Source organism: Hesperophylax consimilis, chromosome 17, assembly GCF_061612785.1.
Source record: "Hesperophylax consimilis isolate HC1 chromosome 17, BYU_Hcon_1.0, whole genome shotgun sequence".
Taxonomy (NCBI): domain Eukaryota; kingdom Metazoa; phylum Arthropoda; class Insecta; order Trichoptera; family Limnephilidae; genus Hesperophylax; species Hesperophylax consimilis.
The window spans coordinates 8,428,967-8,501,055 of record NC_142852.1 but is presented as its reverse complement, the minus strand read 5'-3'; the positions used below and the strand labels follow the sequence as shown (position 1 = coordinate 8,501,055).

Below are 72,089 nucleotides of genomic sequence, written 5' to 3'. Positions count from 1 at the left end.
AATTTATATTGGTTTATCGATTTGTTAAACTCACAATTAATACTGGGTTTAAACACACCCACTTACTTACTTTTTATGTTGAACTTTCTTTTACTTACTATTTCATGCTTGGGTATATTTTATATTGAATCCATCTTATTAGTGTTTTGCTAATTTGCACAAAATTTTATTATATGTGTTGCTTTCTTACAATTAACTCCATTTATCTTCTTATGTTCAATTATTGTAATCAATGTAAATGTATATTTTCATGTAAAAGCCCATTAGGGCGTAAATAAAATAATAAATAAATAAATAAATAAATAAATTCACAACTTGTTATGAACAAATTTCGTTTCTGCAATCCCGAACCAATGTAGCATCATTGTCCCGAATGGATTCAGCTCACCGCTAAACACCTGTTTCAATTCTAAGAGCTTCGTTAGTTCAACCCCGTTCGTTAATAAACCAGTAATTTTGCATAACGAACGATATTGTTTAAAATATGTGTATATTGACAGTTAACCGAAGCCTATCTAAAACTATGAACGCTAAAATTTGCCTATCGGGCGTCGGAACATTTTTCAATTGTTGACCGTGTTCGCAAATATTTCTAGCTGACCATAAATGACGAATTTAGTCAATGAAATATTGACATAGGGCTTTTTCGATCGACCGTGACAGACTTTCCAGTCGTTTTGAATGCTGTACATTCTGTACCCTCTTTGTGAATAAGTTTATAAAAACGTGTTAAGGGGGTTACAAAACAGCAACATTATTAATTTAGTGAATTCACTGAGAAATGCGTAACAGCATTTATTGCGTTTTTACATCGATTGACTCAGGAATTTATCAAGCGTTGGATATAGGGTGAATTCAAGAATAGGATTGTTCCATTTAGAGCTATAATGCATGTGATATATAATAATTAATTCTAAATTGTATTTTTGTTTGCCCGGCTAAAAAATTTGTGAAAGATTGAAATTTTAGCTTGGATCAGTTCTGAACGCGTTCGTTGTCTGCGAAATTCTGTTGGGAACATTTTAACCTCAAAATGACAATCTAAGTTATTCGATGAATCTTTATTAATAACACGAAAAGCACGCATTACGCCATTTGACGGCCTCCGTGTTCGAGGGGTAAGGCTCTCGACTAGCAAGCTGAAGTCGTGGGTTCCAATCCCGGCGTGCGCAAGTAAATTTTATTAGAATTATTTTTGTTATTTCACAATTTATTCATTTAAATAATATATATACTTGCAGCACGTTCCAGAGTGTAAAATACTCTAACCACCATTCAGAATTGAAACGTTGCCTGAAATGGCTTTAGTCGTATTTGGTGACCAGATCTGAATAGCCAGTTATACCTGACCCACTTCCTCTTACCCATCTCCTTCCCCTCCTCACTATATTCAACCTAACAACATTGCTATATGCCATAGTCTCACTAGTTCTAAGTTCCGGTTCCGGCTCCGGTTGGGAGCAGTTGGGACTCTTATTCACGATATTCACATAAAAAATTCATTGTAAAAATAATCGTGAAAAGTCAAATAGTTATTAAATTAAATAGTTTCAGATGGCAATTCGTTTCATAGGCGTGATTAACTTTAAAATATCGATCGGTAAACAAGTTTCTATGCTGGCCAAGTAGAAGAACATTAACGAATTATTCATTATGTTGTTGAGTAAGTGAGAAAAAAAAGAAGTAGACGTAAGGACGGTCCTGTGCGGGCGCAATTAGAGCATTCCGCTCCGGGCGCCGAATTGCCAAGGCTGATAATACCTAAACTAACACACCACCCTTTAGATTTTCTTTCATTAAAACCGCGCTAGGCAAACATAAAAATATAATTTTTGGCCGCTTACATTGCGAACGCTGGCGAAACCTCAAAAAGAAACATGAAAATAATGTACCACGGAATTGTATAGCTTAAAGCAGTCATACTCAACCTGCGGCCCGCCAAGCTATTTTGTGCGGCCCTCAATAGATTTAATATCAGGAACATGATTTACAAAATCTGGCATTCTATATCACGTTAATTTCTACTGCACACGCTATATCTATCTCCAAAACAAAGATTTGACAGACAAATATGCGCGCAAATAATTTTGCTAGTGGAAAGACATAAATTTTTGACAGCTCCAAAGTTAAATGGTTACCAGTGTTGCCAACGAAGGCGATTTATCGCCATTTAGGCTACTAAACATAACAAAAACCTCTTAAACGTACCTTTTAAACAAAAATACACCGGAAATTTTAGAAATGGAATTCCGTAGCTACCCCCCCCCCCCCATGGATTTCGATAAATTGTTGTGGGGAATTACATATCATGTTTTTGGCTGTAAGAAGTTGCTGCTGAAGTTCTGTAACAATGGGGAATTATGTTTTACAGAAATTCTCCAACAACCCCCCCCCCCATGGATTTCGAATAATAAAAGGGGGAATCAAGCTCACGTAGAATATTTGTGGGGAATATGTGGGCAGAATTTATGTGAGTTCATTAGAATTACTGCAATTGAAATTCGGCTACTTAATGTTTGAAAAACGGCGACATTAGGCCAAGATCCGTTGGCAACACTGATGGTTACTCAAATGGTTTTCCAAAAAAACCGGGGGTGGTGGGTTTCATGATATTTTTTGTCATACCAGTAATCAGTATAGTGTTGCGGCCCGCGTAGCTTTACAAACATATGAATGTGGCCCGCAGAAGAAAAAGGTTGAGTATCATTGGCTTAAAGTCTGTCATGGTGTATAATATGTATATACATATACAAATGTTATACATATAGCAGCTGCCGTCTGGTCCCCAAGATCTCGTCTGTGCGTCAAGTGCGTCTTCTGTTTCCTGGGAGAAAGGGCTGCCGTCGAACCAATACAGCTCAAAATGCCCTTCGTCTTACCCAGAAAAAAAACAAAATTTGAGAGCAATGATTACAATATTCTAGCATTGTATAATATATATATATATATGTATATAGAAACGACTTTTTCATTATACATTGCGATAGTCGTTGCAGTAGATTTTGTAATGCTCTCCGGAACATTGATAAGATTTTAACACTATAAAGACCAAAGCGGTCATTTTGACCGTTTCTCGATGTAATATGACGATATTTTGCTTAAAATTTATGTTAATGATCTGATTTTTTTTTCCTTTTCATGATTCATGATTTAACGACCATGGTGAAAAAAACAGGTAAGTACCTTATTTATTTATTGAAATATAATGATTTATACCTACAAAGACCGCCGCGGTCAATAATAATAATAATAATAATATTGGAAAATTTTTATAGCGCCGCTTTTGTGAGTTATCACCTCAGGATGTGACCGTTAGGGCCATTTTAAGCTGGGTTTGTTTAGGATCTTATTAATCCAAGATTAAATATACCCATTCCACCTTACACATGTAAGCACTAATTGACCTTTTTCTTTCTTTCGGTATCATTCTTACTCGATCTGTACTGTGGGCGTCAGTTGTTAGTATTCTACCGCATGTTGGTTAGGGTGGATCGCAATTGTATGGATTTTTTTTATTTTTATAAATCAAGTTTCGCGGGGTGCGGAATAGATGCTCTAGGTACATACAATTAAGCAAACAAAATATCAATTTAAAATTTTGATAACAAGTACTGCCCCAAAGCATTTGAATTATTTAAAATCTGGTAAAAAAATGTCCCTTTATAAAAACAGTTTTGTATCAATATCAATACCTTAATTTTTACTTTTACATTTTATAATGAATAAAAATAGCCACGCCTTAAATAATAAAATTAAAAAAAATGTCATTATATTTATTTCCCGCAAAAATTTTACCAATAATTTCAATACCGTTAATCTACATTTACATAGTGGGGTGAAATACATTGTTTGACATCTCTTCTAAAGGATTTGTGAGGTCAGACATTTATTTATGTTATGTTTTGGGAGGATTAATGTCATTCTTTGATTTTCTTATGGCCACACAATCTTTGTGTAAACGTAATGGGTATGTTTACACGTTGAATTTGTGTTTTGTGTTCTCCTGAGCTTCCGTTGTTTGTCGTTGTGTGATTTTTATGTCCTGTCTGGGGTAGGGCTTAACGTTTTGATGTTTATTTTTTTCTTTATTTACTTAGCCAATATTTTAAAGTGGGAAATTTCACTACATGCTTTGTAGCCTCTGATAGTATATATATATATATATATTTTTTTTTTTTTATTAGGTACAATATTTTTTACAATTCAAGGTTTTCAGTAATGTAGGCCTCACTGGGTGGCTTGCCCGTGCTGAGGCCTTCATTTTATAATATAAAAAAACTACATAATACATTTAATGAGAAAAATTATACATTTAAAATTAAAAATACATAATAATATATTTAAAATTAAAAAAAAAAAAAAATAGTATATTGAAAATAATCTTGTGTGTTTGTGAGTGATGTGTGTTTATATTGGTTATGTGTGTTACGTGTAGGTTTTATTTTTATTTTATGCTATGAAATTTTGGTAATATTGTCTTTTTTGTTCTTTAATCCATTTTGTAATTTTGTGTGTGAATTTATTTTTATTTTCCTCAATTTGAATATCAAGTTTTAAACTGTTGAAAGCTTTTATTGCGTGGTATTGGTAGTGTCTTTGTCCAAAGCTTGAATTTATTGTCGGAGTTTTTATGTTTTCTTTGTACGCTTGTGTAACTGGTCTGTTAGTGTTATTTTGTGTATGTTGAAATTTATTTTTTTTGTCAAAAATGTAGTTTAGTAGTGTTTTAACGTATAATTGGCGTATATCTAGTACGTCACAGCTGTTGAATATTTGGTCTGTATCAGTCAGTCTATGTTTTTTTAGTATTACCTTTGAGATCGTTTTCAGTGCGGTTTCTATGTAATTGATAGCCGAGTTTGTTGCTCCTCCCCAAGCAATAATTCCATATTCTATTATTGATTGGTGAAGTGCAAAATATATTGTTTTCAATTGTTTTATTTTATATATGTTTCTTATGGTAAGGAAAATATGTATTGTTTTGAGAAGTTTATTTGTGATTTGTTTGATGTGAGGTATCCATCTAAGGTTATGGTCAATTACGATTCCTGGATACTTTATTTGTTCTGTTTTTTCTAGAGGAGGGCAATCGCAGATGTTGGTGTTTAAACATTCGTGTATTTTGATGGTGTTTGTGTTGTTTTTTGGCTGTCCCGTGCTATTTATACTGTATGTTGTGAATTTACACAGCACATGTTTTTTTTATAAAAACCGCTGAGGCTGAGTACAGTTGACCGTAGTTTTGGGTATGATGATATAGACATACATCTTATGTCCACAGAGCATAGAGGGTTTGTAGCTTGTGGATGTATTACCTACATGAGACAGGGGAACTGTGATCTATGCGATATTGCAAAATCTATTTTTGTTTTTCTATTACAATTTCCTCAAGAGAAATTTACTACGTGTTATTTGTTGGCCTCGAAGTCCCGAAAGCCCTTCTTGGCGGAAGGAGAGAGGCTCCTCCGATTACCTCTCACCCCAGAAGATAGGTGGAAACTTAATGGCAAACGGTCAACGTGGGAAATGCCCACCTCATACAGGACCCCACCGAGAGACAGTCTGGGTTCTCATTGCCTGGTCCGCCATCAATAGGTTAAGGTGCTCCCATAGCCGCTGTGCCCACATGATGCACAGATGGGGCCTTAAAGAGTCGGCGATGTGTGAATGTGGTGCGGTGCAGACCACCGAAAATGTGGTCAACGAATGCCCGCTCTATTCATTCCCCGGCGGGATTGATGAGGTCCACATGGCGACGCCTGAGGTCCTAGACTGGCTCGCAGACCTAGATGTCCCCCTCTGACCCCCCCACCAAATGAAAGTAGAAGAAAAAGACACATTTTAAAGTTGATAATTTAATAAAATTAATGATCTTAACGTTAATGTCTCCGCTAAGGGTGTGTATTTGTTTTGTTGTCAACATATGTTGTTTCTTTAAAAAGGGAAAAAAAACTCAATTACTAATTTCCATCTCTTTACAGAGGATTCGTGGATATTAATTGGAAATTTTTTGTTTTTTTCTATTATCGTTATAATTCTGTGAATTTCAGACCATTCTTTGCTAATTTTCCATCTCTTTACAGAGGATTTGTTGTTGTTGGAATTATTAAGTAATTTGGATTAAGTTTAGCTCCCAATATGAATTTTATACCTAAATGTATTATTTAAACTGAATTTTATTATTCAGTAGTATTTAAATTTATTTTATTGGAACTAAATTGCTTGGATAAAATATAGATATTATTGCCACCTGTTGTCAAAACCATTAAACATTAGTAAATTAAATAATAGAATTAGGTTTGCGTCTTGGATATATTTTTACATTGATCAATTAAGGTTAAACGCAACGCTTGTTATATTCTACGTGTTCATAGATGGCGTTAATTAAATAATTTTATTAAAATACGCTTTTGCAAAGTATTTCTTTACAATATTAAGAAAAATCATTTGTTTGCGCCCGTATATACGCAATATGAATATGAATCAATAGTTTTGTTCATTTAAAAACTCAATTCTTTCGAGAAATGCATACAAATACAATATTGTACCGATTATTCAATCCAATATTGTATTTGCATGCCTTTCTCGATAGAATTGAGTTTTTATATAGACAAAACTATTTATTCATATTTATATTGCGTATAAATACAAAATTTCAGTCCATTCGGCTATGTAGGTTCTGAGAAAACGGATTTAAATGTTTGAACCCGAGTCTTGCATATTTGCTCGTATATTTCCACATATGCAGATATATATTCTGCAGCTTTTGTCATGGATTCAACTTTATACGAAAATTTTCTGAACTAAGCCAAAATTTCAGTCCATTGGTCTATGTAGATCTTGAGAAAAAGGCTAAAAAAAGTTCGAACCCAAGTTTGATCTTTGTCGACAAAATGACAAAGCAACATTTGGTCAGTTTATTCAGGAGAAAAAAAGCACAAGATTTTATTTTTCTAGACGATTACTTAGTAACTTCCCGAGAGATCGTTCTAGAAACATTTAAGAATTTAGTAATACGTTTATCAGAAATAATTAAAATAAACCCGTCCATTAAGTGTGATTTAACAATAAATTTCCGTCTTGCCCGTAACTGTTCGAAGTTACATTGATAAATAATTTACTGCATGTTTTGTTTGACAGTTTATGGGTGTTTTTCAGTTTATAACTGGATAAAAAATAAAAATTATACATATACAATATAACATAATAAAATGAAACCCCTTGCGGGATTACAGTAGATTCTTTTATAAACAATATTGCAAAGTGGACAAATATTCTTCACATTAAAAAAAAACAGGTTCTTACCTCAACATACCTAACTTTGTACTTATGCGTATTTTTTTTATTTTTTATTTTATATAATTTTTTTTCTTTCAATATTGTCAGTAACTTTCATGTATGAAAATTACACTAATAATTGTTAATTCTAAATAAATACATAATTATTTCAGGAAATACACTATTTCCTATAATTTCATACTATTAAATTTTAATAAAATTTAAATGTTATCGTTTGCACGGGAGTTCCCAGTGAAGATATCATTATGTCTATTTGTACAAAAAATAAGATATTAACACTTATTGAACATTATTATTATTTAAATGACAGTATCTAACTTAGCGACAAGTCTCCGAATTTACCTTAGCCACATAATTATTGGGCCGAACCTTGAAAACATGCGTCACTGATTAACTGCCTAATCCATCACACTTAACAAGAAGTGTTATCTAAACCGATTCAAAAGATAAATGATATCACCAATTTATAGAAGTAATTTCGACCTCCTATGCAGAATTTGAAAATCTTTACAACAATGTCGATATTTGTAAATATTTGATCAATTTCTGCAGAAGGAAAAGAAAAGAATGTAACTTCCGACATATTTACATTCATTAATAATCGGGCATTTTCATAAATTTTATACTCTGACATTTAAATACGTTGATAATCAAGCATTTTAATGAATTTATAATCGGGCATTTTCATTAATTTTATAATCGGGCATTTATAAACATTAATAATCGGGCATTTTCATAAATTTTATACTCTGACATTTACATACATTGATAATCAAGCATTTTAATGAATTTATAATCGGGCATTTTCATAAATTTATTAATCGGGCATTTATAAACATTAATAATCGGGCATTTTCATAATTTTTATACTCTGACATTTAAATACGTTGATAATCAAGCATTTTAATGAATTTATAATCGGGCATTTTCATTAATTTTATAATCGGGCATTTATAAACATTAATAATCGGGCATTTTCATAAATTTTATACTCTGACATTTACATACATTGATAATCAAGCATTTTAATGAATTTATAATCGGGCATTTTCATAAATTTATTAATCGGGCATTTATAAACATTAATAATCGGGCATTTTCATAATTTTTATACTCTGACATTTAAATACGTTGATAATCAAGCATTTTAATGAATTTATAATCGGGCATTTTCATTAATTTTATAATCGGGCATTTATAAACATTAATAATCGGGCATTTTCATAAATTTTATACTCTGACATTTACATACATTGATAATCAAGCATTTTAATGAATTTATAATCGGGCATTTTCATAAATTTATTAATCGGGCATTTATAAACATTAATAATCGGGCATTTTCATAAATTTTATACTCTGACATTTAAATACGTTGATAATCAAGCATTTTAATGAATTTATAATCGGGCATTTTCATTAATTTTATAATCGGGCATTTATAAACATTAATAATCGGGCATTTTCATAAATTTTATACTCTGACATTTACATACATTGATAATCAAGCATTTTAATGAATTTATAATCGGGCATTTTCATAAATTTATTAATCGGGCATTTATAAACATTAATAATCGGGCATTTTCATAATTTTTATAGTCTGACATTTACATACGTTGGTAATCAAGCATTTCAATTAATTAATAATCGGGAATTTTCATAAATTTCATAATCGGGCATTTAAATTACTTTAAAATCGACAATTTGCATACATTTTACAATCGGGCATTTACATACACTAATAATCGGGCATATAAATTACTTTAAAATCGCGAATTAACATACACTAATAATCGGGAATTTACAAACACTAATAATCGGGCAATTAAATTACTTTCAAATAGGGCATTAGCAGATATTTTACAATCGGGCATTTACAAACAGTAATAATCGGGCATTTATTTAACATTAGAATCGGGCATTTACATACACTAATAATCGGGCATATAAATTACTTTAAAATCGGGAATTTACATACACTAATAATCGGGAATTTACCAACACTAATAACCGGGCATTTAAATTACTTTCAAATAGGGCATTTGCAGATATTTTACAATCGGGCATTTACAAATAGTAATAATCAGGCACTTATTTAACATTAGAATCGGGCATTAAGATATACTAATAATCGGAAATTAAAAATTATTTTGTAATAGGGAATTTACATACACTAATAATCCGGCATTTAAATTACTTTAGAATCGGGCATTTACATACAGATATAATCTGGCATTTATTTAACATTAGACTCGGGCTTTTACATACACTAATAATCCGGCATTTGCAGATATTTTACAATCGGGCATTTACATACAGTAATAATCGGGCATTTATTTATCATTAGAATCGGGCATTTACATACACTAATAATCGGGCATATAAATTACTTTAAAATCGGGAATTTACATACAATAATAATCGGGAATTTACAAACACTAATAACCGGGCACTTAAAATACTTTCAAAAAGGGCATTTGAAGATATTTTACAATCGGGCATTTACAAATAGTAATAATCAGGCATTTATTTAACATTAGAATCGGGCATTAAGATATACTAATAATCGGACATTAAAAATTATTTTGTAATAGGGAATTTACATACACTAATAATCCGGCATTTAAATTACTTTAGAATCGGGCATTTACATACAGTGATAATCTGGCATTTATTTAACATTAGAATCGGGCATTTACATACACTAATAATCTTGCATTTAAATTCGAGCGGTTTACAATCGGGCATTTATATAACTTTACAATCGTACAAATGAATGTCTGTATGTACGTAAATGCATATTACTATTGTATGTAAATACATACAATAGTAATCGGGCATTTAAGTTACTTTAGAGTCGGGCATTTATACACTGATAACACTGGTGAGTATCTTGAGAGTCTCTCTGCAAGGTTCAGCAATAGTCTGCTAGCATAGATGGACTCCACTTTCCTTGGTATCACTTTTCCATATCCGCAATGTCCTGGTGAAATCGTTCGCCGTGCTCGTTACTGACATCTCCCATATTTTTGGGGAAAACATTCAAATGAGAGTGAAGGAAGTGTATTTTTAGTGACATGTTACATCCCATATTTGTATAGGCCATGAGAATTTCAGACACAATGCTGTTATAGTCTTCACTTTTATGACTTAGTTTTTTATGTTAGTTGAAATTTCTTGTGTTTTGTATTTATGAAATGTAAAGTAGTATTGTTTTACAAAAGAATAGTTTAAGTGACACGATGTTGAGATTGTTAAAGATTTCGTCAGTGCTAGTTCTTACAGGGACTTTCAGAATAATATTCTTTGTAACTTTTTGGGTTTTAATGTGTGATTTTAGGTTATCGTCATTTGCGCTGCCCCATATTCTAAGAGCGATTGGAAAAGAGTTTTATACATTTAAAATAAACATAACTATTTCTAAATAATTGAATTTTAATATCAAACGTGAAAAATGATGTCAAACCACATTTTTACTAAAAATTTAGAGAACTCGATATTTCTATAACACGTTCATTTTGTTTGCGGAATAGAAAAAAAGATAAAAAATGCTTTTATAAATTATGGACGCCCGGTCATATGTGACCCTCAAACGCTAGAAACGAGGGGTTAAATAGTCCATTTTAAATTTTAATCTTTTTGTACACTTATATAAATTACATGGTAAATGTTTTCCAATTACCGACAATTATAACAATGCCTATACTCCTAGAATGGTAGATGAGACAATGAATTTGAAAAGCTGTTCAAGAAAACAATACGGCAATTTTAAAACGTTGCATCAATTTTACCACAAAGTAAAGAAAAATTTGGCTTATCTTGGGTACTTGGAGCATTTGCTTATCACTTGAGTGGGATTAGCGGTATGCAAGTTGAGGTAATACCCACTCCTATATGCATTTATAACGATCAAATAAAATATAAACTCACCTTAAATAATATATCGGACACGTCACAGGATTGTCTTCCAGTGTTATAAGGATACTGTTTATAAGGATCACTACTGATCTACCACTCAAAATCTAAAAGTATTTTATTATTAAGAGTGATTAAATCACCTGGAAAGTTGGGGAAGGTGCGATAAGAAGAGGGAGAAGTAAAGATGGTCTGTTTTAAATTACTTTCAAAGAGTGTCGGAAGTTATTTCATAAATAATCTTGATTACAGTGGCGGACTAAATGGGGGAGCGGCCGCCCGGGCAGGTTCCCTTGATGATTAACAAGGCTTTAAGGCACCAGGATACTCTAAAAGCTGCACTTGTTAAGAATGCTCTCACAAAATGTTTTAAAGCAATTCTAAAAATTGACGGAGATTATTTTATGTAAAACCGTTTGAAACAGTTTGTGTTCAATTATCCTTCAGCAAAACTTTGAATGCGTTTTTCTCCAAACTTTCACGATTTTCAACCTGGTTCACAACATGTTAAACAAACTATACATCCGATTTGCATGCACCATTTACCTTCAGCTACCGTCGCCTAGGGGGCCCTTTACCCTAGGGGCCCCTAGGCGATGCGTGGTCCCAAGGCAGTGGCTTAGACTGCCTAAAGGACAATACGGCCCTGCCAGGCCGGATTAAGCATGTCGGGGCAATGCTCGTCTCGGGGCCCCTTTACCCTAGGGGCCCCTATCCGATGCGGGGCCCCTAGGCAGTTGCCTACACTGTACTTATGCATAATACGGACCTGGCAATAGTGACTAGATTTTCAGTTTAAGACTTGGTGCAAATCGGAATTTTTTTTTGCGGCTCGATTCGTATTTTAACTTACAGGAGAGAGTATTTGGTTGGATAAATTAACATTAATTAATTTGTAGAAAATATATTCATCCGAAAATTTCAGATCCGCGTTTTCGGTAAGAGGAATTGACTCTCATTCATACTTCTATAACTGCCCATTGAGTTAAATATTAAAGACTTTGGGTACGATGCGGATCTGCTATATATATCTAAGTACATACATAACCTAAATACAATTCAAACACCATAGCACTTATAAGAACGCCTTTGATTGAACATATCAATAGTTTTGATGTACCAAATTACAACAAATAAATGCAAAAAATATACTTTTGATATAATCCTCTATACTACGTTAAGTGTGCGAATTGGTTTAGTCATGTGCCCGTTGGAAAATGAGTCAGCATTAGATAGGCGCACCCACAGATAAAATATTAAAACATATTGATTTAGGATGTGGACAAATATGATTATTTAACAATGGCATCGGTGTTCAAGTGCATAATATAATCAAAAATAGAATACGGGCAAAAAGATTCAATTCAATTCCATTTAATAATTGAAAACATAAAATAATATTAAGTTGAATACAATTATTATATATAATAATATCTGCAAATTGTTTACGTACACTCAATAAATCAAATTTTGGTAAAAACAGAGTTGCAAAAAGATAATAAATTATAAGATCGATTGTGCGATTTATAAGAAATGTATTTCATGATTTAATTTCTGATTAGATTCTATTTGGTTAATATAATAAATTATATTTTAATACATAATGCATAGAAGAAACCGACATAGTCGATGCATACTCTTACTTCATGCATATGCAAAGTATACTTTATTTTATATGACAATGTTTGTGAAGCTTTGTGTATTTGTTGTTTTTGATCCAGGTATTTTAACTGCTTTGTTTATTATATGATTGTGTTACATTTATATTTTCCCTTACAAAAGTTCTCACTTAAGAGATTATTGATTTTCTTACAATTTTACATTTTTCTTTTTTTACATTTTTCTTTTTGTCTTTTCTTGAACCAAACACAACAAGTGGTTATTTTGACAACAAACAGATAACTAAGCTACTTTAGTCACCTGTAATTTGGTATAACGATTATTCATGTGTTTGTACAGATTGGCATATTTATCTCTAGCCTTTTTTATTTTTATATTTTCTTACACCCTATATACTTTGTAACTTTATAACTATGTTAATGGCAAATTTTGTGCCATTAACATAGGTATAAATAAATAAGACGATCCATGAATGTGATTGAAGCCTGGAGGAAGTCCAGACCGCCTTGTTTGGCGCTCCATCCTCTCTGGCTACCCGCAGAAGAATCTATCTGATGGTATTATAGTCTATTGCCATGAATGACATAGTGTAGGTACCTATAGACTTTTTTTTTTTTTTTTTTTTTTTTTTTTTTTTAAACATACAACAAAACGATGTTGTATTCCCAAGAGTTATTGAACTCATTAAGGGATCGCCAATTGGTAGTTTTCAAATAGAAGAGTAAAAAAAATTAAAAAAAGCGTTTTGTACAGAAAAATTAGATTAAAAATTAAAAATAACCAACCCAACCCAATGTGCAGACACAATGTATGAAGAAAACATTTACAAAACATTTCACAGAAGCAACATACAGACACAACATATGAAGAATCACTTTACAGATATGTTACAAAAAAAATTGTCTTATAAGACTTTATGAATTTTTATAATCACTCATTTGATTTATGTACTGTTGGTGTCAAAAAGTTGAAAAAGTATCCTCAATGATGGACTATATAAATGCATAAAAACAAAATCAGGAAAATACATTAAAAAGTACGGGGCCAAAAATAAACAGACCTAATACAAGATGTTTTACATTCAAAATACATGAGAAGATTATAAAAGCTCATCATCTCTGGATGTACAAAGTTTGGTATTTGGAGATAATTAGGACGGCTATCAGAAACAGAGTTTGTACCTACTTATGACTCGTTTTCCAAATAACATTTGAAAAAATAGGATTTCAATATATCGTTTCGAGATTTGTTAGAGGCATATACCTGTCTTAATTCTTCAGGCAATTTGTTATAGTTAGTGTAGGCAATATATTCTAATGATTTCAGTCCGAACTTTGTTGAGTGTATTTTTGATATATGTAGTTTGTTGTGTTGTCGTGTATTATATTGGTGAACATCGTTGTTATAGTTCAGTTTTATATTTGTGTGGGTGTTACACTGAATAATATTTAAAATGGTGTTTGTTATCTCAAAGCTAGGAACCATCTTAAATGGCAAAACAAGTGCGTGACGGTAAATATCTTTAACAGGTATATACCAAGGCAAGCCAAAAATGTTACGCATGGCTCTATTTTGGATTATTTGCACCTCCGATATCATTTTTTTGGTAGCAAAGCCCCAGATACTCGAAAGATATGCCAAGTGGGAGTGAATCATAGCATAGTACAATGATCGCAGTATGGCTGTGGGAAGCAATCTACGTAGTCTGTACATTACACCGGTCACCGGAGCAATCTTTGATTTAACATGGTCAAAATGGTTTTTCCATGTAAGCCGTGAGTCAATTAAAAGTCCTAGATACTTCGCGACATCTGTTTGTTCCAGTTTGTTTATTCCCAAGGAAATGTTTAGGCGTTGTCCTTTCCTATTCCCGAATAGCACATAGTGAGTCTTTTTAATGTTAAGGCTAAGTTTATTGATTCTCAACCACTCGGCTAGATGACTCAAATCCCTTTCCATGTCTTTTTCCATTTCGTTTAAATTAGTATTATGATAGAATAATATTGTGTCATCAGCATAAAGTTGAAGGGTACCTTTCAACCCCCATTTTGCAATATCATTTATATAAATCATTGTATGTATAAGACGATCTATGAATGTGATTGAAGCCTGGAGTATGTCCAGACCGCCTTGTTTGGCGCTCCATCCTCTCTGGCTACCTGCAGAAGAATCTATCTGATGGTATTATAGTCTATTGCCATGAATGACATAGTGTAGGTACCTATAGACTTGTATGTATAAGACGATCTATGAATGTGATTGAAGCCTGGAGTATGTCCAGACCGCCTTGTTTGGCGCTCCATCCTCTCTGGCTACCCGCAGAAGAATCTATCTGATGGTATTATAGTCTATTGCCATGAATGACATAGTGTAGGTACCTATAGACTTGTATGTATAAGACGATCTATGAATGTGATTGAAGCCTGGAGTATGTCCAGACCGCCTTGTTTGGCGCTCCATCCTCTCTGGCTACCCGCAGAAGAATCTATCTGATGGTATTATAGTCTATTGCCATGAATGACATAGTGTAGGTACCTATAGACTTGTATGTATAAGACGATCTATGAATGTGATTGAAGCCTGGAGTATGTCCAGACCGCCTTGTTTGGCGCTCCATCCTCTCTGGCTACCCGCAGAAGAATCTATCTGATGGTATTATAGTCTATTGCCATGAATGACATAGTGTAGGTACCTATAGACTTGTATGTATAAGACGATCTATGAATGTGATTGAAGCCTGGAGTATGTCCAGACCGCCTTGTTTGGCGCTCCATCCTCTCTGGCTACCCGCAGAAGAATCTATCTGATGGTATTATAGTCTATTGCCATGAATGACATAGTGTAGGTACCTATAGACTTGTATGTATAAGACGATCTATGAATGTGATTGAAGCCTGGAGTATGTCCTGACCGCCTTGTTTGGCGCTCCATCCTCTATGGCTACCCGCAGAAGAATCTATCTGATGGTATTATAGTCTATTGCCATGAATGACATAGTGTAGGTACCTATAGACTTGTATGTATAAGACGATCTATGAATGTGATTGAAGCCTGGAGTATGTCCAGACCGCCTTGTTTGGCGCTCCATCCTCTCTGGCTACCCGCAGAAGAATCTATCTGATGGTATTATAGTCTATTGCCATGAATGACATAGTGTAGGTACCTATAGACTTGTATGTATAAGACGATCTATGAATGTGATTGAAGCCTGGAGTATGTCCAGACCGCCTTGTTTGGCGCTCCATCCTCTCTGGCTACCCGCAGAAGAATCTATCTGATGGTATTATAGTCTATTGCCATGAATGACATAGTGTAGGTACCTATAGACTTGTATGTATAAGACGATCTATGAATGTGATTGAAGCCTGGAGTATGTCCAGACCGCCTTGTTTGGCGCTCCATCCTCTCTGGCTACCCGCAGAAGAATCTATCTGATGGTATTATAGTCTATTGCCATGAATGACATAGTGTAGGTACCTATAGACTTGTATGTATAAGACGATCTATGAATGTGATTGAAGCCTGGAGTATGTCCAGACCGCCTTGTTTGGCGCTCCATCCTCTCTGGCTACCCGCAGAAGAATCTATCTGATGGTATTATAGTCTATTGCCATGAATGACATAGTGTAGGTACCTATAGACTTGTATGTATAAGACGATCTATGAATGTGATTGAAGCCTGGAGTATGTCCTGACCGCCTTGTTTGGCGCTCCATCCTCTATGGCTACCCGCAGAAGAATCTATCTGATGGTATTATAGTCTATTGCCATGAATGACATAGTGTAGGTACCTATAGACTTGTATGTATAAGACGATCTATGAATGTGATTGAAGCCTGGAGTATGTCCAGACCGCCTTGTTTGGCGCTCCATCCTCTCTGGCTACCCGCAGAAGAATCTATCTGATGGTATTATAGTCTATTGCCATGAATGACATAGTGTAGGTATCTATAGACTTGTATGTATAAGACGATCTATGAATGTGATTGAAGCCTGGAGTATGTCCAGACCGCCTTGTTTGGCGCTCCATCCTCTCTGGCTACCCGCAGAAGAATCTATCTGATGGTATTATAGTCTATTGCCATGAATGACATAGTGTAGGTACCTATAGACTTGTATGTATAAGACGATCTATGAATGTGATTGAAGCCTGGAGTATGTCCAGACCGCCTTGTTTGGCGCTCCATCCTCTCTGGCTACCCGCAGAAGAATCTATCTTATGGTATTATAGTCTATTGCCATGAATGACATAGTGTAGGTACCTATAGACTTGTATGTATAAGACGATCTATGAATGTGATTGAAGCCTGGAGTATGTCCAGACCGCCTTGTTTGGCGCTCCATCCTCTCTGGCTACCCGCAGAAAAATCTATCTGATGGTATTATAGTCTATTGCCATGAATGACATAGTGTAGGTACCTATAGACTTGTATGTATAAGACGATCTATGAATGTGATTGAAGCCTGGAGTATGTCCAGACCGCCTTGTTTGGCGCTCCATCCTCTCTGGCTACCCGCAGAAGAATCTATCTGATGGTATTATAGTCTATTGCCATGAATGACATAGTGTAGGTACCTATAGACTTGTATGTATAAGACGATCTATGAATGTGATTGAAGCCTGGAGTATGTCCAGACCGCCTTGTTTGGCGCTCCATCCTCTCTGGCTACCCGCAGAAGAATCTATCTGATGGTATTATAGTCTATTGCCATGAATGACATAGTGTAGGTACCTATAGACTTGTATGTATAAGACGATCTATGAATGTGATTGAAGCCTGGAGTATGTCCAGACCGCCTTGTTTGGCGCTCCATCCTCTCTGGCTACCCGCAGAAGAATCTATCTGATGGTATTATAGTCTATTGCCATGAATGACATAGTGTAGGTACCTGTAGACTTGTATGTATAAGACGATCTATGAATGTGATTGAAGCCTGGAGTATGTCCAGACCGCCTTGTTTGGCGCTCCATCCTCTCTGGCTACCCGCAGAAGAATCTATCTGATGGTATTATAGTCTATTGCCATGAATGACATAGTGTAGGTACCTATAGACTTGTATGTATAAGACGATATATGAATGTGATTGAAACCTTGAGTATGTCCAGACCGCCTTGTTTGGCGCTCCATCCTCTCTGGCTACCCGCAGAAGAATCTATCTGATGGTATTAAAGTCTATTGCCATGAATGACATAGTGTAGGTACCTATAGACTTGTATGTATAAGACGATCTATGAATGTGATTGAAGCCTGGAGTATGTCCAGACCGCCTTGTTTGGCGCTCCATCCTCTCTGGCTACCCGCAGAAGAATCTATCTGATGGTATTATAGTCTATTGCCATGAATGACATAGTGTAGGTACCTATAGACTTGTATGTATAAGACGATCTATGAATGTGATTGAAGCCTGGAGTATGTCCAGACCGCCTTGTTTGGCGCTCCATCCTCTCTGGCTACCCGCAGAAGAATCTATCTGATGTTGGATTATTTGGCGGGTTGGTAATAAGCCGAAGTGGCTCAGTGGTCCAGAGCGTCTGACCGGACATCAGAAGGCGCGGTGACTAATTATTGCCTATAATAATTTAAGTACATGTTTGTAAATTCCTACCTTGGCTTTGTGCTTATGTGTATATCCCTGTCTGTTTCCCTTTCTGTTTTCTCTACTTAACCTCCTTTTTCTATGCTTGTACTGTTTGGTATGTGAAACATATAATTTTGATATCAAAATACCAATGTAAAATTGTACCTTTTAACTCCCACTTTGTATTGTAAATTCCTCCCGTCCTAAAATGATTTTTTTGACTCATTGGGAACACAGTGACACGACATTTTTATATATTAACACATTTTCTTCTAATGATATTACGTTGAAGGGTATAAAGTTCATTCAATTAATATTAAAACACGCCATAAATAATAGATTAAAATACCGGCCAAGGCCACCTGTATTATTGGATTACTAGAAAACGTCTCGAGATAATAAAATGATTGATCCAAGACTTAACTTGACTTAATTATTGTTGAAACGTTTTCAGTTGTGCAAAGAAATACTGAATTAAAGCGCCGCCATTTTCTTCGTATAATTTTGTAATCCGCAGAGATAATAATTTTATCGGCAGATTTACAAATTGTTATTTTTGGATCATTTCGGCAATCAATCATTCGACTCGCCTGTTTTTGTTGCAATTCATTCAATGACCCAAAGATTATTGTAAAATTTATATTTGGAATAACTTATTGAGTAAAACCTCAAATTGTAATATTTAATAATTGAAGACAATATTAGCAGCTGGTGGAGAAGCGGCCCGGCAAGTCTTGGGCGAAAGTTCCAGATGCGCCAGTTTTTTTTTGTTTCAATTTTTTTCGTTTGTGAATTGCTAACATGTATTGTCTTCAATAATAAGATGTTTGTTCATACCGATAGCCGTATCGGGACACAGATGATAAATCTTATCTTTACACGTCATTAGTTTTTATAAGTTTTACCTTTAACAGTATATTTTATAGTTAATATTTTGTTACATATTTCATATGCATGAAATTATACATAGTTTCAGATACTATTAATGTTGACCGCAACGTTTTTATAACGATTTAACTTTCTTATCTTTGAAAAATAAGTTTTCTTTTCTTTTCATCGTTTAAAGCACCCTTTGACAAACTACTTCAAACAAGTTTATTGGGACTTTTCTCTTTTGTTGTATAATTTCTCATATGTTTTTACATGTTGAAAAATATATACCTATATACAGGGTGTCCGGAAACTCGTAGTACAAGCGGGAAACTGGTGAATCTACATCACATTTGGAGTCGATTTTGTAGTATATTTTTTTTTTATTTGAGCTTTCGTTATCGAGTAAATCGAGTTTGAAGTTGATTTTTTTTTTTTTTTTTTTAATCAAATTCTTATAAATTATTACTGAAGATCAAAGTACCCAACTAATTAAAACTATTTGAAAGTAAAACAAATGAAGAAACTCGGATTTGAAGCATTATTTTGAAATCACCCTTCATTTAACCCGGTGTAATCATAAAATATTTCTGCTCTGCAGGGTTAAAACATCTGTTGTTCAACCCTAAACACCAGAAAAAACTTTAACCCTAAGATAGCCGAAAAATATTTTTTTTTGTTTTTTTTTTTTTTTTTTGTGAAAATGCTCAAATCAAAAAACTTTATGTTTTTTTGGGTTCCCCATGTGGTGTAGATTCTCCAGTTTCCCGCTTGTACTACGAGTTTCCGGACACCGTGTATATTTGTAAAAATACACTTCAAAGATCGTACAGACAGTTGTCATTAAGGTGAAGATATAAGTGAAATCATTATTTAGATTAATCTTCACTACGAATCGGTATAGGTTATAAATATCAAAAATATACTATGGATACATTGAAGCTTGTTCTATCGCTTGATTTGATCAGAATTAAAATAAAATTCTTAATTACGTCATGAAAAATATAAGCGTAAACTATTAAATAGTTTTCTTTTTCAAGAGTTTACTATGAACTCGTATAAGGAAAACTTTAAAAAAATACTGTTTGATGGCTAAGTTTATTTGTTACCACTTGACTTGATTAACTTTTTTCCGTTCCTATTTAATTATCCACAAAATAAATAAAAACCACTCTGGCGCTTACGTCAAACATTTCTAGACTCAAATATTGTATTTTTGAAGAGTGGCGAAGAACGGTGAAGGTTTGTGTTTTGTTTTTGTTTTCGTGACCAAAATATTTTACTTTTTAAATACAGCTATTTGAATTTCATTTTCTTGAATGAATGAAGTGGATTCTTTAAGTGGAAATTAACCCACTACCCGACACCCAATCGAGCTGATACTCTGCAGATAGACTCGTTGCCGATACACACACGTGGACATGTACGCATTTATTTGACATTGTATTACATTACAAGAGTTAATATAAGCAATAAATATCGGTTCTTCCAATTTGGGATCTGGCTCAGTTGTCAGCGCGGTTGACTCCAGTCCCCGGGGAGGAAGGTTTAATCCTCAGTAAAACCATTCTTTAAACATTTTTATTAATAAAAACAGATTAATTAAAGCGAAAAAAAAAATTTTTTTTTACAGTTAAAATTTTTAGATGTCCATTGTCCATCATCATTTGTAATTTGATAATTTGTAAATTACACATCTGCCCTGATGATAGACACTGCGATACAGTCCGAAACGTTGGCTAAATAAAGAGGTAGCGCAACTCGGCATAATACCCCAAAAACAAATCACTATAATACTTTTGGCCGTGAAAATCTTAAATCATACCATTCTATTGTCCGGTTTTCCAAAATTTTGTAAACTGGACAGCCATTCACAAAAGCGTACTGTCCGGTCCAAAAGCGGACATCTGGCAACCCTAGTCATATCTGATGATCCGTTGTTATTAAATGTTTGCAACAAGACTTATCGTCCCTAATAAAACGGTCACATGACGCAAGCCTATCCATAAATAGCAAACAACTAAATTTTATTTATTTATTTATTTATTTTTACATTAGATACACTTAAAGCAGACATAACAGTAATAACATAGCATTATGAGAGCATATATTTAAAATGAGTAGGTACAAGTGTTATTACGTTTTGTTAGGTCGAATTTAGTTCCTAGCTAGGCAGATTGCCTGTTCTAAGGAACCAAATGTTTGTGAAATGCCAAATGTAATTTAATTTTTACTCTTTTTTTAAAAATTAAGTATACTTATATTAAGTTTTTACTAAATTTAACATTAATAGGTAAACATGTATAGTTTTAAGTGATATTATATAATAGTTTTTCAGTCTTATATTAAGTTTTTACTAAAAGTGACATTAATAGTTTAACATGTATAGTTTTGAGTGACATTATCTTATATTAAGTTTTTATTAAATGTGACGTTAGTAGGTAAACATGTATAGTTTAAGCGACATTATATAATAGTTTTTTAGTCTTATATTAAGTTTTTACTAAAAGTGACATTAATAGTTAAACATGTATAGTTTTAAGTGACATTATATAATAGTTTTTCAGTCTTATATTAAGTTTTTACTAAATATGACATAGGTAAACATGTATAGTTTTAAGTGACATTATATAATAGTTTTTCAGTCTTATATTAAGGTTTTACTAAATATGACATAGGTAAACATGTATAGTTTTAAGTGACATTATATAATAGTTTTTCAAACTCCTCCCTACCTAACTATTTTTCAGACTCCTCCCTACGTAATCAACTATTTAGTATATGCGTTATGCGTTTAGTATATGCGTTTTAGTATATTCGTTTAAAACCATTTTATTTGATATTTATTATGTATCTTAAGATTATTGAGTACTAGGCATATAGTTACAATTGCAAAGAGGAAGATTAAACAATCATAATATGGTAATTTATGTTGTTTGATGGAAGTAGATGGAGATAATGCTTGTGTTTGGTTCATATCGCCCAATGTTAATAATAAGAATAGTGCAATAATTGATTCGTGTGTTCTGTAAAAGGCAATAATGTGATAAATATATTTATCGAGTTTTATTTCGGTTTGAATACAGTTAGTGTGTAATATTGAGTGTTCTAAAATCGTAACAATACTGAATTTCCTGTGGACGAATATTGAAATTCCACTATTTTTATTTATATTTATTTTTGTCGGAATGTATGTATAGTTAGGAAGCTGATAAGCTGGTGACTCATCATTTGTGAATGTCTCTGTTGATATTATGCAGTCTGGTTGAAATATTAAGTTATTGATTTTAATAATAATAATAATAAATTCATCAAAGTTCCGGAAAATACTTCGAATATTTTGGTGTAGTATGAATAAATCGTTAAATTTGTTCGATGTAGTATTTGGTAGATAAATGGTTTGAAGATTTTTTAGTTTTTTTTTTGGTTAGAATTCAAGTGGTTTGTACATTCAGGGGGGAACGGTCCAGGGATTTACATTTCCAATATTCAATACATATTCTCAAATATCCGATGTTAATCTGTTGTTGAACTATAGTTATTACACATAGTAAAAGTATAACAATATAAATAATTATAATATAAGAAGAACCTAAGAAATAAAATTGTTGTTTATGAGATATTTTATCTGTTCGTATTTCGTTTAGTTGATGTTCAGGATGTGACAGCTGTTTAGTTCGGTTGAAAGTGGTAATATCATAAGAAAGAGTAATAAAAATGACAGATAGTCATATTTTTTATAGAGCCAATTCGGAATCTATTAGGAACGGTCGTGAATTGTCATCCTTCTTAATGAATATTTGACCGGCTTTAGACCAAATGTATTTGAACCTACGTTCTGCTGTGAACTGTCGCGCTAGGTACCATAATCGTTTAGCGCGTAAGGTAAGGAGTTCAGAAACATAGATTGGCGAGCGGGGACCCGATAATCCAATTATAACATTATTTTGTTTATCACTGTTTTGTTCACAAGATCTGTTATATGTTTTGATATCATTATGTAGTTGTTCTTTTAAAGCCGTTGAGTTACAACGAATTATCACTGTTCTGGGTTTCACTGTTGGAGGTATATTTTTATTTCGTGGAGTGACTCTGTATATATTCTCTATGTTGTTGGTTTTGAGGTCGCATTTCACTAATTTGCTGATGTTGAAGATGATGTCCTTCAGGGATTGTGTTGTTTCCTCTTTAAATTCCGGAATTCCTCGGAATTCTAAACATGTTTTATTCGATTCTCTATTTCTTCTTTCTTGGTCGTTTTCTATTTCTGTTATTCTTTTTTCTAATTCTTCATTTAGTTTGAATTTGGAATCATCTTGAATTGATATGATTGTTGATTGCAGGGAGGATACATCTTCTTCCAGTCGATCGATTTTGCTCATCGCCTGTTCCAATGATTCGAATCTTTTTGTAAATTCGTTTAATTTTGTATTGTTATAGTCGACAGATTTTTTTAATTCCGACATATCTTCCTTCACTTGATTGTTGAGAGTTTTGAGAGAGGTGAGTTCAGAGGATATTTTTTTTAATTCCAATCATCACGTCTTCTATGGAGTTGTTTGGAGTAGCAGTTGATTGGGGTGAAGTTTTGCAGGTTGGGCAGCGCCAGGTTCGTCTTTTCTCATTATTTGCTTTGCGAAATGTGGTTTCAGTTGTCCCTCCGCATTCGTAGTGGAACTGCTTACTGCAGGAGTGACATGTGACGCCATCGCTAATAGTCAGTTGGCATTTGTAGCAAAGCATATTGAGAAAGGTTGGTCACCTCTGGATTGCACCGATTTGTATAGAGGTAAGTATTTATTATTACAATGTTCGGAGTTGTCGATTTGTTTTTGCCTTTGTTGACACAGTACACGAACACTTTCAATGTAAAACACTATTACGTTAAAAATATGTGTTTCTTGTTAATACTTGATGATACTTATGTGTAATGATTCACTTTAAATAGGTTCACATAAACTGAAGTGTTTCTTTTCTGTGAATATTTTATTATTTACCTATCACTCGAAGAATCAACTCTACGATAAGGAATAACCACTTGGGGACATTCTAGCTAAACTTATTTAAATAACCTTCAATCAGTCCAAAAGTCTACGGTTAAATTACACAGTTAGTTTCAAAAAATGTTTTTTTAACAAAGACGTAACATTTCATTGCTGTATCGAAACTTAAATATCTTGTTTGTGCAGACCTTACTATGGGATAAACTATTGACTCTGAATATAAAATAAATAACATGAACACAACACTAGGTTCACAAAGAATGAAGGCTGCTTGTTCCAAAATATAACAATGAACACGGACAGCGAACCCTAGAATATAAGGTGCCCAAAATGTTCAACGTAAATTCCCAAATAGATTCAGATATATGCTGAAAGCATGGCTCATAAGTAGAAATACGTTATACAAATCATCACTATCAATCAATAGCCGTTATTCATTGGCATGTAGATTTAGTGTTATTTTAGAGTACGTGTGCCAATAATAATAATCTGAATATCTTATAAGTACTTACAATAATATGTATATTTACATTGTAATTGAACATGTACATTAGGGCGGAACGAAATTTTTTTTTCTAATTTTGATTTGGAATAGTTGTATTGAGTTGCCAATTGCCATCAATTACCTCAATTAAAAATATAAATAATATCAGACAACGGTAAAAGCCCCCGCCAAGAGATCGAACATTTACAAAAACGACAGTTCAGGGACTATTTGCGCGGCGTACAAAATAGTACAGAATTTATTAAAAAGGTCTATTTTATTTAATAACATATTCAAATATAGTTAACTAGCTATTGCAATCAAATATTTTTTTATTTTAATAAACTTGAGCGCTGTAACAGTGGAGCAAAGTGCGGGACGAAGCGGGGGGGCGGCACCTGAAAATCTACGAAATGCAGTGTTTTGTTTAAACTAGTGTCGATTATTGTCTCAACTTGAAAGGTTGCGCATCAATTATATTCACGAGTACTTATTGATAAACATTTTTTAAGTGAATTAACATGACTTCTAGAAGACAAAATTTAAAATGTCCGATATTTGGTGAAAGTGCAGAGTTGAAAGAGAATATCTTACCTACGTATGAAAAAGTGATGAAATTCTACAAATGGGTTCGACAAGACTTAAACGTAAGGAATAACACAACAAAAGAACCTACGTTTTTGGAAATTGCCGAAATAGTTTGAACGAAAATTGAAGAATTGTGGATAAAATCTTCTATTCCAACTGTCACACACAAAAGAATCTTACAGTTACTAATAAGTTATCACTCAAAGTATTATAATTTGAAAAAGTCTTTGAAGAAACTCAAAGAAGAAAAGTTAGAAGAGGTGAGAGTACAAAGTAGAAAGATTTTCGACATAGCTGCAAGTAAATGTAAAGAATTTGTAAGCTGTACTTGTTTGAGAGAAAAAAAAGTGCCAAAAGAGGAATAAATGTTTTTAGAAGACCAACGCACTAACTGACTAATGGCTTTACGAAGAACGGATCTAAACCAGAGTAAAAAATTTCTGAATAGAAGATTACGTACTCTCAAACAAGAAATGAGGCATGATAGATTGGATGAAACTAACAGAAAATTCCTTTATTATATTTCGATGGAAGGAAAGACAAGACGGCTAAAACTGTTTTAAAAAGATCGAAGAGGCTTAGAATGATTGTACAAGAGGAACATATTTCGATTATAAAAGAACCAGGTACTATTTATATTGGGTATAGGGTTCCAACATCGGGCAGTGCAAGAAATATTGAAAGAGCTGTCCACAGCTTTTTAACGACTGAAAAGATATCACTAGATGGTTTAATGGCTGTTGGCTGTGATGGAACAAACACAAATACAGGGAGAGTGGGAGGCGTGATTCGTCTTTTGGAAAACAGACTATCCCGACCATTGCAATGGATAATTTGTCTCTTACACGCCAATGAGTTACCGTTGAGGCATTTTTTTTCCTATTTGGATGACCCTACTGCAGGACCTAAATAATTTGCAGGTCAAATTGGTAAAGCATTAGAGATATGCGAGACGCTGCCGTTGGCAAACTTTGAGAAAATAGTAGGTGAACTACCTCCACAAATATCCACAGATCTCACTACAGACCAGAAATATTTACAAGAAATTACTACTGCTGTCATAAATGGATCCTGCTCTCCTGATGTATTACAGAAAAGCCCAGGTAAACTACCCCATTATTACTGGTTGACAAGAGCTAATCGCATACTGCGTTTGTATATTTCTACAGAAATCCACAACAAAATCTTGTTACTTTAGCAACGTTTGTCGTATAATCATCCGCTCCTGTCTGGTTTGCTATCAAAACACATGCATCCTGCAAAGATGGTTCAAATCATTTATGGAAGCCCATTAACAGCACTAAATATTTGTCCAACGAGTTGTTAGCGATAGTGGACCCTGTTATAATTCGAAACAGTTACTTTGCTCATCCAGAAAATTTGTTGTTGAGTATGATAACAGATTCACGTAAGCATATTAGAGAACTCGCTGCAAGACGCATTTTAAAGGCTCGTCAAGTTAATAAAAATTCTGTTTCGCGCATGTTTGAGGTGCCAAAAGTGGACTTAAATGCATTTTCTTACATAGACTTGGTTGACTATCAATAAAACATATACGAACCCCCAAATAAAACATATACTGATGAATATTCCCGATGAGGAGTTACAAGATCTTATTGAAAATGGAGAAGATACAGTGTTGGAGTTTATGAGACTGCCTTGCCATACCCAAACTGTAGAAAGATCTGTAAAAGTTGTGACAGAAGCAGCTCTAAGTTTATTCAACAAGACAAGACGAGAGGGATTCATAAAATCTAAATTAGCATCCCCAAAACTCAATATGCCAAAGTTTGAGCCGAAAAAGGATTTTTGCTATAAAAAATGATTCTATTTATACCAACATAACTTTCTGAACCTGTGTTTACTTTCTGAAAAATATGTATTTATTAATTAAAATCTACTTTTATTTTATCATTTACTGCATAATATATTATATTTACTTATTATTTTGGTTATAGGGTGTTTAATACAAAACCTCTATAAAACCTTTAATAATATAATTTCAAGTCTATAGCGGGACCTCAAGCCGTCGAACTAGAACTTCCGAATTGAGAAGTGTTATTTAGAATTACATAAAGCAACTGTTACCTGGTATTCCAGTTCGAATTTCGAAAAAAAAAAAAATTCATATAAAAGTGTTCCACCCTAATGTACATCCTGTTGACAAACTGCTTATTTGTAGTTTAACGGAATAATACTTTAAACAATAGTAAAACATCGTTATTCCATTTGGATTTCCTGGAAACTCAAAAACCCAGGAAAACGTCTTGGAAAGAGAAAAATAGAAAAATGTATTACAGTAGATTATAACATGTATATGGTTTAAGTTTTAAGTGTACCTACATTTTATTTGAAGATAAAAGAAATAATTAAAAACTCGACATACATACAAATATGGTATCTAGTTCCCACTGATGTTTTAGAAAGAAGAAGTTTTATAAAAATATGTATTGAGCAATCAAAACAAAACCAAGGGCAAGTAAAAATACGGATGACTGTTGATTTATAAGAAAAATCTATCTTTTTCATTGTATTTTAGCCAAGATTTGATGTGTTTTTTATAATAGTCAATATCTCATGAAAAGTTGTAATAAGTGTGTTGTACATTTGAGGGGTAATAAAATGAATATGCCTTTTGGCTAATCTGGTTTTGCAATGGGGTACTGCAAATACACAAGTGCTATGTCTTTAGCTAGAACGGTTATCATTTTTTGTGAAATTGTAAAGACGCCCATAAATAAATTTTAGACATTGTCCAAAATATCACTATCTTGGAACAATTGTTTGAAGGGTAAGTTTTGAAGTTTTTATTATACAATCTGCATCTGTGCAGATAAAGAAACAATAGCGCGTGTTGATTTTACGTCCAACAGATGGCGCTGAAAAAAGTTCTTAACTGTGACTGGTGACATCTATATAATATAGGTATATAAAAACACACGCTCATTCAAATGCAACGTTGTGTCAAAATTTGAAAGCAATCGTTGAAGAACTTTCGTTTGTTTAAGATTTTGAACAAACGAACATTTATATTTTTATTTATACATATAGAAGATAATATTCATATTTGATTTTTAGTAAATTTCTAAGGGGGCTAGGTGCTCCCATAGCCGCTGTGCCCACATGATGCACAGATGGGGCCTTAAAGAGTCGGCGATGTGTGAATGTGGTGCGGTGCAGACTACCGAACATGTGGTCAACGAATGCCCGCTCCATTCATTCCCCGGCGGGATTGATGAGGTTCACATGGCGACGCCTGAGGCCCTAAAATGGCTCGCAGATCTAGATGTCCCCCTCTGACCCCCCACCATACGAAAGAAGAAGAAGTAAATTTCTAACGCTTAATACTCGTATAATAATAATTATTGCCACATTGACTTTGGACTCCCAAAACATATCCATCGAAGGAATAAAATCAATATTGATAAGTTGATAAGGTACCATTGATGGAACCATTCGCTGATAATATCGTCTATATTTAGCACTAACTTGGTGAGCTGCGTTGGTTTCTGTAAATAACAATTCATATTTGATTATGTATGTACATATTATTTGTATTCAATTAAATTTACAATTTTTATTGTAATAAATTTGATGGTTTTATGGATTATATGTTTTAAATTATTGAAGAAGAAGATAATACTGATAAATGTAAACTAAACATGAAACAGAACAAGACACAGAAAAATTAAAAAGTTAACGGTCTTAACTTGGAATCAAACCCAGGATCTCTGTCTTATCTATAAATGTAAAAATTTAAAAGATCGTTTCTTCAAAATCTTAAATCTCCGAAATTTATTCACAGATTGCTTTGAAATTTTGACAAAACGTTGCATTTGAATAAGCGTGTGTTTTTATATACCTATGTAGATGTCACCTGTGAGAGGAAAAAACATATTTTTTTAAAACAGCGCCATCTGTTGAACGTGAAAGCAACACGCGCTATTATTTCTCTATCTGCACAGACAGACTGAGCCACAACAACGATTGGCGGGGTACAGCTAAATGACGTATAATAATTAGGTTTCAATGGCCGAGTGGTAAGACAAAGATCCTAGGTTCGATTTCCAGCTGAGACCGTTACATTTTTACTATCTGTGTTGTTCTGTTTCATATCTCGTTTAAATTCATTAGTAGGTATTATCTTCTTTTCCAATAAATAAAATGTGTTTCGTAACTGAGGTCATCAATGACATTTTTTTAATTCAATTTTTATTCTTTGAAAATATTAAATTTTTTTGAGTTGTTTTGTTTGTGGCAACAATTTTTGCTTCATCGAATATTCGGCAGATCCAGACTAGGGTTTGCAAATCCTTCACCTTTTACAAAAACCCGTAGGATTGCGGGATAAAATTTAGAAATCCTGTGATATCCCGCGGGATTGTCAAAGATTTTATTAAGAGGTATTAAAATTTATATAATGGCAAAATTTCATTTGATTTTTCATTATTTGGTATAAATTATCATTTATACCAGAACATTATAAAAATACATAGAAAATGTGACAGTGTACGTCATTTTAGATTTTTTTTGTAGATTTATTTATTTATTTATTGCATCTGACTATACATAAAACACTTTTTTTTCACATAAAAATCAACCTCACTAGGACTGAGCCTGTATCGAGAAGCAAACATAAGAGTAATCACAAACATAAAGTTATTCTACATACAAACACAAAATATTACACAATTAAAGAAAAAATAAGTATTAGATTTTTTTATTTTTTTTTTATTATTTTTTTTATTATTGAATATTTTTATACATACATGGTTACATAAAATGTATAAAACATATTGAAATAAATGTACATAATTAAAAAAAAATCCCACGAAGGCGAAGCCTGAGTGTGGGTATTATAAGTATTTTTATCTTATTTCTATGGTTTAAGTGGAGATACAATATCAAATATAAATTTAAATTATTTTAAAAGAGTTACTGTAGAGATGCAATACAAGAAACTAAATCATGAAATATGTAAAAGTTTTAAAATAACACAAAAAATAAGGTAAATACTAGTTTTTGAAGACATCTTAAAAAGTGAATTAGCAGACAAAGCATTACAAACAATAAAATATATCCGCTGTTTTGTATGTAGGTATGTGAAATAATAAAAAAATAATGTATACATGGATATAAATGTTACAGATAGCTTTGTTAAAACTTATAAGAAAAAAATATCTGGTTTGTGTTTTTTAGCCAAGATTTGATGTACTTTTTAAAAGATTGAAGGTTTACACACGTGTCCCTTTTAAAGGTTGTACATAAAGATATGTTACCAGATGGGTAATTTGACAGTATATTGTAACAATATTTGAACCATAACTAATCATTAATCATTATTCAATAGAAGAAGCAAAGTAGATAATAAAGACAGATAGGGTGACATTCAGTTTTTAGTAAATAAGACTTTTATAAAATCTTATTATTTAAAAAAGGACAAGGATGAAAAAATATTAAGACAATCGTCTGTCAATACAAAAATCTTAATTAACTTTTTTTAATTTAACTAGAGAATTGGTAGACTTAATATGATTTGGAAGAATATTAAACATAAGTGGTGCCTGATATAAATAATTTCTTTGACCAAAAGAAGTTTTAGTATGTACAGCCACAAAGTTCAATTTAGAGCTAATTCTAGTTTTCCGCATTTGTTGTGTTCTTTTAGCAAATTTAATATTGATAAAAAATCGACAAAGTATTTGAGTGATATATAGCTGTTTTATACACATAACATTACATTCCTTATAAAGTAGGTTAGATGGATAACAGAATTTTTTTTTTGTACATTACTTTCAGGATCAATTTTTGAGTAATATTTAGTGGTTCAACATTGGACTTTAGACATGATCCCCAGCATACTATGTTAAAAGAAAGTCGAGATTGGACTAAGGCAAAATAGACAGTTTTTAATTTCTCTTTGTCCAATATGTGTCGCAGTTCTTTAAAAATAAATGCAAGTCTCCTGATATTCTTTGTTAACATATCGATATGGTCATTCCATCTTAAAAATTTATCAATGTTTACACCTAGATACATGATACAATCTACACTTTCCAAGGGGTGGCAATTACTACTTAGCAGACAATTATGTGTAATTAGATTATGAGTGTCAGAAGGCTGACTTTTTGATGATATACTAAATGTCATATATTTAGTTTTTATTGTATTCAAAGTTAAGATGTTATTATTCAGCCAACTCTTAACTGCTCTTAATCCTAAGTCACATTTGTTAAAAGCATCTCTCCAGGTTTTACCCTCAAATATTAAAGCAGTATCGTCTGCGAAACTAACAATGTTACCTGGAATATCAAAACACAAATCATTAATGTAGATTAAAAACAATATTGGTCCAAGCACACTACCTTGAGGAACCCCAAAAGAGATTGGTTTGCTATTGCTTAAATAATTATTTATCTCTACTTGTTGCGTTCTATCACGATGTGGATAGATAGGATGTGAACCAGCCTAGTGCTGTACTATGAATGCCAAGAGAAGATAATTTTTTGAGGAGTAATCCATGGGACACCGTATCAAATGCCTTGGATAGATCTAAGAACACAGCCAAAGCTTTGTTTCCATAGTTTTTTTTTTCATTTGTATCAATCATTTTTTGAGTTAGTCATATTATAAAAATATATTTCAGGAAGACTTCGATTAAAAATAAGATCGTAAAATATAAAGACTACCTATGGATAGTCCTGTCACCCATATATGAACAGTAAACCAAAATAAATTGGTGTAAATTAAGTAATTTTTCAAATTCCGCAAATCCCGCAAAAAGAAATCTCTTTAATCCTCGGGATTAAATATTGCAGAAATCCTGCGGGATTGCTGGATACGGAATCGCGGAATTGCAAACCCTAACCCAGACTCTAGTCTAGTATTAAATGTAAAGTGTTTAAAAAAGGATCTGTTTCTTGTTGAATTAATCTGATAAATAACCTGTATTTCATTTATTTACCGTTTTCTTCTTGAGTTATCTGAAAAATAACCCATATCTCATGTGTGTATCGCTTTTTGTAGAAAATCTGTTTCTTCTTGAATTAATCTGAAAAAAACCTGTTTCTCATTAACGTACCATTTTCTTTACCAAAAATAGTTTCATCTGAAAAATAACTTGTACTTCATTTATTTACCATTTTCTTTTAAAAAATAGGTTTCTACTTGAATTAATCGGAATAATATCCTGTACCTCATGTATTTACCATTGTTTCCTCCAAAAACTCTTTATAATTGAATTAATCTTAAAAATATCCAATATCTCATGTATTTACCGTTTTCTTCACCAAAAGTTCTACTTGAATTTATCTTAAATAACCTATTTCTTATTAACTTACCATTTACTTCGCCAAAAATTTGTTTCTTTTTTAATCAATTTGAAAATTAGCCGGTATTTCATTTATTTACCATTTTCTTCCCAAAACGTCTTTATAATTGAATTAATCTGAAATTTACTTGTATCTCATTCATTTACAATTTTCTTTTCAAAAATCTTTTTCTACTTGAAATTATCTGAAAAATAACCCATTTCTCATTGATTTTTCATTTTTTTCACCAAAAATCTATTTCTTGTTTGAACCAATAAAAACCTGAAAAATATCCTGTACGTACCTTGTAGCGGTAGGAACTGTCATCTCAGGAACGCTCACTTAACAAGATTTCTAGACACGCGTTGTCATAAAATTTCTAGCCGCCACTCGTTGATTTCAAGAGCCGAGCGTGATTCCAGAGAAGCCGTCAGTAGGTTTTCGTGGCTGGTGGTGGAAGGTCATCGTGAACGGGCTGCTTGACTGTCGGAGATTAATACGCACACGTGAGACAAATTTGATTAATCCACATGAATTAGACACATCTCTTAGATATCACCATGAATATAAATTTGTTTAGATAAGCTGTCTAGACTGGCGCTCAGTGGTGATGTTTTATTTTAGATGCATAGTTAATTTAATCATACGAGTTAAACCATCGAGGCCGAATTCAATTTACGTTGGCTGTCAAGTAGTCAACCACCCCTGATGATTTAAATAGAAGTATTGCTCTTGTATTCAAGTTAAATCTGAAATATACCCTTTGTTGTTTATCACAATTAATAAGCCGTATTCATTTCATTCCCCATATTGCTGCAAGTTAAGTAGAGCAAATATCTGGTGATACGGTAAGTTTATCTATACGTGGTAATACACGTTACAACCTCCTTTAATTACCATAACATTGTCTTCGCCAAAAATCTTTATATTTGAAGTAAACTGAAAAACAACCTAGATCTGGTTTATTTACCTTTTCCTTTTCCAGAAATCTGTTTCTTTTTGAATTTATCTGAAAAATAACCAATTTCTCATTCATTTACTGTTTTCTTTTCCAAAAATCTGTTTCTACTTGAATTTATTTAAAAAATTACCTATTTTTCATTTATTTTCATTTGTTTTTCCAAATTTAATAACTAGTTACTGTCAAGAAGTAGAAATATTGCGAAGAAAATACCCAGACGCTAAATTTATTCTTACAGGTGACTTTAATCAACCCACTGTTCAATGGGATATTGACAACAATAATACTTGCACAAATTCCACGTCCAATAATGGTTCTCGTGAACTTATAGAAATGTCGTGTTTCCTAAATCTTAGACAAGTGAACTTTATATATAACTGTAATAATAATCTATTAGACTTAATTTTTAGCAATTCCAACAATATAAGTGTACAACATGCAAATAATAATGTTTCAACAATTGATAAATACCACCCACCACTTTTTGTTAAGCATATATCTACACAAATTTTAAATTTAGAGTCTTATAAAGAGAAATTAAATTTTTATAAAGCTGATTATCCCAAGATAAACGAGTTTCTCGCCAAATCAAACTGGAACTTCATTAGTAAATGTAATAATATTAATGATATAATAGAATCTTTTTACTGCACAATTAAAAAATCAATTGAACTTTACGTCCCTATTACAAAATATAGGACATCTAATTACCCCAAATGGTTTAACAGAGAGCTAATTTGTACTATCCAGGCAAAAAAAATTGCACATAAAACATTCAAAATATCTCGAGCTCCAAATGACTATCTACTTTTTTCTAAATTACGCAACAGGGTGAAAAATATTTCGATCTCCTGCTACAAAGAATACCTGGAAAATATTGAGCAATCGTTACAAAATAAACCTCAAAATTTATTCAAATTCGCAAATAATCTTAATAGTAATGAATCTGGTATTCCGTCTATCATATACTACAATGGTAAAATTGCTGATACACCTCAAGGAATTACTGACTTATTTGCCGAATGCTTTGGCGAAGTATATAAAGCAGACTCATCCAATAACCAAATACCTCAATTCAACTCCAATATTTCTATTGATTTTAACGACCTTGTTATTGATTGGTTGTGCGGAAATCCTTCGTACGCAATTGTGCGGGGGGGTTGCGGTATTGCGGTGCGGATGCGATATAGACTAAGACAAACAAAAAAAACGAATTGAATTGCCTTAGTGTTTGCAAGAGGAAAATGAGTAGGAAAGGCCCAAAGACTTACCCTGGTCTCGTTCTCCTTAAGCCGCTGGTTCTGCTCTCTTATCAGTTTGCATACAATTAACATTAACACTTAACACAAAACAAAACAAGACAGTGAAATTCACTGCGGCGGGTAAAAACGTTTCACTGGACGATGTGTGCTCCAAAATAGTCACGGCCGAGTTCAACATATGCGGGTTTCAATATGACACGAAATGTTCGCGGGTAAGATGCAACGATAACAACTGAACAATAATCCTTGTCTTTGGCCCGGATCAAGGAAAGGGGACAAGGGGCAAAGGGGGGTGAAGGGTACACATTTAAGGCTATTCAATTTTAAACCTCACGCGCAACTATCCCCCCCGCCTTGAAAGGGTGCGAAATCACCCCTTTTAAAACCGCATTGTCATGGCATTTATCATATAAACAAATTAACATAACCTACAGTTATCCTAAATTTCCTAACCTACATTGACTAAACCTAATGCTACTAGACTACTATTGAGTTGGCAAAGGGTATAGCCGTATTACTGGGCGAATATAAGATCCCAGCACTGTTCTGACACGAGCAACACGAATAACTCCATCTTTTGCGGGGAAAACTTCATCAATAACAGCTAACGGCCAATGTAATGGTGGGGCGTTTTCAGTTCCCACTATTACTACTAAGCCGACCTTTACTGGATTAGTAGGAGTATTCCATTTTGGACGTACTTGCAAAGTATGCAAGTAATCTAATCTCCATCGCTTCCAGAATGATTGAATTAATTTATCGAGTAAATCATGACGCGATAGAAGGTTCAAATTATCCTTCTCGATTTCCATGGCGGGCAGGTGTTTTAAGGGAGTTGTCGTCAAGAAGTGAGCTGGCGTTAACGCAAGGGGCTCGGAGGGGTCTGAAGAGAGCGTTCTACACAATGGCCTCGTATTCAGAATGGTTTCTACTTGTGCAAGTACTGTAGTTGCCTCTTCAAACGATAGAATCTGATCTCCTATTACTCGAAAAAGATGAGTCTTCATACTTTTAATATTGGATTCCCAATTTCCTCCAAAGTGGGGTGCTATTGGCGCATTCAAATGCCAGCTTATTCTATTATTGGCCAAAATACTTGCGAATTCTTCACCAAAATGTGAAGATGACGAAAATGCGTGCAATTCATTCAATTTTCTCTTGGCTCCTACAAAGTTAGTTCCGTTGTCTGAGTATAAATTTGACACAGGACCACGTCTAGAAAGAAATCGTTTGAATGCGTTCAGAAAACATTCGGTGCTCAAACTTGACGCCAATTCAAGGTGTATAGCTCTTGTTGTCAAACACACGAATAAGCAAATATACGCCTTTTGAGAACGAATTCCACGTCCACGTGATACGGTTACCCTTAAAGGCCCGGCAAAGTCTATACCCACATGCGTAAATGGTTTAATAGACTGAATGACACGACAATCTCTATGATCCGCCATTAAAGGTGCAATTGTTTTAGGGCGTAGCCGAAAACACGAATTGCATTTATGTACTCGATTTCGAATTAAACTACGGGCTGACAGTATCCAATATTTTTGCCTCAAAATAGACATTAATAATGCGGGACCCGAGTGACAATGAATTTTATGATAATGATCAACCAACAAATTTAAAACGTGATCCTTTCGCGGGAGAACTATGGGGTGCTTTTGATCATAATTTAAATCCGAATTAACTAAACGACCTCCCAACCTTATGATTCCGTCATTCAAGAACGGTCTCAAACGTTGAAATACGGGTTTACACGTCTTTCCTTGTTGTAGATTTATCAATTCCCCGGGAAAGTACGCTCGTTGTATTTCGCGCAATATTTTAAGCTCAACGAACTCTAAATCTGACCCACTTATATATTTTCGATATGGCAACACCTTAAGAAAACGAAATACGTAAACCAAACATCGTAATAATTTATTCCACGAGGAAAAGCGCTTTGACAGGGTTAGAATATCATATTCTTCTAAACCAGAAGTCATTACTAACGAAATAGACTTCTGTTCGGGTAGTTCTGTCACCATAGTAACATCAAATGTGGTAATAGGCCACCGATCAGGCCTAAATTTCATCCACGGTGGGCCATGAAACCATAGCGGGTGATCTAAAATTTGATTGGGGGTAAGCCCTCGTGACAGACAATCAGCGGGATTATCTGTGCCTGCGATATGATTAAAACAGGTAGCTGATAATTCAGATTGAATTTTAGCAACTCTATTAGCCACGAATGTCCCCCAACGGTGCGGAGAAGACTGAATCCAACAAAGTGCTACAGTGGAATCAGTAAATGCGTATATATTTTCAATTTTCAAGCGTTTTTCTAAGGTTTCTATTACGTTATGCATTAATTTTGCAAGTATTAATGCAGCGCAAAGTTCTAATCGTGCGAGAGAAACAATTTTCACAGGAGAAACCTTCGATTTTGCACAAGCAACATGTACTGAAATTGCTTCATGATTTTGGACATGGAAATACACTATACCTCCATATGCCTTTTCGCTGGCATCTGCGAAACCAACAATGGTTACGATGCTACTGGACGTGATGCCAGTATGGCGCGGAATTTGTATTCTATTTAGTGAGGAAAGTTCCTCACAGAATTGCGTCCATATCCTTACAATATCGTCGGGAGGCTCATCATCCCAATCGCATTTGTGTAGCCACAATTGTTTAATTAAAAGCTTGGCATATAAAACGACAGGCGCGATGAAGCCCATAATATCCCATATTTTTGCGACACAAGACAATATATTTCGTTTTGTACAACCTGTTTTAGGTGTAGAAGTGACGAACGAGAATAAATCGGAATTTGGTGACCAGTATAAGCCCAATATTTTATGCATGCTTACTTCATCAAATTCCTTTATCGCTGATAAGCGATGCGAATCTGGAATAGATTCCAGAACATTTTGCGAATTGCTGGTCCACTTGACAAGGTCAAATTGGCCAGTCTTCAATAATGCGATTAACTGAGAGGACGTTTCCTTTGCACCCTCTTCAGTTTCCATACTATATACAAAATCATCCATATATAAAAATTCTTCAATAATTTTCTTAGCCTCAGGAAAAGCTTCTCCTTCATCGGAGGCCAATTGCCTGATAGTGCGTAAAGCTTGAAATGGGCTGGATGTAAGACCAAAACAAACGCGGTTAAACTCATAAGTTTTAATATCTTCGCTGGGCGAGAAGCGATACAAGATTCGTTGATATCTCCGATCACTATCTTTCACTCCTATACACAAAAACATTTTGCGTATATCAGCTGAAAGAGCTATTGGGAATACACGAAAATTCATAATTATATTAAATAAATTTCCCTGTAAATTTTCCCCACTATATAAAATATTATTCAATGACACGGAAGTGCTTGTTTTTGCGCTAGCGTCCAGGACTATTCTCAAACTGGTCGTGATTTTATCCTCTCGTACAACTCCATGGTGCGGAATTATGTATGAAGGCATCTCATTTCCTTCATTTGAAGTGCTGAGAGTCAAATAATCCTTCTCTAAATATTCATTGATAATATTATTATAAGCTTCTCTTAATTTTGGAGAGGCTTCCAATTTACGTTCAAGGCATAAAAAACGTTTCTTTGCCATTGCAAATGAATCCCCAAGGGTTGAAACATCCCCTTTAAATGGCAAAGTTACTATATATCTTCCATTCTCAGGATCTCTTGTGGTTGTTCTTTGATATATTTCCTCACATTCACGATCTTCAGGACTTTTAATAGACGGAACGTTTACCTCTTCTAATTCCCAAAATCTTTTGAGACAAATATCATCTGGTTCTTCTAGCATGGCACAACAAGATACGCTAACATTATCCTCAACCCGAGTTGGTGCTGATCCCAAAATAACGTATCCTAGAACTGTTTCTAAAGCATGCAGATTATGCCTCTGAAAAGGGTCTTGAACCCTTTTTGACAACAGGAGATGCGGGAAGAGCTGGGCTCCTAGCAACATGTCAATTTCTCCTGGTTCTCCATATGACTCATCCGCCAACGGTAAGTCATTCAAATATGACAATGAAGGTACATCAACTTTGGCGGTAGGTAAGCGCTCTGTAACTTTATTCACAATCAATGAAGTAATGTTATAATTTATTGATCGATTGAAACGAGAGTAAATTTCGGTCTGTATGGAGCCTGTAATGGGCTTAGACGATCCTCCAATACCCTTAACGGTGGAACAAGACGGGCGTTGATATTCAAAAAATCCTAATTTTCTACAACAATCCCGAGTAATAAAATTGCTCTGAGATGCGCTGTCCAATAAACACCTAACGAGATGTTCATTTCCCTGTGCGTCTATTATTCCCACTCGTGCGGTAGCCAGCAATACAGTACAATGAGTCTTTAGACTATGAGATCGAACAGTTGAAAAAGTACACAAAGCTACATCAGAATTGGAGCAGCCCGGTTTTGGATCATTCGATTGATCAGCTTTCTGGTTTTCAATTCTTTGGGCATTTTGAGAGTCTGACTGCCCCTTGTGTGATGCACCCTGTTCTTCAAAATGTAACATTGTATGATGAAACTTGTCATTACACTTATGACAATTTTGATTTGAATTGCAAGCTCTAGCCTTATGTCTATCACTAAGGCATCTAAAACAGAATCCCTTTCTTTTGATAAAATTGAACCGTCCCCTTACAGTCAATTTTTTAAATTCTGAACATTTAAACAAATTTCCATGCGATAGATTATTGCAAAGTAAACATTTAATAGGCTGACGATTTTCCTCACTACCAGCGCTCATATAGGCTTGCGTCGATCTTTGTGACCGTTTTAACGTTTCACTTTTATTTTCCATCGATTTTCTTGAAGAACCGGTTCTTTGCAAGATCTTAATTTGTTCACGCACAAATTTCACCAAATCTTCAAACGAGGGGAATTCATTTTCCCGATTGTATGTTTCGAATCCTTTCACCGAGTCCATATCAAGTTTTTTCAATGCAATGTGTAAGAAAATAAAGTCACACAAATTATCTAAATTTACATTTTTAACGGCTGCCACAGCTGACGCAAAATGATCAATAAAGGATTCCAGATTATTAATATTTGCAACAGCAAAGGATTTAAAATCCAAAATTTGATCGATGTATGCAGAAGATATTACTCTTTTGTCGTTATATTTATCGATCAACGAGTTAAAAATAATTTCGTAATTTTCCGGCGATAAAATGATCCCGGCGAACGTTGATTTAACACGGTTACTGATTTTTCCCAACAAATAATATAACTTTTCTGAATTCGAAAGTGTATCGTTATTGTGTACGGTATTAATAAAACTTGAATAAAATATGGGCCAATTTTTTATTTCCCCATCGAAATATGCCAATTCAATCGGTGGGAGTTTTACACTACATTTTTTCTGTTTACTAACCACCCGCGAAGTGTTTTCCCGATTTAACGATATTTTTCTTTTGATATGTCCGTACATATCGTCGAACTTGAACCATCTTTCAAAATCAGGTTCAAAGTTTGAATCGATTTCCAAATTTAATATATTTATTTGTTGAGATATGTCCTCATACTTACTTCTAGTCAAGTCTAGAGTTTCAACTAACGAAAGAAACTCCTCTAGAATACTCAAGTCGGAAATTTTATTTGATAGTTCAAATAACTTAGTAAGACGTGCATCTAACGCATCTCGCTGAGCCGTCAGTAATCTCAACTTTTTTTCTTTAGTGGCCATTATGTATTTAGCAATAAATAATTAACCCAAATAATTAATTATAATTTAAATAACGCTATAATTTAATTAACGCTAGCGTAATTGATCAAAGTAAACAATTCTTCTAAGTGTTTCCAAATTAAACTCAATAACAACTGAATTATTATTTTTGTTTACTAACTATTATTAGCGGTCGTTAATACATACCTACGTACTTAACGCTAGCGAAGTATGTACTCGTATTATTAGAATTCAGTATTGAATACAAGTACCTACTTACACAATACGATTCCTTGCGTTAAACCAGGTACCTACATACACGATTAAATTATTGTCAACCTATAATTTGCCACGAGGAATTAAATGTAATTCGTTTTTAATATAACTATTTGACGGACTAAATTTTAACCCATTTATAATGCAAATGCCATGATTTTGGTACAAATAATGATTATAGATTGCAATTGCGAACGAAAGTAATGCAATATAACCCGGTTCGAAATTGGACCAATTTGATGGTTGTGCGGAAATCCTTCGTACGCAATTGTGCGGGGGGGTTGCGGTATTGCGGTGCGGATGCGATATAGACTAAGACAAACAAAAAAAACGAATTGAATTGCCTTAGTGTTTGCAAGAGGAAAATGAGTAGGAAAGGCCCAAAGACTTACCCTGGTCTCGTTCTCCTTAAGCCGCTGGTTCTGCTCTCTTATCAGTTTGCATACAATTAACATTAACACTTAACACAAAACAAAACAAGACAGTGAAATTCACTGCGGCGGGTAAAAACGTTTCACTGGACGATGTGTGCTCCAAAATAGTCACGGCCGAGTTCAACATATGCGGGTTTCAATATGACACGAAATGTTCGCGGGTAAGATGCAACGATAACAACTGAACAATAATCCTTGTCTTTGGCCCGGATCAAGGAAAGGGGACAAGGGGCAAAGGGGGGTGAAGGGTACACATTTAAGGCTATTCAATTTTAAACCTCACGCGCAACTATTGATGAAATCGATGTTCAGCGTAAAATTACATTATTAGATACTCAGAAATCCGCTGGCCCGGACACCATACCTGCAATTTATTTAAAAAACTGTGTATCTAACTTAAAAGGACACCAAACCAATATATTTAATCTATCATTAGCATCTGGCCTTTTCCCACAAAAATGGAAGACCAGTTTCCTTAGTCCCATCTATAAAAAAGGCGATAAAACGTTGCTTCTAATTACAGACCTATTTGCATACAATCAGCATTACCTAAATTGTTTGAATCCGTATTTCTATCAAAATTTATGTTGCAGGCTCGTAAAATCATTTCCCCTCACCAACATGGATTTATATCCGGTAGATCTACACTTACAAATTTAATTATATACGAAAAATATATATCAGATAATCTAAATTCAAAATTGCAAACGGATGCAGTTTACACAGATTTCAGCAAAGCGTTCGATAAAGTTTCTATAAAAATCTTATTAAACAAACTAGAAGTATATGGGATAAAAGGAAATCTACTAAAATGGCTTGAGACCTATTTGACATCTAGAAAACTGTACGTTAAACTATCTAACCATATTTCACACGAAATTGAAGCTTCAAGTGGGGTGCCTCAAGGTTCTCATCTAGGTCCGATTCTTTTTTTGCTATTTATCAATGACATTGTTACAATATTTGAAGGTATCCATTTCCTATTGTTTGCTGATGACCTGAAAATTTACACTATTATAAGAAATTTAATGGACTGTCTTGTATTGCAAAAAAACTTGGATCGATTATATAACTGGTGTAACATAAATGATTTATTTTTAAACATTAACAAATGTAATTCTATAAGTTTTTCTCGAAATAAAAATCCAATACTCTTTCAATATCATATTAACAATGTGAATCTTTCTACAGTAACATTAATAAAAGATCTGGGTGTCGTTTTTGATAACAAGATGACATTCGTCCCCCACATCGATGCAATCACGCATAAAGCACTTAAATGTCTCGGATTTGTATTAAGAACGTCCAAAGATCTAATGTATACTAATACACTCAAAACATTGTACATTACACTTGTCAGAAGCATTCTTGAGTATAATTCCTCTCTCTGGTCGCCTCTATACAATGTACACTCACACAAAATTGAAAGAATACAACACAAATTTTTAAGGCATATAAATTACAAATTACATATTCCATTAGAAAATTTAAATTATAATTATTTAATGCACTTGCTTAAACTACCTGAATTATCACAGCGAAGAAAAATCTGTGATGCTTTATTATTATTTAAAATTATCAACGGTTATTTGGACAGCCCTGAACTAGTGAATATGATAAATTATCAAGTTCCCAATAAGTACAACACTAGACTTCATGCTCCATTTAATATAGTTGCTTCTCGCACTAATTTTATGTTCAACTCTTGTCTTCAGAGATTGCATCGTGTGGGGCATGAAACATGCTCTGTTGATATATTTTTTAATAAAAACATCGCTTCCTTTAAAAAGCGTATATGTAATCAGATATTAAGCAAAAATCCTGTTGATTGTTAACAATAACAAACTTAATACTCTGTAACTATTTTATATTATTTTTTTATTTCATTTTTTTATTTAACTATTTTATAAATCGCTTGAAAATGTTTTACACCACTGCCAACCGGTGTGCTTCGAGTATGTTTGTAATTATGTTTGGTGTAATATTGTAACAATTATAATTGCTGAATGTACTGTAGCCTAAGCCCAAATAAGTATATTTTGCTGGTTGAACTCCTTTATACAATATACAATTTCTTATCGTATACTAATTACCTACCTGTGTTGTGCCTACTTATGTCTTTCATGCTCAGCTTATTATTTTATTTACTATGTTATACTTATGATGCTATATACTTGTTATAATGCTCCTGTATGATTTACCTTGCATGTAAAAGCCGTCAAGGCGAGAACAAACAAATACATACCTAGGTAAATAAATTTTGTCATGTATCACATTTAGCTATTCACATGTAATTTTGTAATTGTTAACATACCTACTAGTTTATTTCTCTTTTATTGCAATGAATTAACTCTACCTTAACTTATCTATTCACCTACTTACCTTTCATATTATGTTTACTTTTATTTTTATTTTCATAGTTTATCTTTTTCCATTTAAACATGTTTCTGTATATTATGTTATGTAAAAGCTTGTTATGTAAAAAACTTGTTATGTAAAAGCCCACCGGGGCGTTGAAATTAATAAATAAATAAATATTAAATTTACACATAATATGTCAAGTTTATTACTAATGACTTATGCATGTATATTTTTACTTTTTCACTGCAATGTACTTACTTCCAGTGGAAGCTCGTGACTTTTGGGTGTACTAGAGTGCTAACGTTATCAAAAAATTACATCATTGATGTTGTTGTACACAAAAAAGTCTTCTTATTTTTAAAATGTTTATTTTTAGAAATTCTTAAAACATAATCGGACGTGACTGCCTGGGGCGCGTGCATATCGTGGAACCGGCTCTGTAATATCGATAAGGAGATAAGAAAGATAACGGATTTATAAAATGGGTTCGCAAATCACTTTGAGCTTCTTTCCTCACTTCTCTGTCTTGTTGCATTATCTCCAACCAACTTGTTCCTTTTGATTTGTGATTCAATTCTATTTCAAATTCAGTGTGTTCCTGTGGCAGATCAGAAGTGATCCATTTATTACTTTGGAAGACTAATTCGTGTCCGATATTATTTGAGGTGAGTTTATATTTGTTTATTTATGAATACATACAGGGTGTTAAGGAACGTACTTGACTTACTTTAACCACTAATTCCTGATATTATCTGTTATTACTAACTAGGTGATCAGATACCACTAGACAGCTAGGGTCGGTGAGAAGGCTTGGAAGGTTACTCGACTGACGATATGTGGAAGAATTTTTATTTTAATTATTCGTGAAAAAAAAAATTAAAAATTAAATACAAAAAAAACGTGAAAAGTCGCCGAAGACATTTTTTACTCGAAATAATGTCAGGAATCGTTGGTTAATGTAAGTAAAGGACGTCCTTTAACACTCTATATATGTACGTGTGGGTATAACTCAACACACAGCACTGAGGAGATATAAGCGGATACAGGTGTGTGTTTTGAGTTAGTTACATTTTTCCTTACTTCATTTGAAATTGAACAAACATTTTCAAAAACGGTTTATTTGTGGAACTAGGAGTGGCCTAGGAGTCTTATGTAACTTTAGGATATCAGTTTACTTTGAAATGGGTAGGGACAGATAACACCCGTAGTGATTATCTCGTAAAGGAGTATGTAGAGATAAGAAAGGCAGCTAACCAGTGACGCATGCTTTTAAGGAGTGCCACAATGATGTAATTATACTTATCGCTAAATCAGGGCTGCGCATTTACACTAAAATAATTTGTTCATACTAAAAACTTGTATATGCGAGTAGCATGGTGTTAGAGAATTTTTTTTTTATTGTTCTATTTGATGCAATTGTAAAATTGATGAAGTTAAAACTTTTGATGAAATCGTAAAATTTGATGAAACTGTAAAATTTGATGAAAATGTAACATTTGATGAAATTGTAACATTTGATGAAAATGTAACATTTAATGAAATTGTAACATTTGATGAAAATGTAACATTTGATGAAAATGTAACATTTGAATTGCGGTAACACCTCAACCTTAACCTGGTTGTTGTAATTATTTAATGTTTTCAAGTTTACTTTGGAAAATTTTTCAATTTAGTTCAGTTTTATGTTTTACGTTTACATATTCAATAAATCAATTTAAATAATATTTACATTGTAGACCTTATATAGCCTTCGCGGACACTAACTATATGCTTGTGACAGCCCTGGGATAGTTTAAAAGGTTTTTTTTTATGAAATTAGCAAATTCCATTAATTTTCGGGTATTAATCGGAAACAATAAAATAAAATATTTTAAATAAGTTAATAAATTTTTTTCAGTAATTCAATAAATAAAATAGAATTCTGAGTCTGTTAATTTATTGTTTCTCAAATTATAAAATATTAATTTGGGAACAGTTTTGTTAATTAATAATAACTAGCTTTTTGTCCGTTGCAGGCAACTAATAGGTACAAATTACTCCGCTAAACTAATATGTTATTTATTGTTGAATGTGGATGAGGCAAGGAGTATGTGCCAACACTTTGCCTTTTGCCCGTTGCAGGCAACTAATAATGATGAAGCAGGGAGCAATTTGAGGTTTTTGGTAATATGATTTTATTGAAAAGTGAAATTTTTCGTAAAATTAGGTTTTTTTTTAAATTCAATTTTTTTTTAAATTAGAAATTTTATGGAAATTTCATTTTTTTTAATTTGCATTATTTTTGGAAATATGAAACTTTTTGGAAAACGAAATTATTTTTTAAATTTTGTGTCGAACCACTTGAAGTAACCTTTTACAAAGGTGTTTGTAACTAACTAATCAACACGCCTCATTCACATTCATACATCGTCTCATACATACTCTTCTATTCTTGTGACTCATGACATGGCCCGACTCAAGTATCTGATTCGCTTGATCGTGCCATGTCTTCCTCGGGCGTCCCTGACTTCTGCTACCATTCACATTTCTGTTATATATTCTCCTTACACTCCTCTCTTCTCTCATTCGCTCTACATGCCCAAATCATCTAAGGGTCCGTTTCTTAATCTTACTCATTAGTCATTACGCTTACATCAGCCTAGCATTCTTTGCGGATCTCCACATTTCTCACGCAATCACACATGGTTTTACCACACATACGCCTCAGGGATCTCATTTTAACAGCATTCAGTCTACTTTAATCCTTTCTCTGCCAGTTCCATGCCTCACTTTCATACATCAGGATAGGTACCAGCACTCCATTGTGGACTGCTAGCTTCGCTTCTTTGGACAATGTTTAGTTAGCGCCAACTGCGTTCAGTCCTCCATGAATGGAGTTACCTGCATTTCCCCTTGTTTCAATATCTCTGTCAGCCTTCCCATCTCTCTAGAACATACTTCCTAAATACACAAACTCATCCACCTGCTCCAAGTATTCCTCAGCAACAACTATATTGCACACTGTTTTCGTACTCTGTCTTTCAAACACCATGACTTTAGACTTACTTACATTCATCATTAACACATTCTTCATACACGAGAGACTGTAGATCTTCCATACTGTTAGCAATCAGCACCGCATCATCAGCATACAACAGGCAATATACTTTCAGCTTACTCAAGGTGTTTGTCATACAATTAATGGTTCCTTTTAAATAAACATGCAATATGTAAAAAACCGGCGTTCTATTAATTTTATAATTATAAACAAAATAATGTCGTATTAACCAACATTTTATTAATGTAATTGCATATATTCATAATAAATTTTATCTTTTCAAAGTTCTACGCTTCTGGTAAATCGTACAGCGCCCTTAACTTGATTTATCGCAGAAATGGCTACATTCAGATTATCGTAATCGAGAAAAAAAATTGTAACAACTCCCTTTGCATTTTTGAAAATAACTGTCACTACCTTAAAGTGATTTACTTTTAAATATTTGATTAATAAAGTTCGAACGTGAGTCCAGTAATTATCGTAATTTAATATATTATAATAAAAATATTATACTTTTTTCCACTTTATTTTAATTGACCGTAACCGGTTTCAACTCGTTAAAGCCATCTTCAGACTGGTACTAATTATTCTTAGTCTACGGTTTATATACATAACATATGGGGGAGGGAGAGGGGTAAATACAATTATATTAATTACATTTGTTACTAAGTAGTTTTAGAGTCGAATTTCTAATTATTTTGGTAATTGCAGTAGGCTAATTACCTTGGGTTTGTGGCTCACTTCAATATTGTACAGGGAAAACCTTAATTTTTATTTTTTCCGACTTTATGTCCGGGTTAAATCTTCCCCACAGGAAAAACTAAACCCTTCCACACACTTTTCCACAAATGATCATCTAGTTAATCCACATTATGTAAGTGCATTATATAAGCATAGTAAATATAAAACAATACAAGAAAAACACGTCAACTCACCAGAGATCAAATGGGAAAATAATTCACCGACTCCAGATATTTTCATATCAGAGGGTTCGGCTCGGTAGAACTTCTAACAGGGCCTATAAATCCTACTGATCCCTCAACATAAATATTTAAAAAATCTTTCGTTATCCTACATGTAGTTAAAATGACTGATTTTTGCTTTTTTATATATAAATTCTTTGACAGATCTAATACGCCTAAATTTTGAATGAGAGAGCTAGGTATAATGCCAGTAGCCGAAATAACAAATGGTAATATTTTTATAGTCTGAGAATGCCAAATTCTTTAAATTTCATTTCGTAAATCTGTGTATTTTCTTTTTTTTCAACAAACAGATTTTTGAATATAACAGGAATTTGGAATAGCGACATCAATGAAATAAGTTTTTTTTTGATTTTGTCATGTAAAACTATATTGAGTCTATTATAACTAATCGTTCGGTCTGTTAGCATAGTTTTATCATGGTAAATTTTATAAAATTCGTTTTCTAAAAATGAATTTGGTTCGTATATATTAATATGGTACTATATTACGGCAGTCAATCAAGTTATGTTTAATTACCAAACTTTGTTGAATTATTTTTAAAAGTTGATTTTGCCTAAATGTATACTCGGACGGCGCTAATATAGAACATCCCGATATAATATGTTCTATAGTTTCCGGAAAAGCCAAACATTAATTATTAATATATTACATATTAAGAGATGATGAAAGCAAGATGCATTGGTAGATGTTGGGGGACATAACAGTCCAATTATTTAAATATGTTAAAGGGTTGGGAATAAGCCGACGTAGTTCAGTGGTCCAGAGCACCTGAACGGACATCAGAAGGTGCGGGTTCAATTCCCGTCGGCGACATTTATTTATACTAACAATTTGTATGGATATTTCGGGCGTGTAATTAATGCTTATAATAATTTGTTATAATTTGTTCTTTGCATCAAAATCTTTTCTTATAAACATTAGTGTATAAATAAAAAATAATTATATATCAACACCCGTTTAAAGGGATTAATGAACATTATTTATTTATAAATTATTGAATTATTGAATTTTTTTTTAACAGTCCTTCAGATAAGTACATATTTTGTCTGATATAAACATATTTAATATATTGTAAAAGAAAGTTAATATTTGAATTATTTTCTCTTTAAAGGTCTCCACCTTGGGCTCCCCCAGAAGCAAGTTCTAAGTCAGCAGTAAAGGTAACTAAATTTATTTATTATTTGACGACCTATTGCCCTAGTGGACTTTTGCGATTTTGTATTTAAATTTTATTTTACTCTTAGCTACAGTGTTAGTTAAACAGGATAGTATATAGTATTTACTGTATAATGAATAGTGTATAGAATCAGAACACACAGCATAATAGCAAATATGTATAATAAATCCTGAAATAGTAGACAAATGCATGAAATAAACTATTTTGTACGACTAGCTTTTTACCCGTTGCAGGCAACTCATTAGAAAAAAATAGAGAGTGATATAATTTTTGAATGTGGATGAATCAAGGATTATGGGCTTACTTTTGTATTCATGATGTTATCTTAAATGTGAATGAAACGAGAAATTTATGCGTACTTTTCGCATTCCAGTTTGTACGGTGCTACTTTTTAAGTTAACGCATTTCAAATAATTTCAAGTAAGAAGCTACTTTGAATTTAACTCATTCTTGTTAGTAATGTGCTTATTTTAATTTAATTTTCGCATTCCAGTAAGTATGATTCTATATTTAATTATTCACAGCATTTTCCGTTTTGTTTAATATCGATATCAATGCTCTTCTATCTTCGTCTACATTAGTGAGTGTGTTAGAAATTTTCACTCCTTTAATTACTTCAAAGTCTAGTAAAATGCCTTCTTTGATATTTCTATTTTTAACCATAACCTTGAGAAACGTCTCTGATCTTAGTTGAAGCGTGTTCAGAACAATTCTGTTATGCATGTCGTTTGTTATTTTATTTCAAAAAATCGATTGGTTTGTTTCATAATTTCTCTTTGTTTTATTTTTAGTAAGGAAGTCGTTTTCCACAATCCCGTCATATTCTGTGTTGATGTTAGATATAACGTGAAAAACGTAATTTATTTTTTCATTAAATTTAAGTTCAATAGTTCTGTCTGTTACGCAGTCGGATTCGGTTTCTCCGTTTTTAATGTTTATTTAGCGATCGCTATTTTTATCAAGTATATCTCTTTTTATGAGTGATATTGTTGCGCCTGTGTCTATGAAGAGACTAAAATTGGCATTTTTATTACCAAAGGGTATTTTAACAGATGGCAGATTTAAAAGTCTTTCTCTGTTAATGTTTACAACACATATTTTTTACAGCATATATCATAACCATCTTGTACATTGGGTTTAGTAGGGTTAGTTGTATTTGTTGGTTTGGCATTGGTCATGTTCTCTATTCCAACGTCGCGATGCATGACGTGGATCCGTTCGCGTTTAAATGATTAATCGCAAGAGAAGTTGAGGGTGTTTCTCTTTTAAAATTTATCCTTTTACTTCGATCTTTCAAAAAACAGTTATTGACCAGATGTCCTTTCTTTTAACAAAATTTTTATTCGGGCAAGTAAAGGTTCTTCTTTTTATTAAAAATTTTATTGCGTGATACAAATATGTACACTTTTTTAAGATTTTTATTGTTATTTCTTCGATAACAATTTGCTCTTATGTGTCTACCCTTATTGCAATGATAACAATTGATTATAAAAAGTTAAATTTTTCCTTTTATCAAAAGTTGTATTGCGTGGTACAAAGTTATACACTTTATTAGGATTTTTATTGTTATTTCTTTTATAACAATCAATCTTTCTTCGTCAAAGGCGTCAATTAGATTTTAAGGCATCCGCTCCTTTAAATGTTCAGAAATGTTTGTATTTATACCAATAATGAATGTGTCTAAAGCCAAGTCATTTGTACTGGCGCATCTTCCTTCCGATTCGTCTCGATTAATGGTCGAGTGATTGATAGAAGTTTTTAATTTCTTTACACAGGTTTCTATTCTGAACAGTTGTCAACTGTTGTCATATCTTCTCCATGCTTTTGTTTACAACTTTGTAATTCTATTAGCAGGTGTCTTTGACTTTTTGATTCTAAGAAATTAGTTTTTAAGAATTCTTTTATTTGATAAACATTTTCAATTATTTAATTAGAACATGCTCTTTGTGCCTTGTTATTAAAATACAGAAGAGTTAAAGTTATTTTTGGTTTTCTTGATCCAGTTGATTCTTCAGTTCTTTTCCAGTTGACTTTTGTTTACAACTTTGTAATTCTATTAGCAGGTGTCTTTGACTTTTTGATTCTAAGAAATTAGTTTTTAAGAATTCTTTTATTTGATAAACATTTTCAATTATTTTATTAGAACATGCCGTTTGTGCCTTGTTATTAAAATACAGAAGAGTTAAAGTTATTTTTGGTTTTCTTGATCCAGTTGATTCGCTCTTTCACAGTTTAATATAAATGGCGTTAGCCCTTTACTTTTTTGGAAGTGATTTACTTTTTTCGAAATATTTTATTTCTTCTAGTGGTGAAATTAAGCAATTCGATTTGATGTTTTCGTATCTGTGGACACAGTCTTTTCAAATTTGTAAAATTTGACAGACAACAATGTTGAGATGTCTAGATTAGTGAAGTCTAGATAATTTTAGCTCCTTCTTCAAATATCTCCTGATATTAGTTAGATATCGTAGGTGAAGAGGTTGCTTTCGGGATTATCTTCAGATGGTGAATGCACAATAAATCAGTTTTACTTAGAATTTAATCAAGTAATTTATTTAACCCTTAGGTATTTTAAATATGTTCTCATATAAGTCCCAAACGACATTGAAATTGTCATGAAATTTAAGAATATTTCCGAGGTATTTTAAATTCAATACAGATTTCTTATTTTTACAGTTGAAACATCGATATTTCTTATAAATTAAATTTAAATAACTAACTTGACAAATGTTTTTGAAAAAACTTACTTGGAAACGTCAATAATTATGTGGGTAATATATACCATATTTAGAAAACATTTCCGTTTGTTTACAAAATTAAGAAGAGAACTATCATATATATTCACAAATGTATACTCTTTATGAATAATTTTTCAACAAAGAAAACGTCCAAAAATATTTACAGATTTTGAACTCATTTTTGTATCAAAACAAATATTAATATCGTAAAAACAAGTTCACAGATATATTTCTACATAAGACATCAATATTACTTAAAAACATCACTGTGACGAATTTCTTTATAAATATAGTAATTTAATAACACAATTAACACATCCCATGTGAAATATATCAACTTCTTAAAGTTGACTAAAATCAGATTTTTTCAATTAGGAATGCACTGATAGGAAGAAACTTTTAATATTTCTATTTTTGAGACCGATAATTCGTGGTGGAATTCCATTATAATATATTATAATAAAACAAATAAAAAACTTTATTCCACTTAATTTTATTTTGACCGTAACCGGTTTCAGCTCGTCAAAGCCATCTTCAGACTGGTACACAAAATTCTTAGTCTACGGTTTATATACACAACATATGGGGGAGGGGGGAGAGGGGTAGTTTATAGGGTTTTAATCAATTTTATTTGTTACTAAGTCGTTTAAGATTGTTGAATTTCTAAATATTTGGTAATTCCAGTAAGCTAATTACCTTGGGTTTGTAGCTTATTTCAATATTTATTAGGGAAAAAACCTCACAGGTAATATGCATTATTAATGACCTAATTTTATTGTCAAATCATTATTTATGATGGGATTATATTTGCTTTTTGAAAAGATACATGTTTACATTTGAGAAATTATTATAAGAATTAAGAAAGTAGGGACTTAGCAACTGATACTAATAGCTTATTAATTACAAAGTTACTTATTGAATGGGTACATGTTTACATTGAAATAGGGATGGTCTAACCTAACTACTTATTTTAATGTCGAAATTATTATGAAAATTACAATGGATACAAGAGCGGAGACTTGGCAAATGATTCTAATTGTTTATTCATTACAAAGTTAGGGTCTATTTTATTAATTAAGCGAGTAATTTCTAAAGATTCTAGTCTATCAAGTTTGTGGCCTTTATTGCAAGTATGGAGGACTTTAACATCTCTGTCTTTATCAAACGAGTGTTTGTTTTCTAATAAATGTGATGCTACATTTGACAATTCGCCTTTATTATTTACCCAATTTGTAAAATGCTCTTTAATACGGGTTTTGAAAGATCTCCCTGTTTGACCAACGTAATATGCTGGGCAGTTAGCGCAGTTCACTTGGTAAACGCCCGAGTTCTCGAGTTTATCTCTCTTATCTTTGTTGTTAATTAAAATTCTACCTAGAGAGTTTACATTATAAAAAGCTGTTTTGTATTTATCATTATTGGTTAATCTAGATATTTTTGTTGATATTTCACCAATATAAGGGATTTTAACCCATTGTTTATTACTATCTTTTTCATTTTTATTTTCAAGGCCTTGTGAAATGATTGTTAATGTAAGTTTTTTATCCTTTTTCTCTATTAGCCTATCAATAGTTTCGCTTTTGTATCCGTTGTTATTGGCGATAGTTTTAATAATATTTAATTCATTATTATAATTTATATAATTCAAAGGCACGTGTAAAAGTCTGTGAATGAGTGAATAAAATACTGATAATTTATGTGAAATGTGGTGTCTAGATGTATTGTGTATTATATTATCACTATATGTAGGTTTTCTATAAATTGAAAATTCTAATTTATTGTTAATGATTTCGATACCTATGTCGAGAAAGTTAATCTTATTACCCCCCATTTCCATTGTGAACTGGATTGATTTGTTAATTTTATTGATTTCTTTTAGAAAAATATCTAATTGTCTGTTTGTTCCTGTCCAGATAATCAGAATGTCATCTACATATCTACGGTAGAAGGCGACTTTATTAAACGATTTTAGTTTTTCGATGGATTCTTCGATATAATCCATGAAGAATTCAGCTAAGACCGGTGAAATCGGGCTCCCCATAGCTAACCCATTAGATTGGATGTAATAGTTATTATTAAATCTAAAGAAATTTTGTTCTATGCATGTATTTAGTAATCTTGTTATTTCGTTACGTTAATTACATGGAAAAAATAAACATTAATTTAATAAAACGTAACGAAATAACAAGATTACTAAATACATGCATAGAACAAAATTTCTTTAGATTTAATAATAACTATTACATCCAATCTAATGGGTTAGCTATGGGGAGCCCGATTTCACCGGTCTTAGCTGAATTCTTCATGGATTATATCGAAGAATCCATCGAAAAACTAAAATCGTTTAATAAAGTCGCCTTCTACCGTAGATATGTAGATGACATTCTGATTATCTGGACAGGAACAAACAGACAATTAGATATTTTTCTAAAAGAAATCAATAAAATTAACAAATCAATCCAGTTCACAATGGAAATGGGGGGTAATAAGATTAACTTTCTCGACATAGGTATCGAAATCATTAACAATAAATTAGAATTTTCAATTTATAGAAAACCTACATATAGTGATAATATAATACACAATACATCTAGACACCACATTTCACATAAATTATCAGTATTTTATTCACTCATTCACAGACTTTTACACGTGCCTTTGAATTATATAAATTATAATAATGAATTAAATATTATTAAAACTATCGCCAATAACAACGGATACAAAAGCGAAACTATTGATAGGCTAATAGAGAAAAAGGATAAAAAACTTACATTAACAATCATTTCACAAGGCCTTGAAAATAAAAATGAAAAAGATAGTAATAAACAATGGGTTAAAATCCCTTATATTGGTGAAATATCAACAAAAATATCTAGATTAACCAATAATGATAAATACAAAACAGCTTTTTATAATGTAAACTCTCTAGGTAGAATTTTAATTAACAACAAAGATAAGAGAGATAAACTCGAGAACTCGGGCGTTTACCAAGTGAACTGCGCTAACTGCCCAGCATATTACGTTGGTCAAACAGGGAGATCTTTCAAAACCCGTATTAAAGAGCATTTTACAAATTGGGTAAATAATAAAGGCGAATTGTCAAATGTAGCATCACATTTATTAGAAAACAAACACTCGTTTGATAAAGACAGAGATGTTAAAGTCCTCCATACTTGCAATAAAGGCCACAAACTTGATAGACTAGAATCTTTAGAAATTACTCGCTTAATTAATAAAATAGACCCTAACTTTGTAATGAATAAACAATTAGAATCATTTGCCAAGTCTCCGCTCTTGTATCCATTGTAATTTTCATAATAATTTCGACATTAAAATAAGTAGTTAGGTTAGACCATCCCTATTTCAATGTAAACATGTACCCATTCAATAAGTAACTTTGTAATTAATAAGCTATTAGTATCAGTTGCTAAGTCCCTACTTTCTTAATTCTTATAATAATTTCTCAAATGTAAACATGTATCTTTTCAAAAAGCAAATATAATCCCATCATAAATAATGATTTGACAATAAAATTAGGTCATTAATAATGCATATTACCTGTGAGGTTTTTTCCCTAATAAATATTGAAATAAGCTACAAACCCAAGGTAATTAGCTTACTGGAATTACCAAATATTTAGAAATTCAACAATCTTAAACGACTTAGTAACAAATAAAATTGATTAAAACCCTATAAACTACCCCTCTCCCCCCTCCCCCATATGTTGTGTATATAAACCGTAGACTAAGAATTTTGTGTACCAGTCTGAAGATGGCTTTGACGAGCTGAAACCGGTTACGGTCAAAATAAAATTAAGTGGAATAAAGTTTTTTATTTGTTTTATTATAATATATTAAAAGAAACTTTTACATATTTCCATTTATAGAGTCCATAACTACCCAAATCATTAAAAAATCGAAGTAAAACGCACAAAATAACCATGAAAAATGATAAATAAAAAACATAATAATAGAATAAATAAATATAATAATAAATATAAACTAGATTATTTATTCATTTATTTATTTATTACACGCCCTAATGGGCTTTTACACACTACAAAGTTTAATAGTTGAGTATCACAGTTATTGTAAATTCTACAAAATTAAAACAATAAAGGAAACATAATACAACGAAAAAAGAAAAAATATTAAATGTTACAACAAAAGCATATAATAAAATAAGATACATTAGTAAAAATGATAAGAAGTCTCATTTAAATAGATATTCAAAATAAATATATATATATATATTGCGAAAATTATAGATGTCTATTTGTGTCTCGATATATAAAAGAATTGAAATATAAAATATTTATATTGATTTTTTTTAGGATGAAATATATCTCCCAGATCAGAATATTTATTTCCGAGACTGTGAAGTCTTGGAATCGGGGAATTTTGATAAGACAGTGTCCTGGTGTTGTAAAAATAAAAGGGTAGTAAATTTCGGCAAGATCTTCTGGGTATGTGGATGCTGATTAATTGGAGTAACTCAGGACAGTCAATTTTGTAATGAAGTATTTTATGTAATACTATTAAATCTGTGTTTATTCTTCTTTCAGCAAGTTTTAATAGGGACAATTTATCTAGTAAGTAGTTATAATCAATGTTTTCTACGAGAATATGTAATTTATAGTTTATATACTTCAGGAACTTATGTTGAATATTTTCAATGTTATCGGAATGAATATTGTAAAAGGGAGACCATAACGTAGAGTTATACTCTAGTTGGCATCTAACAAGGGTTTTGTACAACATGATAAATGTGCCTAAATTATTGAAGTATTTTGAAACTCTCAAAACAAATCAATACGGCCACATACCATAACAAAAATGGCGGACAAATAGTGATGGGGTACAATACAATTCGAATTTTCACAAAATCCTAAAACTCGAGCGTAAACGGGGTCAGTTGTTTATCAAATTAAAATGAATTTATTTATTTTCTAATGTTTTCAAATCAATTATTACAGACACTTTAAAAATAACTTATATTAACACGTGCTATTTGCTGTAAATAATACATGTGCAGCTTTTGGTGTTGCATGAATTAGGTAACTAGGATTGTAGTTGTTTCGTCGATTGAAGGACAGTTGAAAGGAATAAGGGAGGTGATTTAAAAAGTAATTTTTAATATTGTTTATTTTAATCCATTCGACTGACGCAGCATTATTTATTTAATCCATTCGTAATAATGCAGAAATATAGGTAAGATTATAGGAATACAAGGTGTCCGGGGAGCAAATTGCACTAACGGGAGGTGTTCTACACATAAAAAGATGATAGACTTTTTTCGAAATTCCAACTTTAAGATAGTGTTCATACTTGTATGAAAAAATATTTTTGTATCTAAAAACATTACAATTCTAAAATAGTTAATATTTTTTACGTCTACAATCATCTAGAATCCATAAATGGATGCACTTTACCTCCCGGACACCTTGAGTAAGACGAATAATATAAAAAAAGGAAATTAGTTTTATTCCTACGGTAATAATATTAAAAGTTTTATTATCTTCCTTTTTGTAACATTTGAATATAATGGTATCCTCACTGGGATCTCCCGTGCAGAGGATTACATTTAAATAATTTTAATAAAATCTAGTATGGATAATATGAAGTAATTATAAATATATAGTAAAAAAATATTGACGTGCTTAGAAGCAATTATTTATTTCACATATACGGCACAACATGTGCCATTCACATACTTTTTTACAGAGAATAGTACAGCAACATTAGGAATGCAACAATATAAATGTTAGTATAATGGTACAAACAGTAAATAGTAAGTAAGGTTAAAAGTATGAAAAAAAGAGATAGATATAAATATAATATAAGTAGCAATCTGTAGTATAGTAATAAGTCAAAGTAAGAAATTATACGTAATATTATACAATAAAGTAGTATAAGGAAGAACGAATAATAATAATAATAATTGGATAATTTGTAGAACGCCGTTTTTGTGAAAAATCACCTCAAGGGCGCTGTACAATTTATTTCCTAGGATCTACATTTGTTATTTAGAAAAGATACCAAAACATACTTACCTGGCAAGTCACTTCCGACAAACACACTTATATCGCCTGTCTGGAATCCCAAATACACTTACTATGTCAATAATATAGAGCGCATACAAAATAAATTTATTAAGTACCTAGGTTATAAATACAACAATAATTATATCTGCACTCTCCAATCCCTGAAATCCAGGCGAACGGTAGCTGACATGACATTTCTCCATAAAATAATACACAACGAAATAGACTGCTCAGAACTTCTATCCCAAATAAATTTTAACACCCCATCTAAAAGAACTCGACACACCAACCTTTTTTACACAACTAGTAATAATACAAACGCTGCAGCCAATTCCCCTATTTCTCGCATCCTTCAAACATTCAACTCAATTCAAACAAGCACAAGTACCGATATATTTTTTGATTATCTCCCTCTATTTAAGAAAAACTTTTTTAGCACACTAAATTCGCCAACATAACACATACAACCACACACAGACACACACGCACACGTACACACACACAAACACTCACACACACCTCTCTCCTTCCCCAGCACACTAATTAACTTAACTTAAAAATGTAACTTAACCGTAAATGTATAATATACCTCCTATGTATATATGTCAGCGACATGTCATTGGTACCAATTATTATACTAACTTTTATAACTTTGTAACTATTGTCATCCATGTAATTATGTACTGTTTGTTTCTGCAATAAACAAAAATAAAAATAAATAAATATTAAAAAGTTTATGCTTATAAAAGATAGAAGTGCACGCAGAGGACACTATATCAAAAAACACTGGTCATCGCATGATCTTTAGTCTGATATAGTTTTTATTTTAATTTTAATTTTCTAACGAAGTTCTTATAAAATGTCTAAAAGGCATTAAGAGTTTGTAAAAAATAAAATATAAGATTTTAGAAAGGTATATACTATTAGAAAATGAAAGGAATAAAATATATACTATTATAATATGAAAATGAAACAAAAGTAATAAATTACGTAAATCTACCCAGAGAATCGCGTGTATAATAATAATGTGCGACACTGCTTGATAGTCCGATAAAGTTTTACATAGTACCTATGATGACTATGATATATAATGCACTGATATAACTTCTACCTATCGAGTACTAGTAGTTTTTAATCTAAAGTACGTAATCATTATGATGGTATGGTATTACTAGACAATTTTTGTTTTATGCATCTTTTATATGATAATAGACAATCAGCGAGATCGATGTTGGAATATTCATTGCCTAATCTGTGCAAGCGATGGATTATTGAATTTTTTTCTGCGTTAGTTCCAGTATTGTTGCAATAATAATGTGACTTGAGTCTAGTTGGTCTACAGGGAACATGGTAATTTATCAACGAAGTTAATTCAGGGAGTCAAACCGGTGATTGTTTATTTTAAATAAAAAAAATTAGATCATTAAGTATTCTTCTATGTTTTAACGATAAGAGACGTAATAATTGTAATAATGAATCGTAATCAATGTCGTCAGAGGGAATTCCTAATTTGAAGTTAATTGTTCTGAGAAATTTGTGTTGGATTCTTTCAATGGAGTTTGCATGATTTTTGTAGGTAGGGTTCCATATAGACGAATTATATTCTAATTGACTTCTGACTAGAGTTGTATAAAGTAATTTTAATGTATGGATATTTTTGAAATCACATTAATGACATGTTTAATATATTGTAAAAGAATATTTAAGGATATTAAAAATGTGTTTTGCATAGTGTGTTATTTTTCATAGTTAATATTTAAATTATTTTCTCTTTAAAGGTCTCCCTCCACCTTGGGCTCCCCCAGAAACAAGTTCTAAGTCAGCAGTAAAGGTAAATAAATTTATTTATTATTTGACGACCTATTGCCCTAGTGGACTTTTGCGATTTTGTATATAAATTGTATTTCACTCTTAGCTATAGTGTTAGTTAAACAGGATAGTGTATAGTATTTATTCTATAATGAATAGTGTATAGAAGCAGGACACACAGCATAATAGCAAATATGTATAACAAATCCTGAAATAGTAGACAAATGCATGAAATTAACTATTTTGTACGACTAGCTTTTTACCCGTTGCAGGAACTAATTAGAAAAAAATAAAGAGTGATATAATGTTTGAATGTGGATGAAGCAAAGAGGCTTACTTTTATATTCATGATTTGATCTTTGAATGTGAATGAAGCAAGACAGTGTATGGTCCCATTTCGCATTCCAGTTTGTAGGGTGCTACATTTTAAGTTATCGCATTTCAAATAATTAATTACAAGTAAGATGTTACATTGAATTTAACTCATTCTTGTTAGTTTTGTGCTTATTTTAATTTAATAAGAAGGAATCTACAGTTATTATTTATCGATATCAATGCTCTTCTATCTTCGTCTACATTAGTGAGTGTGTTAGAAATTTTCACTCCTTTAATTACTTCAAAGTCTAGTAAAATGCCTTCTTTGATATACCTATTTTTAACTTTAACCTTGAGAAACGTCTCTGATCTTTGTTGAAGCGTATACAGAACAATTCGATTGTTATTGATGTCGATTGTTATTTTATATAAAATAATTAATTGGTTTATTTCATAACTTATCTTTGTTTTATTTTTAGTAAGGAAGTCGATTTCGAAAAAACGTTTCATGTAAAACGTGATTTATTTTTTTATTAAATTTACGTTCAATTCCGTTTTTTTAATTTTTTAATTTTTTATTTATGTTTATTTCGCGGACACTATTTTTATCAAGTAAATCTCTTTTTATTAGTGATATTGCTAGTGGTATTATAATTACCTAAGGGTATTTTAACATGTGGCAGATTTAATAGTCTTTCTCTGTTAATGTTTACAACACATATATTTTTCCTTTTATCAATAGTTGTATTGCATGGTGCAAAGTTGTATGGGGTTTTAATTGTTATTTCTTCTATATCAATCATTCTTTTTTCGTCAAAGGAAGCAATTAGATTTTTAGGCATCCGCTCCTTTAAATGTACAGAAATGTTTGTATTTATACCATTAATGATAAAGCCAAGTCATTTGTACTGGCGCATCTTCTCTCCAATTCGTCTCGATTAATGGTCGAGTGATTTTAATTTCTTGACACATGTTTCTATTCTGAACATATATGTTGCCATATCTTCTCCATGCTTTTGTTTACAACTTTGTAATTCTATTAGCAGGTGTGTTTGACTTTTGATTCTCAGAAATTAATTTTTAAGAATTCTTTTAGTTGATCAAAATTTTAAATTATTTTATTAGAACATGCCGTTTGTGCCTTGTCAGTTAGTTGTCATAAAATATAGAAGAGTAATAGTTATTTTTGGTTTTCTTGATCCAGTTGAATCGCTCTTTCAAAATTTAATAAAAATGGCGTTAGCCCTTTCCTATTTCCATCGAATGTGGAGATTAATTTCATAAATATGGCTAAATTTGCTTCTTTCCCTTTTACAGCGGAGTCGGTTTCCATTTTGTTTTGTTTACTTTCTTAAAAGTATAAATTCCTTTCTTTTTAAATAATTATAATTTTTTATTTAAGTTGAAAGTGATTTTAATAAAATACAAAAAAAGGAAATTAGTTATAATCCGACAGAAATAATATAAAAAGTGTTATTATCTTCCTTTTTAGTAAAATATAGATAGAATGATCTCCTCACTGGGATCTCCCGTGCTGAGGAATTCATTTAAATATATTTTTTTTAAATCTAGTGTATATAATATGAAGTAATTATAAATGTATATTTCATAAATTATACGTGCTTAATAGCAATTATCTGATTTATTGATTAACAAACTAACTCTAACTAAGTCGGTAGATAAAATAAAAACGTCACACAACTCTGTCTTGACATACACTGTTCGCTTCAAGCACATTCATGTATATTATATTACAAAGTTTACATATCAAAACTACAAAATGGTATTTTTAACAGTAAACTGTAATGATTGAGCACTTGAGATACGCAAATACTGTTGAAATGTGACATATTCCAGAGTAAAATAATTCATGATCGATGAACTCAAATTTGCTTTGAATTTAAGTATCATATTCATAATTGGAACTGGTTGTGTGAAGAACATTTTTGATAAACGATAAAGTAGGTACATACTCGTTACATAAAATTTCGACAGAAAATTATTAGAATTATCTATTCCATTGGAATAATCTTAGGAAGGCAGTTGAACTACAAATATACTGAAATTAGATAGTTTGGTTTAAACTAAAACACAGTATTACTTGAAAGCTGTCATAAAAACTGAAGATTGATTATTTTCATACTAGATTTATGTTTTGCTTTTCATAAATTTTTTAAGTCTGTAGAAATAAATATTATTTTATAATGTTAAAAAAATAAATTATTTCAATACATTTTTAGATTGTGACCAAATTTCGAGTTTCAAATTACGATAATGATCCGCCCCATCACTAAAACTAGCCAAATGATCCCAGCTGATAGTGAAAATGTAAAATTTCGTGATCATTCATAAAAATTAAAAAGTATACCTAACTTCAATTTATATACACGATATGCACATAAACCAAACACCGCAAACTTAATACAAAAACTCACCCCTTTAAAACACTTTCGCGTGAATTTGAAAGACATTCACTTTTAACATACTATTTTAGCATGAATATTTTATCAAAACCAACCAATAAGAGCACACAAAGGTCGTTAATAAATTGAATTATAATAAAACAATAGATTACACGCCATGTTGTAGAAATAGTGACCAAAAACACAATTTAATCACGGAGCTCTATCTGTCACTGTAACGGTCAACGGAATAATTCCGCCAATTTGTAACCACGTACTTTGTTACTTTTTAGGTTTTTTTCCTCGGAATCGAGTATAAATATTTAAGACAAACTTATTTAAATTATTTTTCATTAAAGCTGAAATTAAATCACATATCTCCGCAATACGAAAAAATAAATAAAAATACTTTAATAATTTTTTTTTTGTATTTTATTTTTAAAAAAAGTAAATATTCACGAGATAAAATATATTACATTTCATATCAGACATCACTTTTTTTTGTTTACCCAATTTGTAGAGAAATATTCTCGGGTCAAACTGGGGAGCTAGTTTATGTGCTTATATAATATATAGATAATAATATGTATAGTTACAAAAATGGAAAAAGAATATTTTAAAAAATACTGTAAAATACTACAAAATATTGTAGTATTTTAAGAATATCAACAAAAATCAACGAAAAATCAACAAAAATATAAGCAACAGAATATATCTGAAAATCATCGATAAAAGTAAGTCAATCTTCTCTGTTAAAATACAACGTAAGTTTTTTTTTAAATTTAAAATAATTTTTCTCACTTTTTATTGTATCCGGTAAATCGTTAAATAACTTTGGGTCTATATATTCATGATGGTGTTGTGCAGCTGTCGTATTGCATCTAGGTACATACATGTTCCCAGTTGTTCTAGGTCTTTTACTTCGCATTGAGGACATTTCAGATACTTTAAAAACTTTTAAAATAGCATTTCTTTGAAATAGTTTTGAAATGGGTAGGACTTTAAATTTTTCAAAAAGTTCGCTGGTTGGAAAAATTCTTGGTTTTTTAATAATAACTTTGATTATCTTTTTTCTTTTTGAATATCGTGAAAGTATATATTATTTATTAATCATTATTAAAGAAAAATATGGGGTTCGTTCAACAAATTTAAGTCATACCCGAAATTATTTTTTATGAATGATCACAAAATATTACATTTTCACTATCAGCTGGGATCATTTGGCAAGTTTTAGTGATGGGGCGGATCATTATCGTAATTTGACACACGAAATTCGGTCACAATCTAAAAATGTATTGATATTTTTATTTATTTTTTAACATTATAAAATAATATTTATTTGTACACACTTAAAAAAACAAATAAAGCAAAAAAAACAAGAATAAAAATGAACAATCTTCAGTTTTTATGACAGCTTTCAAGTAATACTGTGTTTTAGTTTAAACAAAGCTATCTAATTTCAGTATATTTGTAGTTCAACTGCCTACCTAAGATTATTGCAATAGAAAAGATAATTCTAATTATGAAAAAATAATTCAAATTACGATAAAATAATTCAATTAATTTTCTGTCGAAATATTATATGATGGGTAAATACCCATGTACAAGTAGCAAATTTGAGTTCATGGATCATAAATTATTTTACTCTGGAATATTTCACATTTCAACATACTTTTGCACATGATTTTTTTTGTCATTTATCATTTACTGTACTTTTAAAGTTATTTCAAAAGTGTCTGTTATAATAGATTTTAAAACATTAGAAAACTTCTTTATAAATTCATTTTAATTAAATATACAACTGACCCCGTTTACGCTCGAGTTTCGAGATTTTGTGAAAATTCGAATTGTATTGTACCTCATCACTATTTGTCCGCCATTGTTGTTATGGTATGTGACCGTTAGCCACACAAACCAAAGCGTTCTGGTTAATAGTTACGGTTTTTATTTATCCTTTTCATAGTTATTTTGGGCGTTTTACTTCGATTTTTTAATGATTTGGTTAGTTATGGACTCTATAAATGGAAATATGTAAACGTTTCTTCCTATCAGTGCATTCCTAATTGAAAAAATCTGATTTTAGTCAACATTAAGAAGTTGATATATTTCACGTGGGATGTGTTAATTGTGTTATTAAATTACTATATTTATAAAGAAATTCGTCACAGTGATGTTTTTAAGTAATATTGATGTCTTATGTAGGAATATATCTGTGAACTTGTTTTTTAGATATACATATTAATAATTGTTTTGATACAATTTTTAGATCGATGATAGAATCTTTAGTCCTCAAATGTTACATTTATGATAGCATCTTTGGTACTCAAATCTTTTTAAATCCTTATTGATTTTAGCTTCAAATATAATTTTGTTTTATAAATTTGAGTAATTGTTTTATCATAAGTTTGTCAAATATTTTGGCGATGTGGCTTAGATTGGGGTCAACAGATTTAAATATAGGAGTAATAATAGTCTTTTTGTAATTTATGGGAAAGTTGTCGTTTTGAAAACTTGTGTTTATGATGTGTGCTTTTTTTGGAATAAATTCGGTTTATAGGAGTCACTCGAATAACCGAGAATATTGCCGATGGTTAAGTTAGAAATTTTTTGGGCGACTCTTTGACTTCTCCAACTGGTCTCTCGACCCATCGGCGGGTTAGGAATAAGCCGACGTAGCTCAGTGGTCCAGAGCACCTGAACGGACATCAGAAGGTGCGGGTTCAATTCCCGTCGGCGACATTTATTTATACTTGGGAGATATTTTCAATTCGTATGGATGTTTCTGGGGTGTAATTAATGCTTTTAATATTTTTTTATAATTTGTGCTTTGCATAAAAACCTTTTCTTATAAACATTAGTGTATAGTTAAAAAAATAATTATATATTAACGCCCATTAAAAAGGATTAATGAGAAACCCTTCAGATAATTACATAAGTCTGATATAAATATATTTTATATAATGTTTAAGGTTCTTAAAAATGTGTTTTACATAGTTTCTTATATTTCATAGTTAATATTTAAATTATTTTCTCTTTAAAGGTCTCCACCTTGGGCTCCCCCAGAAGCAAGTTCTAAGTCAGCAGTAAAGGTAAATAAATTTATTTATTATTTGACGACCTATTGCCCTAGTGGACTTTAGCGATTTTGTATATAAATTGTATTTTATTCTTATCTACAGTGTTAGTTAAACAGGATAGTGTATAGTATTTATTGTATAATGAATAGTGTAAATAATCAGGACACACAGCATAATTGCAAATATGTATAATAAATCCTGAAATAGTAGACAAATGCATGAAATAAACTATTTTGTACGACTAACATTTTACCCGTTTCAGGCAACTAATTAGAAACAAATAGAGAGTGATATATTTTTGGATGTGGATGAATCAAGGAGTATGGGCTTACTTTTGTATTCATGATGTGATCTTAAATGTGAATGAAGCGAGAAATTTATGCCTACTTTTCGCATTCCAGTTTGTACGGTGCTACTTTTTAAGTTATCGCATTTCAAATAATTTCAAGTAAAAAGCTACTTTGAATTTAACTCATTCTTGTTAGTAATGTGCTTATTTTAATTTAATTATCGCATTCCAGTAAGTAGGATTCTATATTTGATTTCCGTTTTGTTTAATATCGATATCAATGCTCTTCTATCTTCGTCTACATTAGTGAGTGTGTTAGAAATTTTCACTCCTTTAATTACTTCAAAGTCTAGTAAAATGCCTTCTTTGATATTTCTATTTTTAAATTTACCCTTGAGAAACGTCTCTGATCTTAGTTGAAGCGTGTTCAGAACAATTCTGTTATTCATGTCGATTGTTATTTTATTTTAAAAAATCGATTGGTTTGTATCATAATTTCTCTTTGTTTTATTTTTAGTTAGGAAGTCGTTTTCGAAAAAACGTTTCCTGAAAAACGTGATTTTTTAAAAATTTAATATTATTTCAATAGTTCCGTCTGTTTCGTATCGGTTTCTTCAATTTTTGCATATTAGATTACAAAATTTACACATCAAAACTACAAAATGGTATTTTTAACAATAAATTGTAATTATTGAGCACATGAGATTCACAAATAAATATATCTTTCATATTCTCCACAAAACAGTTGTACACAAATATAATATTACCGATAAGATTATAAATTTAGAACACAAAAGTACAGTGAATGCTTAAACTAAAACATAGTATTACTTGAAAAGCTGTCATAAAAACTGAAGATTGATAATTTTTATACTAGATATATTTTTTGCTTTTCTTAAATTTTTTTACGTCTGTAGAAATAAATAATGTTAAAAAATAAAAATTTATTTCAATACATTTTTCGATTGTGACCGAATTTCGATTGTCAAATTACGAAAATGATCCGCCCCATCACTAAAACTAGACAAATGATCCCAGCTGATCGTGAAAATGTAAAATTTCGTGATCATTCATAAAAATTAAAAAGTCTACCTAACTTCAATTTATATACACGATATGCACATAAACCAAACACCGCAAACTTAATACAAAAACTCACCCCTTTAAGACACTTTCGCGTGAATTTGAAAGACATTCACTTTTAACATACTATTTTTGTATGAATATTTTATCAAAACCAACCAATAAGAGCACACATAAGTCGTTAATATATTGAATTATAATAAAACAATAGATTACATGCCATGTTGTAGAAATAGTGACCAACAACACAATTTAATCACGGAGCTCTATCTGTCACTGTAACGGTCATTGAATAATTCCGCCAATTTGTAATCACGTACTTTGTTATTCTTTAGGTTTTTTTCCTCAGAATCGAGTGTAAATATTTAAGGCAAACTTAGAAGAAAAAAAATTTCTCATTCTAGCTGCGATCAAATCACATATCTCCGCATTACGAAAAAATATATAAAAATACTTTTACAATGTACGGACCCTCCGATCAGATCTGTCCAACCGAGGCTCTAATGCAGAGGTTCCCAAAAATTTTTGCCCCTTAGACCACTTGCACAATATATTTTTTTCCGTAGACCCCTGCCTGCCAAATATTGAATTTTCCTAAAACTATTAACGTCCCATGTGATAATCATTTCTCATTTTCTTAAGAAGATTCCCTTCCCTTGCCTGTCCAACAACCGGGTGGCGGTATAGTCTTTGCATTGTGCAGACAGGAGCGCCCTTGTGAGGTATTACACCAAATGAAAATGGAGCAGAATAAGCAACTGGAATTTCTTTCTGTAGCTGGCCCTACAGAACTGCCCCTTAAATTCTTTGTTAGCGCTTATTCCGATCAGTTCTTCTTGTCATATGACATCCGATTCTTCAACATTCCACTTCCACAGTCAAAATGTCCTCAAACTTAATTTTGAAGTCTGTGAGAAGTACATTTAAATGTTGAACGTCATTGTTACCCTGGACGTTTTTCAAAAACAAGTTGGGGATCTAGGAAAATTCGCGGTTTCCGATGTGCAATGTTTTATCTTCAATATATTAATACTGACGAGAAAAGGAACGTATAATTTTATTTATATACCTCAATAAACAGTTTTACGAAATATAAAAATACAAATATCAAATAAGTAATTTCTCAGTCTATTATTAGTATTACGTAAACTGTGTTAGGTGTATTGTGTCATTTACGGAACTCCTAAATGTTGACTTAAGGTAAATGAGGGTCCGCTCGTTTGTACCCCCATATGAATCTCGTGGACCCCCAAATTTTGTTCTCGCTGACATAGACCCCCAGCAAGCCGATATCGACCCCTGGGGGTCTATATTTACCACTTTGGGAACCTCTGCTCTAATGGAATGTGATGTTTGAATTTTATTTAGCCTCGGAAGGACAAATCTGACCGGGAGGGTCCGTGCATGATTAAAGTATTTTTATATTTTTTTTATAATGCGGAGATATGTGATTGCAGTTAGAAATAAAAATAATTATTCTTCTCTGTTTTTCTGTAATATTTATACTCGATTCCAAGGAAAAAAAACATAAATAGTAAAAAAGTGCATGATTACAAATTAGCGGAATTATTATTAAGTGACAGATCCGTGATGGAATTGTGTTTTAGGTAATTATTTCTACAAAATGCCAATGTTATCTATTGTTCTATTATAATTTAATTTACGAACGAGTTATGCGTGTTTTTTTTGGTTTGTTTTGATGAAATAATCATAGCATAATAGCATGTTTAAAGTGAATGTGTTTCAAATTCACGCGAAAAAGTGTGAGGTTTCGTATTGAATTTGCAGTGTTTGGTTTATATTTTCTCAATATCGTGAAATTATATGTTATTTATTAATCACTACTCAAGAAAAACATGGGGTTCGTTCAATTAATTTAAGTCATACCCGAAATTATTTTTTATGAATGATCACAAAATTTTACATTTTCACGATCAGCTGGGATCATTTGGCTAGTTTTAGTGATGGGGCGGATCATTATCGTAATTTGACACTCGACATTCGGTCACAATCTAAATATGTATTGAAATATTTTTTATATTTTTGAAAATTATAAAATAATATTTAATTGTACACACTTATAAAAATAAATGAGGCAAAAAAAATCTAATATAAAAATGAACAATCTTCAGTTTTTATGACAGCTTTCAAGTAATACTGTGTTTTAGTTTAAACAAAGCTATCTAATTTCAGTATATTTGTAGTTGAACTGCCTACCTAAGATTATTCCAATAGAAAAGATAATTCAAATTGTGAATTATCTTTTCTTCTTTTAGTAATTGTTTTATCATAAGTTTGTCAAATATTTTGGCGATGCGGCTTAGATTGGGGTCAACAGATTTAAATATAGGAGTAATAATAGTCTTTTGTAATTTATGGGAAAGTTGTCGTTTTGAAAACTTATGTTTATGATGTGTGCTTTTTTATTTATTTTCACTTCCAGGGGAAGAATTCAGTTTTAAATCATTATTTTGATGAATGCTGGTTCGTTGAAATTGTGTTCAGATGTTTTGTTTCAAATGTTTCTGGCTTTCACCCTTCAAGGGTGTTCTAGGACATCATTTCACATTATGGAGAGAGGGAAGGTATTTTATGTGTTCATTTTATTTAATTGGCAAATTTCAAAATCATATGCAAGATTGAAATCGAGTTCAGACTTAAAAGATATGAGACGTTGAACGGAGGAAGGCAATTTTAGATAAGGCTTGAAAGAAGAGAAGATATTTGTTGAGAGAGGGACAAAGAAAAGTGATCTAAAGTACCCACTTCTAGAGAACAGAATATTCAATCTGAGGAGTCAAGAACGTGAATTTTGGAAAGGTGAGAAGGAACGGAACAATGTCCAATCCTCATTCGAATAAGTGAGGATTTTTATGTTTTGATGAATGTGTTAAGATGTTATAAGGATTGGAATATGATTTAAATAAATCCTCTGAAGTCGAAGCTGTGTCTCTTCTTTTATTTTAATATTTGCCGATAGTTAAGTTAGAAATTTTTTGGGCGACTCTTTGACCTCTCCAACTGGTGTCTCGACCCATCAGCGGGTTAGGAATAAGCCGACGTAGATCAGTGGTCCAGAGCACCTGGACGGACATCAGAAGGTGCGGGTTCCATTCCCGTCGGCGTCATTTATTTATACTTGGGAGATATTTTCAATTCGTATGGATGTTTCTGGGGTGTAATTAATGCTTTTAATAATTTGTGCTTTACATCAAAACCTTTTCTTTTAAACATTAGTGTATAGTTAAAAAAATATATTATTTATCAACGCCCATTAAAAAGGATTAATGAAAAATCCTTCAGTAAATTAGATATGTCTGATATAGACATATTTAATATATTGTAAAATAATGTTTAAGGTTCTTAAAAATGTGTTTTGCATAGTGTGTTATTTTTCATAGTTAATATTTAAATAATTTTCTCTTTAAAGGTCTCCACCTTGGGCTCCCCCAGAAGCAAGTTCTAAGTCAGCAGTAAAGGTAACTAAATTTATTTATTATTTGATGACCTATTGCCCTAGTGGACTTTTGCGATTTTGTATTTAAATTTTATTTTACTCTTAGCTACAGTGTTAGTTAAACAGGATAGTGTATAGTATTTATTGTATAATGAATAGTGTATAGAATCAGAACACACAGCATAATAGCAAATATGTATAATAAATCCTGAAATAGTAGACAAGCTTTTGTATGACTAGCTTTTTACCCGTTGCAGGCAACTAATTAGAAAAAAATAGAGAGTGATATAATTTTTGAATGTGGATGAATCAAGGATTATGGGCTTACTTTTGTATTCATGATGTGATCTTAAATGTGAATGAAACGAGAAATTTATGCCTACTTTTCGCATTCCAGTTTGTACGGTGCTACTTTTTAAGTTATCGCATTTCAAATAATTTCAAGTAAGAAGCTACTTTGAATTTAACTCATTCTTGTTAGTAATGTGCTTATTTTAATTTAATTTTCGCATTCCAGTAAGTATGATTCTATATTTAATTATTCACAGCATTTTCCGTTTTGTTTAATATCGATATCAATGCTCTTCTATCTTCGTCTACATTAGTGAGTGTGTTAGAAATTTTCACTCCTTTAATTACTTCAAAGTCTAGTAAAATGCCTTCTTTGATATTTCTATTTTTAACTTTAACCTTGAGAAACGTCTTTGATCTTAGTTGAAGCGTGTTCAGAACAATTCTGTTATGCATGTCGTTTGTTATTTTATTTAAAAGAATCGATTGGTTTGTTTCATAATTTCTCTTTGTTTTATTTTTAGTAAGGAAGTCGTTTTCCACAATCCCGTCATATTCTGTGTTGATGTTAGATATAACGTGAAAAACGTAATTTATTTTTTCATTAAATTTAAGTTCAATAGTTCTGTCTGTTACGCAGTCGGATTCGGTTTCTCCGTTTTTAATGTTTATTTAGCGATAATGTAATATATCAGCAAAAAGAAGGTTTACCTATGGGTGCTCCCACTAGCCCTTTGATTGCCGATATATTCATGAATAACTTGGAGAGTAAAATACTTGCCGGTAACTCACCACTTATAAAAAACGTCTTTCTGTGGAAAAGATATGTCGATGACATATTTTGTATATGGACCATGGACAGGCACGGAACGTCAACTCAATTCCTTCCTCAACCTTATAAATTCCTATTATAATACATTAGAGATAGGCATTAATTCATCCTTAAACTTCCTAGACCTATCCTTATCTCTCATAAATAATAAAATCGATTTTAACATCTTTCGGAAACCTACCTACACCGATATTGTCATACATAATACATCCAATCATCCTTTTTCACACAAACACTCAACATTTCACTCAATGGTCCATCGCTTGGTCACGATTCCATTAACTAATATTAATTTCTCTAACGAATTATCAATAATTAAAAAAGTAGCGTCTAATAATGGATACGATCCAGATTTTATTGATAGAATTTTAAGTAAAAAACTAAAACAATTAGCAGTTAAAAACTTGTTATTCGCGACTCCACATAATATTAATAATAATAATCTTCCTTTCCAATGGCGCCGTATTCTTTTCATTAATAATTTTTCTTCCTGCAGTATAGTTAACCTTCCTTCTGAAGTCAAACCGGCGTTTTATACCAACAACAATTTAGGTAAATTTTTAGTCAATTCTAAAGATAAAGATGACACACTAAGTCATGCAGGAATTTATAAATTAAATTGTAACAATTGTCCAGCGTTTTATATCGGGAAGACAACGCGCAATGTCAACATTAGGATTAAAGAACATCTTAGATGCCTAAATAGCAATGGCTTTTCAGAGTTTGCCAATCATCTTATTGAAACAGATCATACATTCAATAAAAGCACCGGTGCTAAGATTCTCCATAGAAAAGACCATAGTAACAAATTGAATAATCTAGAAGCACTAGAAATAAAGAAAGCCATTAAAACCAAAAGTTTAATTCTGAATAATCAATTAGATTTGTCAAAAAGCCCAATACTGG

At 32.0% G+C, this 72,089-nt stretch overlaps 1 long non-coding RNA gene across 1 annotated transcript; it reads left to right on the top strand.

The window, feature by feature from the left end:
- The first annotated feature begins 44,168 nt into the window (after positions 1-44,168).
- LOC149415903 (uncharacterized) lies at positions 44,169-70,084 on the top strand. Its single transcript, XR_016303514.1, has 4 exons — positions 44,169-44,309; positions 48,779-48,827; positions 65,195-65,243; positions 70,034-70,084. It is a non-coding gene; the product is annotated as an uncharacterized LOC149415903 (long non-coding RNA).
- Positions 70,085-72,089: the final 2,005 nt, after the last annotated feature.